This window comes from Meles meles, chromosome 3 (genome assembly GCF_922984935.1).
Source record: "Meles meles chromosome 3, mMelMel3.1 paternal haplotype, whole genome shotgun sequence".
Classification (NCBI taxonomy): Eukaryota; Metazoa; Chordata; class Mammalia; order Carnivora; family Mustelidae; genus Meles; species Meles meles.
In genome coordinates this window covers 117709677-117781765 of record NC_060068.1, presented here as the reverse complement: position 1 = coordinate 117781765, position 72089 = coordinate 117709677, and the positions used below count along the sequence as shown (strand labels likewise).

The window sequence follows — 72089 nt, the reverse complement described above, 5'->3', positions numbered from 1 at the left end:
TATATATATATATATATAACCTTGTCATTTTTCCCTATTTTTTTAAAGATTTTATTTATTTATTTGACAGAGATCACAAGTAGGCAGAGAGGAAGGGAAGCAGGCTCCCCAGTGAGCAGGGGATCCTGAGATCATGACCTGAGCTGAAGGCAGAGGCTTTAACTCACTGAGCCACTCAGACACCCCTTTCCCTATTTTTATTAAGGTTTCGCTTAGTTAGCATACACTGTAGTTTTAGTTTCAGGTGTAGAATTTCGTGATTCAACACTTACATATAACACCCAGTGGTCATCACAGCGAGTGCCCTCCTTAATTCCCATCACCTATTTAACCCAGCACCCGCCCCCACCTCCCCTCTGGTAACCACCAGTTTGTTCTCTACAGTTAAGTGTCTGTTTCTTGGTTTGCCTCTCAAACCGCCCCCCACCACGTTCATTTATTTTGTTTCTTAAATTCCAAATTTGAGTGGGTGTCTGGGGGCCTCAGTTGGTTAAATATTGGATTCTTGATCTCAGCTCAGGTGTTCACCTCAGCTCAGATCTTGATCTCAGGGTTGTAAGCACATCACTGGGCTCCATGTTGAGCATGGAGCCTAGTTAAAAAAAAAATTCCACATATGAGTGAAATCATATGCTATTTTTCTTTCTCTGACTTATTTCACATTAACATAATACTCTCTAGCTTCAGCTACGTCATTGCAAATGGCAAGATTTCATTTTATGGCCGAGTAATATTTCATTATGGATACATTATGTATACACACACACACATACACACACAGAGACATATATATATCACATCTTCTTTATCCATTTATCCATTTATCAGTCATGGACATTTGGTCTCTTTCCATAATTTGACTATTGTTGATAATGGTACTATAAACATCGGGGGGGGTGCCTGTGTCTTCTTGAATCAATCTTTTTGTATCCTCTATCAGGTAAATACCTAGTAGTGCAATTGCTGGATCATAGAATAGTTCTGATTTTAACCTTTTGAAGAACCACCCTACCGACAAACCTTGGCATTTTATGTGTACAATTCAGTGCTATTAGTTACTTTCATGATGTTCTGCAACCATCACCAACCACAATCTATGACCAACGCTTTCATTTTCCCCAAACATGATGCTGAGGATATAGTTAAATATAATTAGGCTTAGATGGAAAGAGTTTTGTTTATTAAAAAGGGTGTTTAACATCATCATCCTCTGCCCCATGGATCCGTATGGCAGTGTTTGGACAACCCCCTGCTGCCTATTTGCTCCTGGGCTGGTGGGGAGCAGCCTGGGGCTCAATCCCTCCCCAAAGGCGGTTTTCTGCTTTGCTCATCTCCATGCCTGAAGGTCACAGCTGGAGAGTTTCTTTTTCTTCTGGAGATCACAGGGGTGAAGGAAACTTCACCAGAGGCCTTCAGACACAAGCCCTGTATTTTGCACCAGAGTTGCTGTAATCATTCCCTCTATCTCTGTCCCCTGTTCCTATTTCCAGTCCCCCCACTTACATATTTTCATGTGTTTAATGTACTTTATTTTGTTTCTGTATGTTGTTTTATATAATTGTGAAATGCCTCAGTTAATTTGTACTCCTGCAGTTTTAACTGTGTAAGTTATCTAGGCCTGGACCTAGATGAAGGGATAAGGTTTCCCTTTCTTGTTTCTAGATCATCGCTGAAACTGGTCTTTCCCCCATATATCCCCCTGGACACACCTCCCTGACTTACCTTAAGGAAAAAATACACACATGGCTCTTTCCTAATGCTCTTACCTTCAACTACATGTCTTTTGTGAGCAGTATGTAGCTTATATGAGAAACTGTATTCCCTGGTTCCTCTCTTTTTAATTCTAAGTCACTTTCCCACTGTATCCCTTAGGGTTCCTGGATGCATGCACAAAACCTGATTCTCACTTATGCAGAAAAGGAGGGAACTGAAGACCATCAGGTAATTCACAGGATCATGGGATGGCTAGAGCCCTAGGTTAAAAGAAGCCACATGCCAAAGATCCCAGAACCTCTCTGGGAAGGTCATTGTTGCCGCCAAGGAAGGGTAGATTCTGTAGCTGTAGCTGTGACCCCCACCAACACTGCATATAGGCTGGTGCTCTGTCCCCGCTGCCTTTGGAAACTGGATGTAGCTACCTGAACAAATTTACCACTTTTTCATTGCTTTGCATCAAGTTCTGGGGCTTGTGCCTCTGTCTGGACAAACCTAGGCTTGCAAAAGAAATGGTTGGCTGGTTGGCTTTTTTAGCATCTAGAATAGGAGGAAGACCCTATCTTTTGCTAAGACTCATATGGTGAGGAGTTCCCCAAATGGAGGAAGACAGTTCAGAGGGTGAGCACCCGAATAAGTTACAGATGTCCCCTACAGGTAGGAAGCATCTAGTGTTCCATATGGGTCTGAGTCAGAGTTTAATTTTCTCCAATTCAGAAGAATACTTGAAAATGAAATTTGTTGCTCTCCCTTGCCTTCTGTTACAAAAATGAAAAGACACACTTGGGCAATTTCTTTTAGCAGGTTTGTTTAGTAAGGCAAAAATTCTGACATCAAAACCTCACGGTATCACCCCCACCCAAAAAAATTTACACTGCTATGTTTGAATTTTTTTTAAAAGATTTATTTATTTATTTGTCAGAGAGAGAGAGAGAGCACAGACAACCAGAGGCAGAGGGAGAAGCAGGTTCCCTGCCGAGCAAGGAGCCCGATGTGGGACTCGATCCCAGGACACATACTCTGTCAGTTTCTCTGGGGTGGGAACTGTGTCTTGATTACTTTGTAATTTCTCCAGAGCTATAGGGGCGTTCAGGGAAGGTTTGTGAAAGAGAATCAAATTCTAGTAAGTCAGTCACTACATGTGCTATACAATATTTGTGTAGATGTTGACTCTCTGCCAAGATAAACGTTAACATAACAAAGTAAAACCGTTAACATTTTGAAAATGCAGTGTTGTAAGGGGCACTGATTTTTCTCAGTACTGGTGTAATGTTTTATGTGCTAAGTGGAATAGAAGCTTTTAAAATTGGGAAGCAAAAATTCCAATATCTCTTTTTGTAGAGGAAGGAAGCAGAATAAATACTTACTGAGCCCTGAATAGGTACCAGATAGACTGTGTGTACATTAATGTAGTCAATTCTGTTAACATCCCTGTGAGGTAGTTCTTTCTCTGGTTTTTACAAATGAGGAAACGGAGCTTCACAGATGTTAAGTAACTTGCTAGAGGTCACACAGCATGTGACTACGCAGGATTCACACTTGGATATTCCCGATTCTAAAGCCTGCACTGTCCTGACTTTATGCTACCTGAACCCTAATGTATCTCCACCGGTCCCTCAAATATTCTCAGTTTTATTTGTCTAGCGATCAGTCAAATCAGTACCTGAAATATTCTCCGTGGTCTTTCTCTCCGCCGGTCCTGATGGCAGAAATAGATCAGGCATCTCGGTCTTCAACTGCTTAATCTCCTAACTGAAATCAGTTGGGGAGTTTTAGAGACAAATGGAAGGGAGGTAGTGTATTTCTGTATCTTCCGGTGATCCAGAACAGAGTGCTAATCCCGATTCTAATATGCAATTCTGTAACTCCCTTCCACTGAACTTCCAAGCTTTCACATTTCCTTGTGCTAGCTAGTACATGATACACGTATCTTATCCTTGTGTTTAATATTTATCCTATTGGCTGAACATCTTTTAGATGTTGCAGCATATCTGATGTTAACCAGATTCCATTTGGGGTGGATGAAACATCTATGGTTTGCTTTCTCAAAGCTTTAGCAGGCAACATTCCATTTAAAAAATAGCCATTTTTAAAAATAGGCATTTTCAAACAAGTGGTTCATTTCCTAAAATTTCTTCCACAATAATCATGATCAAATTTGGAGGAAGCATGTGAGATGACATAGTAAACCTGAAACTGAAATAGGCTGTTGGTATTTAAGGAGAAAAAGCTTTCCATTGTCTGTTATTATTTATGACACTTAGTACTATTTTATCAATAATAAGTGGTGACTAAAATAAATGTTACAGATCAGATTCTTACCTTCAGAACAGAATAATAAAAAAATAAGTTTTCTAAATGGAAGTCTTAAAAAGTTGTTAAATGGTTGTTTGAGACATTTTAAGAGTATCTCTTGGCTCATGACTACCAGCGCCCTTTGCTCAAAGGGAGTATGCAGAAGTAGCTCTTAGATAAAGTAGGCTTGTCATGAAATCAGTGAAGGCCAGGGTACTTAGATCATCCCTTGCTGTATATTGTTCTACTCAAATATGGGGGCCTATGGACAGAAAAGTAACCATATCTCATCCTCTGCAGTGTCTCCCAAAGATGTTCATCAGCCTTAAAGAGTCTTATGGTTTGGTTGAAATGACAGACCCAAAAGCAATATGCTAGGTTCCAAAGGACTGCTCTAGATGATAATGCCACAGGAATTCATAGGAGAAATGACTTTAAATATTTGGGCGTGAAGACCCCTTTTGGATCCACTTTACTTTTGAAAAGAAAAATGCTGGGCTCTCTCCTGTGTGACTTCCCTATGACCATGGAGACTTCTTTTCTCCCTTCCTTGCTTTGAGTTCAGCCCAATTTAAATCCCTTTCAGGAATTATATAGTAAATGACAAAAAACTCAGAGGTCAGGATTAGAGAAGTGAAACCAATTTCTTTTAAATGACAACGGTTTTCTGAAAACCTTGCGGAGCTGATTCAAATCACTACAGGGTAGTTTTTCCAAGGGGGTGTCAGAACAGAACTTCTCTGCAGTCATAGATGACATGGCAGGCTGTCTGACCTAGTTACTTCTGGTGGGTTATTGTATACTCACTTATATGGCTCTGGCTGTAACTCAGGAGCCCCAGTGAGACTAAGGGCAGGAGCTGCGTGCTCTATTTCCTGTCTGTTCTCCACGGCAGTGTCTCATAATGCTGTCATCCCGTGAGCTCCTGTGATAAACACAAAATTCTCATCTGCCACCTCAAATCTAAAAAACCCCCTTAGAGGCAGGAGGATTTCTGTCTTCCCCCACCACAACCAGTTTAAAAATTAAAAAAAAAAAAAAAAACAAACTTAAAAAATTTAAAAAAAAGCCCATTTGGCTGAGAAAATTTAATCGAAATTTAAAGTATTATTACTGAAATGATAGGTAAATTTTTGGCTTTTTAAATATAAAGTATAAAATTTGAATACTAGATCTCTTTTGTAATCACAATGCTACCCCGTTACCCCGGATTCTGATAAGTCCCTTTTTTTCTCCCTTCTCTTCATCCTCTTCTTCTTCTTTTTTTTTTAATAAAGATTTTATTTATTTACTTGATAGACAGATCACAAGTAGGCAGAGAGGCAGGCAGAGAAAGAGAGGAGAAAGCAGGCTCCCTGCTGAGCAGAGAGCCCGATGTGCGGCTCCATCCCAGGACCCTAGAATCATGACCCGGGCCGAAGGCAGAGGCTTTAACCCACTGAGCCACCCAGGCGCCCCTCCTCATCCCCTTCTTAAAAATTCCTTCTCCACTCTTACTGAATTAAACTTATGGTGTGCCTTCAGTTGTTTAGAATGTTGTTATGTTATTAAAAGAACTCAGGTCCCTGATTGCTAGAGATCAGTATTTGTATGCCATCGATAGAATGATCATTGTCTAAATATGCAATCTTCCAAAGAAAAATGAATATAATAGTGCAAATTAGAATTTCATAGGTAGAATTTTCTTTTTTCTTTATGAAGTTCTCAGTTTTGTAGTCTTCATGTTCCAACATATTCCAATCTGTCCAAGACAAAAATGGCAAAGTACTCTCTACAAGTCACTCATTTCAGCCTGAACACCTCTGTCTTCATACTCAAATACATCTTATATTATTTTCTTATTTAAAATTTTTTTTTAAAGATTTTGTTTCCTTATTTGAGAGAGACAGATAAATAGAAAGAGAGACAGAGAGAAAATGCACATGGGGGGAGGAGCAGAGGCAGAGAATCTCGAGCAGACTCTATGCTGAGTGCTGAGCCTGACATGGGGCTTGATCCCATGACCCTGAGGTCACGACCTGAGCCAAAATCAAGAGTCAGATGCTTAATCTACTGAGCCACCCAGGCACCCCTTATTTAAAATTTTTTAATTGAAAAAAAATTTAATTGAGGCATAGTTAACATGCAACGTTATATTAGTTTAATGCATCTTTTAAATCTGATCAAGTCACTGTCTTAAAAAAATGACTCTGTACAATTTCTGTCTCCTGAAGAAATCACACGGTATCAGAGTCCATAGAATATTTAGAATTCAAATGACAAATAAGGTGGAAACTTGTCTATTTACAAAGAAATAGTTATAAAGTACATCTCAGGAGTTTAAAAATCTAATCTATAAGAGACCAGAATACATTTATTTTTACTGTGGTAAAATTTCCATATAGTGAAATGCACATATTAAGTGTATACTCTAGTGAGCTCGTATAATTGTGTCCATATACCTGTGACCCTATCATTCTAGAAATTTCTTTAATGCCCCCTTCCAATCAATTCTCCCCCCTTGGACATCCACTGTTTTGATTTCTTTTACAAAGATTACACTAATTTGTCCTTGAATTTCATGTAAATGAATCATATAAAATGTACTTTTTCTATTGCTCAATTTAATGTTCCTGAGATTCATCCACATTGATGAAGGTATCTGTAACTCATTCTTTTTAATTGCTGAATGGTACTTACACCGTGATTTATTTGTCCATTCTCTTGATGGGCATTTGGATTGTTTCCAGTTTGGGCTTTTATTAAAAAAAACGTTTTATTAAAAAAACTTCTTCTGGAAGTCTTTCAGTAGCCATGTGCTTTCATTTGTCTTGGGAGTAGAACTGCTGACCTGCAGAATAGGTGTATTTTTAATTTTATAAGGAAAAGCCAAACAATTTTCTGAAGTGGTTGTACTCCTATCAGCAATATAGGAGAGTTTCAGTCGCCCCTTTCACTCAACATATATGCAAATAGGAGAGGTCCCTAATTACTTCACAATGTCTTATCTTTTCAGAGACTTTAACAGAATATTTCTGGTAACATTATATCCCAGGTACTCATATTCAACATTCATAAATACATATATTTTATACAAAATATAGAGTCATCTAACATTACAGAATAGTTCTATTCCTGAAAAATTGGTTTGTAAAGCAAATTTTTTAGTAAATTAAACCACTTCCTGAAATAAGTTTTCTCCTACTTTGAGGTCTGGTTCAAATCCTCTTTTTCCACAGCATCTTCTCATGCTGTCCTGACCTGTGGGGATTAATTCATTCTCTAGACACTTGTCATCAACATCACTCCTTTGGATCTACATCATTCATAGCTTGATTGATTCACCTACTTATTTTGTGTATATATTTCATTTAAGATTTTATTTACTTACTTGAGAGAGAGAGCGAGAGAGAGCATGCATGATTAGGGGGATGGGCAGAGGAAGAGAGAGAAGCAGGTTCCCTGCTCACTTGGAAACAGGGCTGGATCCCAGGACCCTGAGATCATGACCTGAGCTGAAGGCAGACGCTCAACCAACTGAGCCACCCAGGTACCCCTTGTATATTTCATTTCTACACACACAATACCTTTATTGAGGGAACGAATCACACTTCACACTTAAAAAATTTCTTTCATAGGATGTAGTGTAATGCCTTGCACACAGGAGTTACTCAAAATTTCCCGCTTAATTGGTTTTCTACCTTAGTTTTGCCTTACGCAAGGTATCAATGCAGTTTGAGTAATCTACTTGTTTTAATTGTGCGGCAATTTCCTTAATTTCCCATTTTTCTTGGTAAGCTGGGCCTCAAGTTAATTGTTGACTAAAATCTGCCTCCTTTAACACCTTACTAATTCCTAGTTTCAAGCACCCTGTCCACAGCGTGGTCTGAAATAAAAAGCCATAGGAGATTAGGGAGTCCCTCTGGAGTTTCCCTCAAATTCTCCTGAGGCTTGTGGTTTGCCATTTACAGGTCTGCACAAAGTACTGGATTCATCTTCCAGTCCCTGGAGGCTGAAATTCTTCCAAGCACAGCTCAGAGATCATCTGTTTCCAAGAGCTGACTTCCTCCCCGGCACAGAACCTCTCTGGTTCTTGATGCACCTGCATCCTTTTGTTCATGCCTCGTTGTTAGTACCTGGCACTGGGAGGCAGAGTTTGTTTATGTTTGCCTGTCCACAGCTGGGCTGTTGAGCTCCTGAGAGCAGGGACCGTGTACATTAGTCGCCTGTGCTCTGCATATAATGAAATCCTCCACAAATGTTTGGTGAATTGGTGAATAAATGCATGGATTAATAACGAGACGAATATGACTTTGAGGTATCCTAAACCTTTAAGAGGTTGTATTTTTAACTTTATGTATGCAAGTATGCATGTAAGTAAGCTCTGTGCCCAATGTGGGACTTGAAAGCCTAACCTCGAGATCAAGAGTCACATGCTCTACTGACTGAGCCAGCCAGGCACTCCTGTATTTTAACGTTTTAAATTTTTTATTCTTTTCTTTTCTTTTTAATTTGTTTATTTTCAGCATAACAGTGTTCATTGTTTTTGCACCACACCCAGTGCTCCATGCAGTACGTGCCCTCCCTATTACCCACCACCTGGTTCCTCAACCTCCCACCCCCCGCCGCCCCTTCAAAACCCTCTGGTTGTTTTTCAGAGTCCATAGTCTCTCATGGTTCATGTCCCCTTCCAGTTTCCCTCAACTCCCTCTCCTCTCCATCTCCCCATGTCCTCCATGTTCTTTGTTATGCTCCACAAATAAGTGAGACCATATGATACTTGACTCTCTCTGCTTGACTTATTTTGCTCAGCATAATTTCTTCCAGTCCCGTCCATGTTGCTACAAAAGTTGGGTATTCGTCCTTTCTGATGGAGGCATAATACTCCATCCTGTATATGGACCACATCTTCCTTATCCATTCATCTGTTGAAGGGCATCTTGGTTCTTTCCACAGTTTGGCGACCGTAGCCATTGCTGCAATAAACATTGGGGTACAGATGGCCCTTCTTTTCACTACATCTGTATCTTTGGGGTAAATACCCAGCAGTGCAATTGCAGGGTCATAGGGAAGCTCTATTCTTAATTTCTTGAGGAATCTCCACACTGTTCTCCAAAGTGGCTGCACTAACTTGCATTCCCACCAACAGTGTAAGAGGGTTCCCCTTTCTCCACATCCTCTCCAACAGACGTTGTTTCCTGTCTTGCTAATTTGGGCCATTCTAACTGGTGTCGGGTGGTATCTCAATGTAGTTTTAATTTGAATCTCCCTGATGGCTAGTGATGATGAACATGTTTTCATGTGTCTGATAGCCATTTGTATGTCTTCACTGGAGAAGTGTCTGTTCATATCTTCTGCCCATTTTTTGATATGATTATCTGTTTTGTATGTGTTGAGTTTGAGGAGTTCTTTATAGATCCTGGATATCAACCTTTTGTCTGTACTGTCATTTGCAAATATCCTCTCCCATTCCGTGGGTTGCCTCTTTGTTTTGTTGACTGTTTCCTTTGCTGTGCAGAAGCTTTTGATCTTGATTTGTATGGAATCAGAAGAGACCCCGAATTGCTAAGGAAATGTTGAAAAACAAAAACAAAACTGGCGGCATCACGTTACCCGATTTCAAGCTTTACTACAAAGCTGTGATCACCAAGACAGCGTGGTACTGGCATTAAAAACAGACACATTGACCAGTGGAACAGAGTGGAAAGCCCAGATATGGACCCTCAACTCTATGGTCAAATAATCTTCGACAAAACAGGAAAAAATATACAATGGAAAAAAGACAGTCTCTTCAATAAATGGTGCTGGGAAAACTGGACAGCAATATGTAGAAGAATGAAACTCGACCATTCTCTTACACCATACACAAAGATAAACTCGAAATGGATAAAAGACCTCAACGTGAGACAGGAATCCATCAGAATACTAGAGGAGAACATAGGCAGTAACCTCTTCGATATCAGCCACAGCAACTTCTTTCAAGATATGTCTCCAAAGGCCAAGGAAACAAAAGCGAAAATGAACTTTTGGGACTTCATCAAGATAAATTTTTTATTCTTTAAAACGATTTTACTTTAGAGCTGGGGGGAGGAGCAGAGGGACAAACGGACTCCATGCTGAGTGCGGAGTGGGATGCATGGTTCCATCTCATACTCTGGGCTGAAAACAAGGGTAGGCTGTTCAACCAAATGAGCCACCCAGGCTTTTAAAAATAAGCAAAAATAAGCAAAGAATTTTGGGCAGAAAAAGGAACTGCTTGGGTTAATTCTCTCTCTCCTTTCATGAGGTAGACACATACTGTTTTTGTTTGTCCAGCATTCCTTCATCACTTTTTGGCACGTATTCCTCATTCTTTATGGAACCCATCCCATGTGGTTTGGTGATGACAGCCTTGACCTCTGAGACTCCCCACACCCTGCCTATCAAAGTGGTGGATTTTGGCGTAGGCATGGCCAGAGGATATAGTAATTGGTTCAGGGCTGACGACCAGAACAATCAAGCAAATCAGTTTTCCTGAGATTTGTTATATTGCAAGATACTAGAAGAACTTGGGATTGCCATGCCCAGAAGCCAGCTTTTCCCCCTTGTGGGGAAGAGCTTGCATTGGAAAAAAGTTACCGGAGGAGAACAGCCATGTAAGAGATGTAGGGGGCCATTAGGTGATGGGGACTGCAATCTCCTAGTGTCCTAGTGGCCTGGACAAGTTTAGATTTATATTTCAGTCACATTCAAGTTTAATACCCCTCACATTTTTTATTTTCATATTTCCAGTCCTTCCTGAGATTGAGTCTAAGTCCAGGGAGAGTTTTTTTTTTTTTTAAATGTCTGATATCCCCTCCCGCCCCTTTTTAAACAGACTGTATTTATTTGACACACAGGAGAGAGGAGAAGCAGGGAAAGCAGCAGGCAGAGCGAGGGGGAGAATCCTTGTCAAGCAAGAAGCCCAACTCAGAACTCCATTCCAGGATCCTGGGATTGTGACCTGAGCTGAAGGCAGCTGCTTAACTGAGTCTCCCAGGCACCCCTATCTAGGGAGATTCTTAACAGCTGTAGGGAGAGTCACCTGCTTATTGGTTTTTCTGTTTCTACTCTGTACTGGTCTTTTCTAGATGTGACTTCTTATGGTTCTGGAGCACATTGGCCTCTGTCACTTTTGTCCCTTGTGCTTCTGCTGAGTTGTGTACTGTTCCACCATGCCTCGGGTGGCCTGTTCACACAGGTTGGTCTGTGGCTTCCCTCTCCCACTGATTCATTTCAATCTGTTGGCTTTTTTTTTTTTTTTTAAACCTTCTCTACATCCTTCTAGTGGGACATAGGGAAGGTGTTTTAGGATTCTCGAAAGAAACAGATTCAATAGGATATGTACATATAGACAAATTTATTTTAAGGAATTGGCTCATGTGACTTGGGAGGTGAGCAAGTCCGAAATCTGCAGGGAAGGTCAACAGGTTGGAAAGTAGGAAAAGCCACTGTTGGGGCTCAAGGCTGAAGGCTGTCTTCTGTTAGAATTTCATCTTGCTTGGGGGAGGTCAGTCTTTTGTTCCTTTCAGCCTTTCAATGGATTGGATGAGGCCCACCCGCATACGGAGGGCAATCTGCTTTACTCAAAGCCCACTGATCTAAATATTAATTTCATGCATGACAACCTCGCACAAACACCCAGATAATGTGTGACCACATATCTGAGCACTGTCACCCAGGTCTGTTCAACACACAAAATTAAGCATCACAGATGGTTAGCCTCTTCTGCCTACATTCATTCCTCTTATTTCTTCTCCTACCCCTTGTTGTCATTTTTTTCCCCCTAGGCTGCTAAATACCATGGTTCTAGAGAAGGCTGGTCTTGGATTCTGCTCTGCTGCAGCAAGATGGAAGGAAGAAAACAGGGAATGTTATTGTGAGGCAAAAACCATCTCTATTCTTGGATCTTCAACTCCTACCCTCCACTCAGCTCAGGGGTGGGACAAGAGATGGTGACTCCCACAAATCACCTTCCTTCCCATCAGGAGCAGATTAGAGCAGATGGGAAAATGGGATGGAGAGGACTCATTCAGCCAGACTACCTTTCTTTTCAAATCTTTTCCTCTACCTATATCAAAATTATTAAACTTAAAAACCGAGAATGGTGTTATTGTCTTTAGTCCTGGTTTTACAATGCCATCCTGAGAAGAATGGTACCCCAAAATTGTGGTAATGAAGAACACGAGGACATCTGGTTGAAAATTCATTTTTTTATTCTAGTACATCAACTATGCAAATATCATATTTTCCTTTTTCATCTGCTGTCTTGAACTCCGATGTAGGGTCAGGAAACAAAGATTTTAGATGAGAAAAATCTCACCTCTATAGTTTGAAGTTAAATGAATACATTTAAGTGTTACTGAGTAGAGATAAAACCATTCATCAAAGACTAAAGACTTCATCATGAAAAAGAAAAGCCCTTAACTTTTGAGCGAAGTCAGTTCCAATCAGAGTAAACAGCTGAATTATGTATAAATAAGTCTTACACATTGACTCTATACTTTCTTATTTTTACCACTCTAAAGGTAAAGATGCAGAATACAGGGGGAAGGGTCATACTTTTGTAGGACTTAAAAAAAAAAAGAAGAAACTATTGAAAACCAGATGCATAAATACTGGTTTAAGAAATGCTTTAAAGACAACTTTTATAAGTAAAGTAGCACTATGATCATATTTTGGCATGAAATAAAACTGAAATGCAAGAATGCAAATTGGTTTCTCCTTTCAACTAAATCCTAAGTTATCACTAAGACAGAATCACTGGGTTAAAAGAACTCTGCCAATTCTACTTTTACCAAATATCCGGATCTTACTAGTTTGGAAAACAACTTGGAGCAGTATATAAATTTCATGCAGCTTTGCTAAGAGAACGATGCTTTCGAAGATGATAAAGACACCTTTAAAACTCTTGCTCTTTTTAAAACACAAAAGTAAAAACCATAGTTTGAAAGGATGCTGGATAATTCAACCTTCTGAAACATGATTTATTATTATGCTTTCATGATAACGGGAAACAGTATTAACTTTGCAAAGTGCATTAAACAGAAACAATGAGGCCTTAGTAGAAGACCATGTATTAATTTATTTCTTCTTGCATTTATTTAGCAATCATATATTGAGGAGATACCACTTAGCAATATTTGCTTTGCCCTTCAGCCCTAGCTAGCCATTTGTTTGCACTGTATGCTCAGATCTCTGTCAGCTGTCACTCCTCTCTCCCTGCACAAATTGGGTTATTGTGAGATTTCCATATCTCCTTCCTTTCTTCCTGCCTCCCTACCCCCATCCTAGTCTGGGCCCCTCTGTCCAGGTATGATAGGTATCTTGTATTGTGCTGTCTCAGATCCAAACAATATACAGAAAGTAGGGCAAATGTCCAATAAGTTGTCTCTAGGTCATGAGGTAGCTCTGTGATGTGGGAAGAGTGTTGGAAGTGGGAAGAGTACTGAAGAGGGAAACAATGTCATGGCAAGTTGAGGCTTGGTGGAGATATATATATATATATATATCCCAACCAATAATCAGAACATTAAAAAATATAAAATATATATATATCCCAACCAATAATCAGAACATGTGCCCTGACAAGGGAAGGTTTAAAGGAAAAATAGGGCAGCACATTTGAAATCATGGTTGCCCTTATAAATGAAGAAGCACTGTCACCAAACTTACATATTATTTGTTACCTCTCTTCTAATGAATTGGGGAAAATGTTGGCAGTGATGGAATTACAGGACTTATTTAAATCTTTTTTTTTTTTTTAAAGATTTTATGTATTTGACAGAGAGATAGCGAGAGAGGGAACACAAGCGGGGGGGCGGGGAGTGGGAGAGGGAGATGCAGGCTTCCTGCTGAGCAGGGACCCAGATGTGGGGCTCGTTCCCAGGACCCTGGTATCATGACCTGAGTCGAAGGCAGATATTTAAGGACTGAGCCACCCAGGGGCCCCTATAGGGCTTATTTAAATGAAGAGGGCTGGACAAACTTATTATGAAAGAATAGAGGGAAAATACTTCAGGTACAGGGCTAGGCATGGGAATAGCCAAGAGAATAAGGGAAGTGTATGTTTAGTCAAGAAACTGACCAAATATTTGCACGATCGCCTAATTTTATGGCTAAAAGATTTTCTATTTTTTCCCCCATTTTTAAAAATTGCTTTTGATTGGAGACAGAATTACTATTAGGAAGAATTATTAGGGGTGCCTGGGTGGCTCAGTCAGTGAAACATCTGCTTTGGGCTTAGGTCATGATCTCGGAGTCCTGGGATTGAGCCTTGCACCTGGTTCCCTGCTCAGCAGGGACTCCGCTTCTCCCTCTCTCTCTGTCAAATAAGTAAAATCTTTAAAAAAAAAAAAAAGAATTACTAGTCATCCCATATTATATGTTTAAAATTTCATCTTTACAAACCCCTCCTGCAAGGTAGGAATCATCTCCATCTTCCTCTGAGGTTTTCCAAGGAATAACCTCCATTAAGTTACACAGCTAACAATAGCAAATCCTTAACTATTTGACTCCAGGGTCTTGGTCATTTCAGGTAAGAGCACATAACCTGAGTCTCCTAAACACAATCTGAAATTGAGGGATTCTATCAAGAGAAAGCTTCATGGGCGTGAGACTAACAGAGATCATGCCCGAAATCACTTCACATCCAGTTCGAACACTTCAAAAGTGGAAAGAAAATACTTAAAAATTCAAAATATTTTTTAAAAGTCTGAGGCAAAGGGGAGTATGGTGTGAAAACCAAACTCTCTGTGGTGGAAAGGCTGGATTCCATCACCTCCGGTCAGCACTCACCTTCCTTTGGTCTCATTACTTCACCAGTAATCTGGCTTTTCAAGACCTTCTTAAATTATTAAAATTGTCTGAATATTCCCTTTTGAACTAACACCAACTTCAACTCCCAGCATGGTGTTTTAGATAAGAGGGCAGAAAAGAGAACCATTAATAAGGAGATCATCTTCACTCCAGGTGCCCAGATAGCGCCCCAGGGTGATACGCAGCCTGATGCCCTTCACTAATTCTTACGTACATGACTTGATTAATATTTAAAGAACATTCTGGTCTTCATTATCACCATTATTAAGGAAGCTAATCTGTCATTACTCTACAGATGGGTTCTCACCAGATTGTAAGGTGGCCTTCTAGGTTATAGTTTAAGGGCGAGGCTCTGGAGTCAAATGAAACTGTCTGGGTTCAAATGCTGTCCTGTCCCTCTCGGGCAGCCTTAAGGAAATTCGTCTATTAAATGGGTGAATTTTCAAAGGGAAATTCGTCTATTAAATGGGTGAATTTTCAAAGGGAAAAGATACAGTTCCCCCACCTCAAAGCGTGTAGGCATAACCCACGAAAAGCCCGGTGCAGGGCACAGCAAATTCCAGCAAATGTCAGCCTCAGAGTGAAAACTTTTCAAAGCGGTAACGGACATTGTATTAGCATTCGTTGTCAGTTCCATTAGAGGGTTCATTTTTTTTTTTTCTTAAGAAGTCATTTCTACTTAAATTTACACAAGTTTAGATTTTGATGCATTGGTTTTTAGTGAAGCAAAACAATTAGCAGCTTGTACGGGTTCCTTCACACGTTAATGTCACTTGCGACTCCCAAGTCAGGGTTTCTGGCTTTTCTGCGGGCTCGGTCGCTTCAAGACACGCAGACATACGGTCATTTTGACAGCGAGGAGGTGTTGGCATACACCGTTTTCCCTCCGACAGAAAAATAAAGGTTTGCATTTGGCACCGGCATGCAGCGGGTTTTGAACCTCGGACACCAGAGCCCATTACGTAACTCCACAGCGGCCGGGCCTCCGGGTCGGTTTCCGAGCCCTCTCCGCCGGGCGAGTATAAGATTACAACGTCCGCGGTCGTCCTGGCCTCTAGGAGCTTTGCGTGTGGATGTTGTGGCCGTTTACGTTTGAATTTCCCTGAACCGCTGGGTGGGGGCGGAGGCGCGGACCCGCCCCGGAAAACCTCCGGGCTTCTTCCCGCCACCCGCAGGCCCGGCCCCTCCAGGGGTCCTCGCGGGGTGGCGGGAAGGCCCGGCCAGCGCTGGGCCCTGGACCGCCAGGCGAGCAGTCCCAGACGCCCCACTCCGCCTCCCTCAGTCCTTCCCCAGCCACGCCCAGCCCCGCGCGCCAGACCGACGGTTGCCCGAGGCCCCGATTTTGAATTTACAGGCCCGGCCCCCGAGCTCCGGACCGCGCTGCGGGCTCTCTATTGGCCAGTGACAGTCACGTGGAAGTGCCGGGAGCGCCGGCCATGTTGGAGAGCGCAGTGCCACTGCCCGCGCCACCTCCGCCCCCCGCAGCCCTCCTCCCTCCCTCCCCCTAGCCCCCCCCAACCCCGCCGCTCCGCGCCGCCTGAGAGGAAACAAAGTGCGGCGGGCGGGAGACTCGGCGGCGGCGGCGGCGCGCGGACCCTGTTCGGCCTTCCTGGTCACCCTCGCCCCGAATCTTCCCTAGTGTGTGTGTGTGAGTGTGTGCGCGTATTTTCTTACAAAGGGCATTTTAAGATTGATTGGCAGTCTTCTCCCTTTGCCCTTTGTGCTGTAACCCCGCTCCCGCCAACCCAGGTGCTTCTCCCTTCCTACGCCGCCTTCTCCGCGGGCGCGGGTCGTCGGCTTGTGACTTCGGACCCCGCTTCGCCTTCTGCAGCCCCCTCCGTGCCCCGTGCTACGCGCGGCCTCTCCGCTCTGCTCCGCCCGCCAGTCGCCCCGCCGCCCGCCATGGCGACCGCGACCCCCGTGCCGCTGCGGTCGGGCAGCCGCGCCAGCGCCCCCGCTACGCCGCTGAGCCCCACGCGGCTGTCGCGGCTGCAGGAGAAGGAGGAGCTGCGTGAGCTCAACGACCGGCTGGCCGTGTACATCGACAAGGTGCGCAGCCTGGAGACGGAGAACAGCGCGCTGCAGCTGCAGGTGACGGAGCGGGAGGAGGTGCGCGGCCGCGAGCTCACCGGCCTCAAGGCTCTGTACGAAACCGAGCTGGCTGACGCGCGACGCGCACTCGACGACACGGCCCGCGAGCGCGCCAAGCTGCAGATCGAACTGGGCAAGTTCAAAGCCGAGCACGACCAGCTGGTCCTCAAGTGAGTGCCCGCCTGGCGGCCGCGTTGACTCATAAAACGGGCGGGGGGCGCCGCTCGGGGGTGGGAGAACCTGGCCTGGTGCCTACGGCTTTCGGTAGGAGAATCAAGTGTTTTTTAGCGGGGATAGGGGTCTCAAAGAGGCCTCGGATGGTAGCGACGGCGCGACCAGGATGCACATTTTCTTCTCCCGGCTACCGAGCAGGACCGGGCGAAGCGCGCACCTGAGGCCGCCAAGGAGGAGCGGCCGGCTTGGGGCTTGCGCCCGAGATCTAGAAGGGCTCTCCGGCGAGGCTGCCCGGCTGGCCCCACGTGCGGGGTGGCGGCGTTTCGGCGCGCGCTCGAGTGCGCGCTCCGGTTTCCGGCCGGGCGGGAGACAAAGCGGCTGGTGGGTTTGCGGTGCCGGGATAGCCGGCCGGGGAAGATGGGCTGCCCGCCACAAGAATGAATGAGCTCTGCGCGGGCGGAGAGAGGAAGGGGAGGGACCTGCCTCCGGCGTCCCGGTTTCCCGGGGGTGGGTCCGGCTTTGGCGCGCTCAATCTGGGCCCTGTGACATTTTTGCAATCGTTCTACGCCTGTCTTGGGCGGGGTCTGAACTGCGCGCCTCTGCCCGCCCAGGGCGAGTTGGGCTTTTAAGCTCTTTAGCTTTCTTTGGGGGAACAGTGTCTTTTCTTTCAGCGAAATCAGGCGCGGGTCCCTTTGGGTGCTTTTGTGGACCGGACGACGGAAGCTGGGTTTTTGCATGTCATGGCCACCGTTCTCTGTTCCGCGGACTGCCCACCCCCCAGCAGCAGTCTCCTCCCCGAGCTTTTGCACCCCTTTAATCTAGTCAGTTCTTTGTGGTACTGGAGAGACCTTTTCAGCCTCCGCGTCTGTCCTTGTCATTAATGACAAGCCAGGGCAGGTGAAAGTGAAGTGTTGTGGAGAGGTTGAGGTTGTAATTATTACACCTAAAGCGGTCCGGGGCCTAAGGATAAACTTGCAAGGCTTTGCTGAGCCTACCTTGACTTTCCGATAGCAAAATGGTATAATTGTAATAATAATGAAACTAATGTTGATGTCATGTTTTAGATATTTGCTAAGTTTGCTCTCAGAAGTCATGGTCTCCATCCTCTATTGTCTGTTGAAATTTCTGGAGATGCTTGACTCTTGACTTTGACTCTGCCCATGAATGTCTTTCTGTCTGTATCTGTGTGAATGTCCCTGTCTCATTCTCTATGATTTTGTATGTGTGCATCTTTACTTCCCCACCTTATTAATATATGAAAAATAGTTCATAAATAGTAAGTGCATTTGATAAAAAAAATAATTGTAGCCTGGCTTATAGTGAAAGACGGTTGACATTCTGCTTTTTCCAGGAGGCAATTGTGTTTAGCTCTTTCTCTTTTCGTTTTTATTTATTTGGATGTTTAGTTTCATAACTCAATGATAAGCTTGTTTTTCTATTTCTTGGGTTTACCAACCTTTGGAGTTCTCTTTTGCAGTGGGTCATTTCAGTCACACCACTGTCCATTTTTTTTGTACTGTCTAATTTTTGTAATTTTTTTGTTACGGAGTTTCTTCAAATCCTAGATGCCATTGCTTGTAATGACTTGCCATGACTTTATGTACCACTAAGAAAAAAACATTAGAACCAGCTGTGTAGGATCCATTCTGTTGGACCCATTCCTATTTCAAAGATGTTAAAATGTGACAGATTAACTATCTGTTATGTGCCAGTCACCGTTCTATGTGCAGAGACTACAGAGATTTTAAAATACATTTAAATAAATAAATTACTGACCTTATGTTGCTGACTACAGCTGGGAGATACCCAGCAAAATGGATAAAGGTCCTGTTTCATCTAATCTGAATAATTTTGGTGCTGATGTTTTTATAATCTTTTCAAAAGTTAACTACTGATTGTTTTTCACATGTTAATAAGACTGCCACCTGGCTGACTGTAGTTATAAAATGGTATGTATGGAGGGAGAGGAGGAAATGGACGAAGAGAGTCAAAATATACATACAGTTATAGGATAAATTAGTACTAGATATGTAATGTATAACATGATGCATGAGGTCATCATGCCATACAATATATATGAAAGTTAAGAGGCTAAATCCTAATGGTTCTCATCACAAGGAGAATTTTTCCCCCTTTCTCTTCTTTTGTATCTATACAAGAAGATGGATGTTAGTTGAACCTGTTGTGTTAATCATTAAAAGGTATATGTAAATCAGACCATCATGCTATATGCCTTAAACTTACACAGTGATGTGTGTCTATCAGTTAAAGAGGAAAAAATGCTGTATATGGATTGTGAGATGCATGCTAGTTTCAGGAAAATTAAAAAGTGAAGAATACATGTGTTAGAATCAATAAAATAATGTTTGTGGTATGATATTAGGTAGTAACAGAAGCTAGAGGAATAGAAATAAGTCAGGTTAAGGTTAAGTTAGGTTAAGTGTATGATCCTTGATTTCGGGTCCTGTGATCTGGTGGTGAGATCTAGTCCTGCACTGCGAAGAGTCTGCTTGGGACTCTCCCTCTGCTCCTCCTCTTAACATGTGCACGTGAACTCTTTAAAATAAATAAATATTTTTTAAAAAGTAAAGGAGGTGAAGGGTTGGTATGGTTAAGGAAGGCCTGCTTAGGGATTGAAAATAATATCCTCTGAGATATCCTTTAGTGTGCTGGGATTAAAAGTACATTTTTTAAAAATCTGTACATATATTCCTTTTGTCAGCATCAGATGCATTTTCTTTTCTAACATTCCATCAGTTGCTCAAAACACTCCACGTTTTACCTCATTCAAGTTGATATTTTAAAAAAAAATTGTTTTTAAAGATTTTATTTGTGTATTGGAGAGAGAGAGCGCTCATGCATGAGGGTGTGGAGGGGAGTGGCAGAGGGACAGCCAGACTCCCCACTGAGTGTTTGAGCTTGGAATCAGGACCTGAGCCCAAGTCAGACAATTAACTGACTGAGCCACCTTAGTGCCCTAACCCTGGTTTTTTGGGTATAATTTTGTCCATAAATGGCCTTTTATTTTTCTTGTTGACTAAAGAAGACTTTTTAAAGATAGTAATTATAATATCTTTTACATAACTATTCTTTTTTCCCCTGAAGCTTTCGGCTCTTAAGACATGCTGTGCAGCTGACATCCTAGGAATCAACCTGATTTAGACCCAGTTTCCCCCTAGATCACATATCTTCCTTTCCTTGGTGTCTTCCCTCATTTTGTTGGAAAACATCCTTAAGAAACTTACTCAGAGGGGCGCCTGGGTGGCTCAGTGGGTTAAAGCCTCTGCCTTCGGCTCAGGTCATGATCCCAGGGTCCTGGGATCGAGCCCCACGTCGGGCTCTCTGCTCTGCAGGGAGCCTGCTTCCTCCTCTCTCTCTCCCTGCCTCTCTGCCTAGTTGTGATTTCTCTTTGTCAAATAAATAAAATATTAAAAAAAAATTTCATTAAAAAAAAAAAGAAACTTACTCAGAAAAGTTGTCAAGGTGTAAATTTCCTGAGTCCTGTTTGTCTGAAAGTAGCTTTGTTTTGTTTCATGCTTGATTGATAGTTGGGTTAGGTATAGAATACTGGTTCAACATTTTTTCCTCAGAACTTGGGAATTACCATATTGCTCCATTGTCTTCTAGCATCTAGTGTAATCTCTGTCTGATGCCAGTCACAGTTATTTTCTTTTGGTAATTGCTTTTGCTTTTCCTCTGTGTAAGCTTTGGAATTTTCTTTTATCCTCATTTTCTGAAATTGCATGGTGGTGAGCCTAGGAATGGATCTTTCCATTATGCATTCTTTCTTTTGTCAGTGGTTTCTTTCTATTTAAGTCTTAATCTGTATTTAGCTCTGGGAAACTTACTTTATTCCATACCTTACTGTGCTCTGTTCTCTGGTGGGGGATGTTGAACACTTCTCATAACTTTTTTCCCATTCTCGGAAATTACTTTGACTCTTTTCTAGCTCAGTAGTGACGTTGTAAAGGCTGAAGTCATACTTTTAATTCCAAGAAATCTTTTTTTCCCCCAAGAAATCTTTTTGTATAGGTACTCTCTTTCACTCACTTTGTTTCTGTTTTAAGGATGCATTATTTTCTTTATTCTGTCTGAGGATGATACTTAAGATTTTCTTTCTAAAATTCTTTTCTGTTCACTGGATTATCTCTTTTTCCCTCCTTGGTCATTTGTTTCTTTTGTTTGGTTATTTTTTATTTTATTATTATTATTATTATTCTTTTGCAAGTGATTTTTTTCCATGTGCATGATCCTTGGGTGTCAGCATCTACAAATGAATGGTTGAGCATTACTGCTTTTGTGGTTTGGGTTGCTCCTTCGCTCCCTTCTCTCTTTTTTTTTTTTTTTTTTTAAGATTTTATTCATTTATTTGACAGACAGAGATCATAGGCAGAGAGGCAGGCAGAGAGAGAGGAAGGGAAGCAGGCTCACCGAGGAGCAGAGAGCCTGACGTGGGGCTCAATACCAGGACCCTGAGATCATGACCTGAGCTGAAGGCAGAGGCTTTAACTCACTGAGCCACCCAGGCACCCTGTTTTAATTTATTTAGAGTCTTTGTAATTAGTGTATCATGTAGGTGGATTAAGAAAATTATAGATTCCAGGAGTGCCAGGGTGGCTCATTAGGTTAAGTGTCTGCCTTGGGCACAGGTCATGATCCCAGGGTCCTGGGATTGAGCCCCACCTTGGGCTTCCTGCTCAGTGGGGAGTCTGCTTGTCCCTCTCTCTGTACCCCACCCCCACTTTCATGCTGTCTTCCACTCTTGCCCTTTCTCTCTCAAATAAATAAATAAAATCTTAAAAAAAATTACAGATTCTAAAATTTCTTTGTCCCTTTTTGGTTCCTCAGCAGACAGCATACCTCAGAGACAGAAGAATTCATGAAGATGCTTGGTCCTGCTGGAGAGATTTTGATAATACTTCTTTTGTCAATATTTTTGACAATACTTTTGACAATAGCTTCAATACACTTGGTCTCTCACAGAAAAACATCTCACATCTAAGATATAGGGACTCTGATTCAGTCCAAACTTACTTATATTGATTGGAAACTTTTTTGGGGATCGATTTCTAAGAATGATGCTGAATGTCATCAGTCAACACAAAAGGGGAAGATTAACTTTTCAGAATTTCAGTATTAACTATACAGGGAAGCTAGATATAAGAGAATTAAGTTAGTTGGTCAGTTGTTTAGTAACTAATTTTGTGGATGCATTTTTTTTTCCCCCAGTGATATGGGTCCACAGTTTTTTATGTAAAATCCTATGGCTAGGTGTGTTCTGAAAGTAAAAACACTTTCCATTTTAAGAAGGTAATGTGTATGTACTATTAGGATACCCCCAGTGGGGTTTGGGGGGTAGTGTATCTTTTCTGCAAAGAAAGATATTAATAGTTATAGTAAGTAGAGAAAGTAGAGAAAGACAACTAAAAATAGCTTCATGTCCATTTAGGTCAGATTTTGTCATCAAATGAATTAATGAAAATATTTGGTTTTAGAAATTCTGGAAGTGTATAAAGGAGAATATGGATTTGTGTTTTTGTTTGTTTTTTTTTTTAAAGATATTATTTATTTATGTATTTTAGAGGGAGAGCACATGAGTGGGAGTGGTGGGAGGGACAGAATGGGAGTGAGGGAGTGAGCTTGATCCCATGACTTTGAGATCATGGCCTCAGCAAAACCAAAAGCTTGATGCTCAACTGATTGAGCCACCCAGGTGTCCCTGGATCTGAGTTTTTAAATTTACTGCTTTTTATTAAGTTCACTGGATTCATCAGGTTCTAGAAGTTGTCTTTTTTTCCTTGTTTGTTTTGTGGTAGATTTCAAAGCTTGGAAAGGTGCAAAATTAACTCTCAGGTAAGTTTCTCTTTTTGAGAGTTATGAATTAGAAAAGTGGTGATGGGAGCTCGCTGGTATATAACATATATAGTGGATGCTGTAGGATTGTTTAAGATGCTGAGCCAGTTTTACTGTCCCTTTGTTTAAAAAAATTCTGAAAAGAATGTCTCATGAAAAAGTTTAATGTTTTATAGATATTAGGCCTCAAAGCCAGTGTTTTCAAATTAATCTTTGCGATAATGTACAAAATCTAATGATTTAAAGCACAATTTCTTGCCTTTTCAAAACAAATAATGCTTCTTTTTAAATATAATTTCGTGAAAATAGGAGTTTATTTTTTGTCCAAAGAGTGTAATGTTGATTGTGTTTCTGTATGGTATTCATATACCTGAAGATTTGTAGACTTTCTGTCTCCATTCCCAAGCACCATTGCTTTGAGGAAGATGGATTTGCAGTTGAGGGATTAAACCTATTTGTATATTCCTTTGGGGGAAAATAACATTCTTTTGATTTTACTTTGTTATTACATTAGTAAGGAAACTTCTAATGGGAAATTTGGATTCATGTGTTTTCATTTAAAAGTGCATACTGGGGGCGCCTGGGTGGCTCAGTGGGTTAAGCCTCTGCCTTCGGCTCGGGTCATGATACAAGCGTCATGGGATCGAGCCCCATATCGGGCTCCCTGTGTGGCGGGGAGCCTGCTTCTCCCTCTCTCACTCCCTCTGCTTGTATTCCCTCTCTCGCTGTGTCTCTCTCTGTCCAAAAAAAAAAAGTGCATACTGGTACTTTATGTGCTGCTAACAAATGTATTTGGGACACTGTCAATCACAATAGTATGAGATTGGTAGTATCAAGAGTACTGCATGAAGTTGCAGCTTCTTATTTTTTGTGACTTAAGGCAGGTACTTAAATTCTTTGAGTCTGCATTTCCTCATCTGTATAATTACGATTAGGAGTGAGTGGTAGTTTTCTGAATCTCAGGAAGAAATGAGAAACTTAGACCATTATTTAGCCTGGTATTTATTTGTGTCATTAATAATGGATGAATTTTATCCAACAGTATTTGGATAAAATATTGCTAATATTTTAGCAAGGAAAATTGCTAAAATTTTAGCAGTTTTAAAGAGTACTGAAATGTAAATATAATAAAATAATTTTTCCTATTACTTTCCTAGTGGGGAGGGTTGTTGGAATTTACTATATATTTGGACTTAGTACATGTACACACATCCTTGGTTGGCTTTCTATGTATCTTAGTCACTGATAGAATGAAATTTAGGAAATGTTATAAGGTAAACAACACTACAGGCTTGATTTAACATTCTTATTCAGTTTTCACACCTAATGTACTAAATGCTAATCTGTTTTAGGGGATTTTCTTTGTATATAGGATGATTAGTTGAAAAACAGGAACCTTTATTTTTTACTTGTCTTTTGTTTATGTCCTTATTTTGTTCTGGTAGAAACAAGTTGACAGTAACACCCTGACCTTAATGCAAGAGCTATAAACCTGCATGTTAAAGTTAATTTTCAGGGGAATAAATGGAAGGATGAAGCCCCTAGAATTGGTGTTAAAGTCTAGGTGGCAAATCCCAAGTAATTAAACTGTCATAACACTTCCTTCCTATGCTTTCAAAGGATGTTTGGTATGGTAGAGCAAGATATTTTTTGGAGTTGTTGGAATTTAATCCCTAGGTTTAATCCTTTTAACTGGATAATCTTGTAGTGTACCCAGATTTAAGAAAGTAAACACGGAATTAAAGATAAAGCATTATAAAAATATGCTGCTGATTCTTTTGTACCCCCTCTGCACAATCTGTTAATATCTGTCCTTTAATTTGTATAGAAGACATCACCTCTGGTATGTCTGAGTTAGAGACCTTTAGAATTTTATGTCATAAGTGTACATCTCTTTCATTCAAAAATAGTGAGATTGATTGAGACAGAGGCATTGAGTGAGTGATGGAAGCCTAACTGATGTTGGGATCTAAGGAAGTTTCCTAATCAGGATTTTTAACTTCTTTTTTTCTCTGTAGCTCTGTGGTAAGGGGATTGTGTATTGGCTGTTACATTTGGGGAAATTAAAAAAAAGCTTTTAAAAATTAAAAAAAACATTTTTTTAATTAACATATAATGTATTATTAGCCCCAGGGTAAAATGAGCTTTTTTATTACACAAAAATTATTATGTTTGTTATTGAAAATTAGAAGAGAAAGGTGAACACCAAGAAGAAAATTAAAATCACCCTTAGTTCCATAAAAAAGTGCTTAAGTTTTTCTCTTAATATCCATATTACTAATAAAAAAGTTTCTTTTTTCTTTAACAAAATAGTTCTTGATAAATACTGGTATGTAATCTTTTTTCATGGAACACTACTTTACTTGTCAGTAGTTTACATTTACAATAGTAAATGTACTATTCTATCATTTAACACATTTTAAAGATACATTGATAACTTTATCAGTCACTTAGCTTACTATGACCAAGGATGTATGCTTCACAGTGACTGCTTATCTCCCCAGTTTCTCAGAGGCCTTAGAGTACAACAATTATCGTCTTCTCTCTTGCTGACAGTATAACAGGTTTTTTCTTCCGGTTAACTTAGTGGTTAAATGTTAACTAGTTTACTGGTTAAATGTTAGCCACTGGATAAAATAATTACCATTTTGCCAGTTTTTGATGCCATCAGCAGCAGATGGAGTCCCATTTCCTGTTTAGAGGAATTTAATTTTAATTTTGGAGATTCTTTTTAGTTTTTTTTTTTTTTTTAAGAGGGGGGTAGTGGGGGGAAAGAGAGAGAGAATCCCCAGCAGGTTCCACACCCAGCACAAAGACTGACATGGGGCTTGGTCTCAGGTGGTGACTTGAGTGGAAATCAGGTCACAGGCGAAACCAACTGAGCCACCCAGGCGCCCCAAGTTCTTGATCATTTTTATATTGTAATGCTAATGTTGGCATAAAGGGGTCAATCAAAATGCACATTATAATCTTCTGTTTTTGTTGATACTTTTGATGTAGCCTAGATGTTAAATACTGTTTTCCTTAGCTAATCTGTTTACTTCGTCCTTTTAAATTTTAACTTTTTGCCTTCATGGCATGTGAATTTATTGATCACAGGTAGAATTAGAACTCTTTTGCTGCTAGAAGATGTCTTGGATCATTTGATCTAACCAGCTTATTTTGTGGATACAGAAATTGAGACCTGCGGAGATTAAAATAGTTGTGCAAGATATGGAACAGAAAGTGCTAGCATTGACTTCATGCTTAACATGTTCGCCAGGCACGATGCTAGATGCTTTATGGACACTGTCTTTTAAGCCTTATGATAACCCTGTTTGATGAATGAGGAAACTTGAGGCTCAGAGAACTTAGCAGATAAATGGTAGAGCTGGAATAAGTCCTAGTTCTGTCTTCTAGCATTGCCAGATCATTTCAATTATTTTTTAAAGTAAACTCTGTGCTCAACATGGAGCTTGAACTCATGACCTGGAGATCGAGAGTCACATGCTCCACTGACTGAGCCAACCAGGTACCCCCTTCCCCCCTTTGTCATTTCATGGAATCCCAACATCAGGACTGTTCTCTGGGTTTACCAACCTGAAGCAGGTCCACCATACACTGTCATTGCACTGGGACTTGAACCTTTACATGGGACAGTTGATTTTCAGGTCTGTTTGGTTGTTACTTTTGCAAATGGTACTGGATGTGTTTTTCTCAGTGATAGTTCATAGTCCCCAGTAGGTAATTTTGGATTTGTCAGTAGAGTGCAGAAACGGAAGCAGCTGTTTGAAATACTGATTGATGGCTTCCTTTGCTAATAAGGAAAGGGTGAAGATGAATTACTGAAAAAGACTTATCTTCTTTCTTCAAAAGCTACTTTCTTACCTTACTCTCGGCCTTAATAGTAATTTTAAGAGGAATTAAAAGTTCTAAGTCTTCAAAACTCATGAGAGAAATGATTTTTTAAAAATTTAAATTAAAAAGATTTTTCTTTGAGAAATGTTCATTTTTTATTCATGGATTTGTAGAATAGTACTATATATGCCAGGCCTTGACCCAGATGCTGGGAATAGATGGGGCGCTCAGTCCTTGTTATCATGTTGCTTACAGTTTTGTGGGCAAGGCAGAAAACGAACACTATGCTATTGTGATACTGTAAATGTAGTACATTGGTACAGTGTAATAAGTGTTATGATGGCAGGTATCCACATGGTGCTCTGGAGGAAACGACTACCACCTAAGGCAAACTAGGAACCTTTTGAAGTTTTGGAAGACATCCCAAGGGAACTGGGGAGGCATTGAAGTCTGAGCTAAGTGTTGTGAGCTAAGTAAGTATGAATTGGCTGGAAAACATTAGGAGAGGGTGTTTTTGTGAATGGCAGTTAGTTTCATTTAACTAGAGCAATATATATGTATGTATGTATGTGGTAGAGGATAGAGGACAGTTGAATTTTAATAAATGAGGAACCTCAAGGAAAAAGTGACATGAATAGATGAATGGTCTGGCCATTCTGTGGAGGAAACAAAGAGTAGAGGTAAAACATCCGTTAAGGACACTTGGGAAGTTATGAGGTGACCCCTAAATTCAGATAGGCAGTGGGAAAGGACAGAAAGTGGATTTAAGAGATGCTAAGCATGGGAGATTGGGGAGAAAAGTCTAGGGTGACTCTCCTCTGCCTGGGCACCTCAGGAGTGTTGCTCTTAAGAGCGTGATGGATAGGGAGCTGGTTTAGAGGACCCGCTCCGGGTTAGTGGTGAATTAGTGGTGTTTGTTGGACTTGTTAGCTGGCAGTCTAGAGTACTTTCCTGGAGTACTTTTTCTTTCTCTTCTGAGAAGAGACTTTGAATGGAAGTATAGTTTTAGGAACATGGTGATATTTGCGGATAAAGACAAAAGAGAGGAGGGGCAAAGACATGGAAAACATCTACATAGGAGGATTAGGTAGAGAAAGCAAAACCCATACTGGAGGTGGTAAGTAATAGAAAAGTAGAACAAGGGTTGAGTCATAGGACAAGGAGATTTATGAAGGAATGCTAGTGTAGTTTTGGTCGGATAAGGCCTAAAAGTATCTATTAACTTGGGTGGCTGGAAGATTACTGTTGATGGTGAGGAGTGCCTAATGCTATTAAAGGGCAGTAGGATCAAAGGAAGTGGGATAATTAAGGAAGGAGTGGGAAGAGATTGTGAGATCACTTGTACAAGAATGTTGGCTCTGAAGAGGAGACATTCTTAAAGGTTTATTAAAGTAGATTTTGAGTTGAACTTTATATCATAAAACATTGGGTAGGGGACCAGAGCACTTACCTTTCTGATAATGCACTTCACCTCCTTTGCTTAAAATTAAAACACTTGAGTAGCTTCTAGGATAAAGACTAAAACTACCTCAGTATTACCCAATTGGAGAGTGACCATGAAAGTTAGTGTCCAAACAGGGGTACTTGTATGTGTGAAAGAGGGAGCTATAAATTATGCAGGGACAACTGGCATGAATGGAAATTGTCCTGGGCAAACTGGGACTTAGTGGTCATCCTCCCTCAAAGTTCTTCCCTGCATGAGCTGGTTCCTTTCTGATTCCAGCTTCATTTCTCACCATACTTGGTCTTGCTCTTTTCCCTCACTGTGAAGTCCTTTATTCAACCCTGTTTACCATGCTCCCTCTTAATAGCAACTTTGCAAAAGCGCTTTCCTTTGCCTGGACTTCTTTCATCGTTGGGTTAATTTCTTATCTCGCAGATGTCCACTGTATCCACTTTTTAGGGAAGTCTTCCCTGACTATCAGATGTTTTTGCTATGAGCCTTAAAAAACAAACCAACCAACCTACGACTACCCAGCAGTATGTATATGTGTGCATAATTTAAGGACTAACAGTTCACTCAAGGCTGCTCATGAAAAATACTACCTTCATTTATTTTCACTGCTTGTTTGGTATTTATCTCTGTATCTAAATGACATTATTGACTTTGTGCTATGGAAGATGGGAAATTGAGTTCTTCATTCTATTATCCATAATATATTTGCTTCCCATTATCCTCCTAGTAATTACATTTTAGTTTAGATTGGTTTAGATCCATTTTTGGTTTTTAAAGTATTAATTCAGTGTGTTGCTACAAATGCTTCTTTAACACCAATTAGCTCAAATATGGCTTTTAAGTACAAAGGTGATATTATTGTAATTGTAGGTTGTACTGGTTTATACATGACTTTTTCTAGTAAAGGGGAACTGGAATATCAAGAATAGAATTCATGGGGGCCTGGGTGGCTCAGTGGGTTAAAGCCTCTGCCTTCAGCTCAGGTCATGATCTCAGGGTCCTGGGATCGAGCCCTGTGTGGGTCTCTCTGCTTCCCCCCCTTCCCCGCTGCCTGCCTCTCTGCCTACTTGTGATCTCTGTCTGTCAAATAAATAAATAAATAAATCTTAAAATAAAAAGAATAGAGTTCAAAGGTAAGAAAGCCTTCAGTTCCACTTTCAACTCTGTTTTGTTATTTTATTTTTATTATATTTAATTTTGAAGATTTTTTATTTATTTGAGAGAGAGGGCACAAGTGAGAGGATGAGCGGGGCGGGGGAGCAGCAGATGGAGAGGGAGAAGCAGACTCCCCACTGAGCAGGGACTCCCATATGAGGCTTAATCCCAGGACCCTGAGATCATGACCTACGCCGAAGGCAGACCTTAACTGGCTGAGCCACCCAGGCACCCCTTACTATTTTTTATTTCTTAATTGAAGTATACTTGACAGACAATGTTACATTAGTTTCAGGTGTACAACATAGTGATTTCACAATTCTGTACTTAGTGCTATGTTCACTACAAGTGTAGCCATCATCTGTTACTATATAACTATTTCAGTACCATTGTACAACTGTTACAGTACCAGTGACCTTATTCCCTATACTGTACCTTTCATCTCTGTGACTCATTCATTCCATGACTAGAAGCCTCTATCCCATTTCCCCTCTGCCATTTTGTCCACCACTCCCCCATGCCGCCCTCTGGCAACCTTCAATTTCTTCTCTATATTTATGAGTCTGTTTCTGCTTTTCAGCTTTATTTTAAGAAAATCCAAAGTGAGTGCCTGTTCCCGGGATTCCCTCTCCCAGAGAGGTGCATTCCCTTTGCTCTTATAGGCAGTGGTGTGTTCAGAGCTCTGCTTCTGTCTCTGTTGTCTCCGTTCCTGTAAGCCAGCATGACTCCTCCTGTGCATTTATAAGCATCTCTCTAGGTAGTTGGAGCCACGCTAAACTCCTTACCAGGGTTGTCCAAGCCCTCTCCTGAGGTACTAATCATTAATTATTGATGTTTCTGCTGGTGCTCTGGCTACAAAACTGCATAGGGTTTGAGAGGGCTGTTCCAACTTTATTTTTGCATTTGATCTATTACTCTAGTGTCTGCAAAATTTGAGTTCTCAGGAACACATACACTGTGTTTGGCAGCCAAGCCTGTATGTACTCTGAACATAATCTCCAACAGAACTCATTAGAGTATTACCCTTAGTTTTTCTTCCCTGTACCACCTTTCGATTACCTATGAAAATAGTATTTTTCCCACTTAGTTTTGTCTCATTTATATAGAAAGACTTGATACCGTTAAAACATCAAGTTATTTAGAATCATGAGGGTTTTTAAAATTTGTTTTAATTTTTATTTATTTATTTATTTATTTATTTATATATTTTTAAAGATTTTATTTATTTGACAGACAGAGATCACAGGTAGGCAGAGAGGCAGCCAGAGAGAGAGGAAGGGAAGCAGGCTCCCCGCTGAGCAGAGAGCCAGATGCGGGGCTCAATCCCAGGACCCTGGGATCATGACCTGAGCCGAAAGCAGAGGCTTTAACCCACTGAGCCACCCATGAGGGTTTTTTTTTTTTTAATTAGTTTTATGTTATTGAAGAAATAGCATTCAGAGCCTTGTGCTCTTCTCTAGGCAAGTTGTATTGCCTAAACATTGATAGTTTGGATATAGAATTTTAAGTTGTAAAGTATATTTCCTAAGAATTTTGAAGGCATGCTTTATAGTTCTCTAGCTTTTGTTGCTAAGAAGTACTGAGTGAAAAATTTGAAAAGTTTGTAGCATCTTTTTTTAGGTCCAATTCTAAAATTAATTTCTTTCTTTCTTAAGATTTATTGATTTGGGCACCTGGGTGGCTCAGTTGGTTAAGTGTCTGCTTTAGGCTCAGGTCATGATCTCAGGGTCCTGGGATCGAGCCCCCTGTTGGGCTCCCTGCTACTCCCTCTCCCTCTTCTTCTGCCCTCTGCTTATGTTCACTTTCTCTCTCAAATGAATAAAATTTTTTTTTATTCATTTGAGAGAGAGAGAGAGAGGCACCAGCACACAGGCAGGGGGAGGGGCACAAGGAGAGGGAGAGAGAATCTCAAGCAGACTCCATGTCCAGTGTGGAGCTGGATACCGGACTCAATCTCATGACCCTGAGATCATGACCTGTGCAGAAACCAAGAATTGGATGCTTGACTGACTTCACCACCCAGGTGCCCTTGGTTCTGAAATTTCTTAAGGATGTTTGTTGGTATGGATCTTTTCTTCTTCCAATTTGCTTGTCACATGGTGATAGTTTTCAGTCTGGAAATTCATGTCCTTGGCAACTTTAAAAAAAATGATTTTATTCATGATTTTCTCCTATTTTATTACTTTCTGAGACTCTTGTTATTCAGATGTTGGACTTCTTAAATTGATTCTTTAGTGTTCTTATTTAAAAAAATTTTTTCTCCTGAATACTCTCAATTTTATCTTCCAGTTTTTGCTGCTCTATACAAATTTTTCATAACTTGTACTCTCTTGATGTTTCTTTATACTGTCGTGAATAAATTTCATGGATGCAGTACTTCTCTTACCTTTTCAGAAGTCTTTATTTCCTTCCCCGTTCCTTTGTGCTCCACGTTAATTTCTTTTTCTATTTATTTAGGTCCTTGCATGTGTTAGTGCAGGAAATGGAAACCATTAGATATTTTAAGCAGAAAAGAAAGTGATATGGAATGCAGGTGCTTGGAAAAAAATCATTAGAAGGGTTAGAGGTGTTGGAATGATGCCTAGGATGCTATAGATTTTGGGAGCTTTTATGTCTGAGGCCACCACTGGAGCCACTGAACTTTTAAAAAAAAACAGTGTGTAGCTACAGTTCAGGATCAGGAAGCTGCCACTGCTGTTGGTACCAATACCTGCCCCATGACACCCAGCAAACTGGAGAATGAACATTGGACCACTGTTTTGGAGAAACTTCAGACCGCAAAAATGTCACATAGCAGTGTCTCTTAGGAGGAGCGGTGCAAAATTTCCCCGAATGAAATAGTAGCAAACCAAACCTACCCCTTTGTAAAAGGAATACATACTATCACCAAGTGGGTTTTATCTTGGGAATGCAGGGTTGGTTCAGTCTATGGGTCAGTACTGCAATAAACCATATTACTAGAATGAAGGACAACAACCATCTCAATAGATGCATAAAAAACATTTGACAAAGTATATTGCTCTTTCATGATAAAAATACTCAGATGAGGGAGGGATAAAAGGAAACTTCTTAACCTGACAAAGAGTATCTATAAAAAATTTATGGCTAGTATCACACTTAATGGTGAATACTGGGTGCTTTCTTCCTAAGATCAGGAACAAGACAAGGATGCCCAATCACACCACTTAATATTCAACATTGTACTGGAGTTTCTAGCTGGGGCAGTTAGGCAAGTAAAGGAAATAAAAGGCATCCAGATTAGGAAAGAAGTGGTAAAACTGTCTCTATTTGTAGATGCCATGATTTCATAGGAAATCCTGAGGAATCTAAAAAAACCAAAAAACTTCCATATCGCTTACAGATATATTAGAGTACTTCATTTTCCTCCAAAATCCCACCTGCAAGAGATTCTGGAAAATGGCATTTTTTAGCTTTCCAGTTTGGGAAAGCAGAGGTGGGAGGGTGGAATGGACGTTGGGTGAGTTAATCCACATTGAGAGTTTTTCTCAGAAGTTTGATGACTCCTTTATACTCAGGAATGATGTTCAGAATCTGATGGAAAGCTGTGTGCATGAGTGGGGCTTCTTGAGCAAGCTTCACTGTGGATGAAATGGCAGGATCATTTCATTGGGAACACCTACTGTCAGTGTTTTCGGTTTTCTGCGGTTTAGCTGCCTAGCTTACTGTGAGCTCTGGGAGGTTGAAAGGGGATATCAGCATCTGTACAAGTCCATCGAATTCCCTTAATTTTGTGGTATGGTACTGCTGCCTTTGGGTGTGTCATGTGACTGCCTGATCTAAGATTGTGCTTACTTTACTTAGTAAACTTTTCATCCTTTGCCATGTTGGATGAGGGTCTTTGGGCCCTGGGGCGTAGTATGGAGTAGTTGTCTGCCTCCTAATAGATTTTCAGCTAGTTCTACCTCAGAGTTACCAAGGTATATCTTGTTATCAACAGCATCTGTAGTATAAAGTAGGTTAGTTCTCAGGTATCCCTGTGTCTGGCTTAGGATTGAGCACTCTTGTGTTGGTCAGGCTCATTTTCACTCATTTCACATTCGTGTTCAGCTTCCACAATTTTGTCATTTCCTCTTTACTTTTTCATAATGGATTTGTGCCTTTGCTGTTTTAGTTGGGTTTCTAGAAGGGGTAATAATGGAGTTGTGTTGAATGTGACATTTCTATCCAGAAGCTATATCATGTACTCCTTTTTTTTTTTTTTTTAGGACTATATTTATTTATTTGACAGACAGCAAGGGAGAGGGAACACAAGAAGGGGAAGTGGGAGAGGGAGAAGCAAGGTTCCCAGTAAGCAGGGAACCTGATGTGGGGCTCAATCCCAGGACCCTGGCCGAAGGCAAATGCTTAACGACTGAGCCAGCCAGGCACCCTATATCATGTACTCTTATAGCACTCTGTACTTTTCTTCTCTTTCCTAGCACTTGCTGAGGAGGTTTGCTGACACATTTAATGGTTGACTAAGATAATTCTTTATGATTGATTTCCTTATGAGAGTGGATGGGGTTAGTGTCTGACTTAGTTTCCTATTGTATCAGTACATTTTTCTAGCACTCTCTAGGCTCTCCTAAGATAATTACTGACTTAGTGATTACTGTTTTTGTAGGAGGCTATTTTCCTGTGAGATTGGGTTGCATGAAACCCATGGAGGAGTAGTAAAATAACTAATCATATTGTTAATTTCTAACTGATTATTCTGGTTTAATTTTCTTCAAAATATTGCATACCTCTTCCACATATTAGTTTATTATGTGCCTCTACCTACTAGAAAGTACCTTTCATAAACACAGGGACTTGTTATATTTTGTTCACTGCTGGTTTCCAAGCCCTCAGATCAATGGCCTGGCACACAATTGTGGTTATTGATTGTTTTTTTCCCCCTAAGAAGCCATTTTCTATTAGGATTTAAGCTCTAAGCATGCCCTGTAAGCAAGCACAGAAGTAACTATATATGCGAATCTCTTCTCAAATAAATGGTTCTGTGGTCCATTTTAAGTCTTATTTAGTATTTTTCCTAATTATAAGCTGATATCACTTAGGGTTTGCCTGATTCTGATTAGGTTGTTGCTAATTTGTTGACTGTTTGGTTTATTGAATGAATAGCAGAATTTTGTTACCGCCAGAAATTATCCATTGCAGCTTTTGAGTTTGTGCGGAAAGCATCTTAGTCTTTTTACTAGCACCAGAGGAGACCATGTTAGTAGAAATTAAGATCATAGAACTTAGTAGTAGAAATTTTGTGTGTTACATTTATCTTAATTGCAGGGGAATTCATTAAATTTCCACAGTAAAAATATTGTGGGTCACATTCCTTTTTCCTTTGAAAGGCAGGATACTTTGGGGACATAATTGAAGCTGGCGAATGAATGTTGGAGCAGATGCATATTTAATATGCATTTTGAGTCTGTAATTATGAAATAGTTTAAAGACAGAAAGTTTGTGTTTGGACTTAATAATAATCCTTACGTTAAATTCAAAGTGAAGTTTTGGTTTTTTTTTTAAGTCTGAACCATGGCTAGATAATAAAAGTCATGTTAATTTTGAATGCTAGGTGTGAAGAGAGCCTCAGAAGCTATATTGATAGTCACTTGAATAATTGCTCTAGTGTTGAATGGCATTCAGCTGCCACCAGATATGTGTTCAGAAGAACCTTACGGGACATTAAAGCACAGAGCTCAAACAGCTGGGCCTGATTGGCTTGGCTGTCCATGTAGAGTAGGTCTCTGCTGAGGGATTTAAAAATCCCTTGTTTTATGGTTATGATTAGAGATAACAGTTTCATATAGAGTAATTTCTGTTATGTTACCTGATTGCAGGGGAAAAACTAAATGGCTTTTTCCTTTTATCCCCTGTAATTTATATGTTTTCCTAAATAAGAATGGTCCTGAAATGATGTTAGTGCTGAGTTAAGAAAGGCAGCTGAACAAAGAAAGGGTGTTGTTGGCATGGGTTTCTTGTGTTCTTTTTCATTTTCTTTTATCTGCTCCTTTCCATCTAGGATATTACAATATGTGCATTAGGGGAAATTCTCAATCTGTATTTGTTGAGTGTCTATTATTTTATAAGATGAACCTGACAATGTGTAATAGCTTCTTACAATTGCTGGAGGTGATCTAAGCAAGCAGAGGGTTGCGTAGTATTTTGCTATAGAATAGTATGAGTGAAATTTAAAACTGACTGAAGAGTGGTTTGTTTTTGGTTTTCTTAAGCTGTTCTTTTGCCTAACATGTTAAAGCAGTAAAGCCCCACATAATTATATTTCAATTTTTGATCTCTATAAATATGAATATTTGTCTAGTTTTTTTTAATTTATAGCTTCTAAAATTCTATATTTTAAGTCTATCAGTATTATAACTTGGATGGATTTTTTTTAAAAGATTTTATTTATTTATTTGACAGAGAGAGAGATCACAAGTAGGCAGAGAGGCAGGCGGACGGGGTGGGGGTTGGAGGGGGACAGAGAGCCTGGATGCTGAGCAGAGAGCATGATGCGGGGCTTGAGACCATGACCTGAGCCGAAGGCAGAGGTTTAACCCACTGAGCCACCCAGGCATCCCAACTTGGATTTCTATAAGAACACACCTTTCCAACAGATTTTAGCAGGCATTTATTGAACTCTTGTCCACTTTTGGATATATGCAGTATAATAATATTTGGTGAATTTCTTGGAAATGACATATACTATCCAGAAACTGTTAGGCCAACTAAGAGGTCATCTATAATTTAGGTCTCTTACTTTGAATTGCTTAATATAACTCTTTGTACTTACATTTCTGTAATATGACAGTCAAGAACAAAAAACAAAATTACTTGAGAAAATACTGAAAATTAAGGCAACTGTAAAAGAAGAAAACCAGACCCAAGCATGTTACAGTTCCTGTCTTGAAAGTGAACACAGATGCTTTGTTAACAGATACATTACAGGGGCGTCTGGGTGGCTCAGTGGGTTAAAGCCTCTTCCTTCGGCTCAGGTCATGATCCCAGAGTCCTGAGATTGAGCCCCGCATCAGGCTGTCTGCTCAGCAGGGAGCCTGCTTCCTCCTCTCTCTCTCTCTGCTTGCTTCTCTGCCTACTTGTGATCTCTGTCAAATAAATAAATAAAATCTTTAAAAAAACAAAACAAACAAACAAAAAAACCAGATACATTGTAGGTGATAAAGAGAAGCTAAGTACCTCAGCTGAGCATTTGTGATGTAAACTGACCTGTGTGAGCAACAAAATGTAAACAGAAGGGCAGTAATTTCCCATTGCTTAAACTATTTTGTAATGAGTTTCGGATTATGTTCCAAGTATGGGTCCCTGTAAGTTTACTTTTAGATTTCTGTTACATACTAGTTATTTGTTCCCTGTTTAAGTGACTAATCTAACTTTTCAAGTGTTTACAATTACAATATAATTACTAATTCATTTTTAAGTAGTTACTGTCATATGCTTACTAGATCTTGAGTGGTTTTCTCTGTGTTATGTATATGTAGTGTGACTTTATTTAAAAAGTGCTCTGGGCCGGCTGGGTGGCTCAGTTGGTTAACTGTCTGCCTTCTGCTTGGGTCTTGATCCTGGGGTTATAGGATCAGCCCGGCACTGGGCTCCCTGCTCAGTGGGCAGCCTGCTTCTCGCTTTGCCTCTGCCACTGTCTCACTCTCTCTCAAATAAATAAATAAATAAATAAATAAAAATCTTTAAAAAATAAAATAAAATGTGCTCTACATTTATTACCTAGTAATGATATGTTTCCCCAAGAGCTACATTGAGCATTCATTTTCTAGTGACTCTAATTGAGTGCATTTTTGAATCTCCCATTTCTTCATTGGTGGGGCTTGTCGGCGTTGGATACACTTAGGCAAATGAAGAATATTGAAGGAGTAGGAGACTTGTTCATATGGAAGGGGTAATACAAATATCTAAGCCAGTTCCAGCACTGAGTTCCAGAGCCATATAGTTCAGTGCAGAACCCAAGGTTGAAATTATAATCCTAAAACAAGTCAAGGTCAAAGAGGTGGTAGGCTGGAATACCAAGATGATGAAAGCAGTGAAGTATAGTGTTGTTGCTGGTCGTGGGGGGTGGTCAGGAGTAATTCAGAAAGTGGCAAGTAAGCAGATGTATTTAGGTTAGCCATTTAGGCCTCAGGAGATAGTATGGATGGGTCCCAAAGTTTATTGGTAGGTACCAGGTTCTTTTGGGAAGGTACCTCCATGTTGTATCCTCCAAGCTATGGCTGTTACTCTTGAGTCGCTATTATAGAATGTTAACAGAAATGTAAGTGTAGGGGCGCCTGGGTGGCTCAGTGGGTTAAGCCTCTGCCTTCGGCTCAGGTCATGATCTCAGGGTCCTGGGATCAAGCTCCGCATCCGGCTCTCTGCTCAGCAGGGAGCCTGCTTCCCCCCACCCTCTTTCTCTGCCTGCCTCTCTGCCTGCTTGTGATCTCTGTCAAATAAATAAATAAAATCTTGAGAAAAAAAAAAAAAGAAATTTAAGTGTATCCTGTCAAGCTTATTATGTTTTTAATGGTCAGATATTTGATTAGACCTGGTTACTTATTATGACTGGTGAAATTGAAGTTTTCTTGAAGTGAAAGCTAATTATTTTTATAAAGGGATGAAGTTCTCCATTAGAATGGAGTAGTGTCAGTTACATTTTATAAAAGTTTTCTTGGCTGCATTTGGAGTTTTGGTTCTTCTGTAAATATCTACTGTAAATGGGTGTGTTTTTGACTTAAATTCAGCAGTGTGCATATTTCTAGTGTTAGATTCACATTGTGAATATAAATGAAAACGTAGGAAGGTGTCTTTATCTCGAGGTGTGGGAATAGCTTAGTCAGGGTAGGTCAGCAACACTGAGCAAATCCAGTTAAGAAATATTGTCCAAGAATAATGCCCACCAACCCCTTAAGTGATAGCTTCTCATAACTTTGAATTCTTAAGTTGGGCTTTCTTCCAGGGCATTGTCAGATGTGACTCTGCTTAAGTGGTGGCTGCAGCCAATTAATGTGTTGTGTATGTTTTAGGATGTCATTTCTGCAGGTTTCTGTACTGACTAAAGTGCTGATAATTAGATCAGGACTTCCTGTGTCATATGTAATGAATGAACAATAATGATACAGTTTTAGAACTATGATAAAATTATGTAACTTTCTGCATGCTCCCCATGTGTCCTTGATATTGGCAACTTAGGTGCCATATAAAACTCACTGATTCATAGCTTATTAGATGGAGACTTGCATGTAGTCTTAATAACTTTTTTATGGTAATTGGTAAGATGAAAAGGAGGGCATCTGGGTATGTGAATTTTAGAGATTATAGAAGTATAGTTATTTTTTTCTTCTAGGAAAAAACATACTTTATATACCATAAAAAAGCAGGGTAACTTTCTCTGGGGAGTGTATGGGGGAATTTCTTTTAAGAATTTCCAAAATAGGGATGCCTGAGTGGTTCAGTGGATTAAGTGTCTGCCTTTGGCTCAGGTCTTGATCCCAGGGTCTTGGGATCAAGTCCCACATCAGGCTCCCTGTTCAGCAGGAAGCCTGCCTCTCCCTCTGCCTGCCTCTCCCCTTGCTTGTACTCTCTCTTTCTGACAAATAAATAAAATCTTAAAAAAGAAAAACAACAAACAATAACAACAAAAAGAATTTCCAAACAAAACAAAAATTTCCAACAACAACACAAAAATTTCCAAAATAGGGCGCCTGGATGGCTCAGTTGGTTAAGTGCCTGCCTTCGGCTCAGGTCATGATCCTAGAGTCCTAGGATCCCTCTTGAGCCAGGGCACATAAAGTTAGCTTTTATTTGCAGTTTTAAGTACATTTTCAGCTTCTGATTTGTATCTGTCTACTTTGTTCTCTTATGTGAAAGAGCTTTAAAGAATTCTGTTCTTTAACTAAAAATACAATTCTTTATATTCTTTATAGAATATAATTTATATATTATGTATAATTATAATTTAATTATATTCTTTAAGAAATTAATTCTTTAAAGAATTTATAATAGAATAACATTTTTACAGATTAATAGTAGTATAAGCAACTAAGAACTTGACACCAGTTTGAAGTGGTGTCATTGGTGGCTCAAGGTACCACAAATTAATAAAATTAATAGCATATCCTACTCTCATCCCCTTTATTCCATCACTCCTTAGTCTTTTTTTTTTTTTTTTTTTTTTTTTTTAAGTAGACTCTGTGAACGACATGGGGCTTGAACTCACTACCCTGATATCAAGGGTCAGATGCTCTACGGACTGAGCCAGCCAGTCACCCCCACCACTCCTTGGTGTCATTTGGTCTTGATTGTTGTTGAAGAAATTACCATGTTCTAATTATTCTTAATGTTCTTAATTTTGGCTTCATGTATTTCCTGTGTTCTTCTAGATGTTGTGTGGTGTCTTTGGCTTGCAGTGTAACATTCTGAATTTCAAAATGTGCATGTTTTTATTATCCATTAAATCAGTGATACCAAAGAGAACTTGCAGTAGCCTTTAATATTGATGGAGTTTTTAAAATTCTGTATCCTTCCTGGTGGGCTGTTTTGGTTTCTGGGAAGCACAGGTTGACCTTGCCAAGAAATATCACATTTGGAAGTACCACATTATGATCTGATATTTAAATATTGGGCAGTGGTGGATTGGATAGTGGATAAAATTTTTTTGTACTTAACTTTTGTTAAGCAACTTTAAGCCACTAGCTTTTGTGAATAATGTGTAATACTCTATGAAATATGATTTTGTTTTAAATCATATGTTTTATGACATGTATTCCTGCCCAGCTCTGCTCATTTATGTAGCGGGACAGAATTGTTCCTCACAAGCAATGATTCTGTTCTAATGAGTTCCCAGCTTTAGAACCCAGCCCTTCTATGAACTGGACATTTTTTTTTTAAGATTTTATTTCTTTTTTATTTGACAGACAGAGATCACAAGTAGGCAGAGAGAGAGAGGAAGGGAAGCAGGCTCCCCGCTGAGCAGAGAGCCTGATGCAGGGCTCCATCCCAGGACCCCAGGATCATGACCTGAGCTGAAGGCAGAGGCTTTAACCCATTGAGCCACCCAGGCGCCCCGAACTGGACATTTTTGTTATAAATTAATGACTGTATGGGGTTGCTTTTTTTTTTTTTTTTTAAACAGCTGATTTTTTTTCTCCTCCTAATTGAATCATCAGTGAAAGGATGCCATCTTGTGGTTTTGAAAAATACAGGAATTAAGAAAAATACTGATAGAGGACTGCTGAGATTTTATGTATATAGTTGTTTTATGATGCCAAAACGAGTAAGAGAGGAATACTATTAATTCTTCTCTTTAAATTATATGTGCTTATCTTTTGGGACAGTAGTTTTCTTCATTTTATTTGGATAATAAAAGATTATTTTGAGAATTCCTATTAACTGAAGATTCTTCTTCTAGCACATTCTCAAACATCAGTTGTAGAAATGCTCTTCTATAATATCTGTTTTAATTAAGAATTGTTACTGAGGATTTTGGTATTAAGGCTCTCCCAGGGCCACCAATTAATGATAACAATTATTTGGAATGAAAAAAATTCTGTCCTTTAAACAATTATTTGTTTAAAGAATTATTTGACAAAATATATCCAAAGGAAATTTTATTCTATAATACAGAACTACATTTAATAAAAAGTGATATTTATTTTTCTGTTTGTTCATTTAAAGATTTATTTATTCATTTGAGAAAGAGAGAGCTCGCATGCTTGAATTGGGGCAGGGCGGGTAGAGGGAAAGAGAAAATCTCCAGACAGACTCCCTCCTAAGTGCAGAGCTCACCACGGGGCTCCATCTCACGACCCCGAGATCATGACCTGAGCCAAAATCAAAAGTCAGATGCTTAACTGACTGAGCCACCCAGAGGCCCCAAGAAGTGGTATTTTAGAAGAAAAAGAAACCTCAATTCAAACCTCATTTTTGTAATTAGTAGAAACTGAAATAATTTTTCCTCAACATATTAGGAAGGCCCTTATCTGTAAGTTAAGGAAATCTTAAAATAACATCTTATGTAAGAAATGGAATGTATTTTGCAAGCTTGGGACCAGTGACTTCTTACATAATATTGCGGGAACTTATATAAAATCAAACAGAAACAGACTCAGATATGGAGAACAAATATGGTTGCCAGAGGGGGTTCAGGTTGGGTAAAACAGGTGAAGGGGATTAAGAAGTACAAACTTCTGGTCATAAATAATTCTTGGGTATGTAAAGTACAGCACAAGGAATATGCTCAGTAATATTATACCTTTGTATGGTGATATATAGTAGCTGTATTTATCAAGGTAATAACCATTTTGTAAATGTGTATAAATGTCAGATGGCTAGGTTGTACACTGAAAACTAATGTAATACTGTATATCAACTATACTTCAAGTAATTCTACATGATAGAACTCTAAATTCTATACTAAGAAGAATACTAAATTCTTCAAGAATTTCTACATAATACATCAAGTTGTAAAATTACTTTTTAAAAATAACTTCATTTTTATTTCTTTAATCATTTTGTATCTTGATTTATGTCTCCTGTACATCTTGGTTTATAATATTAATTGTATTTTAAAATAATAAATACCCATTTCTTCAAAAACATTTCTTGCTAAAACATGTAGTGAGTGTCTCTTTATAGAACATGAAGGGCATATGTTCTTATGCAGAGAACACCAGGATTCTGGAACATTGGCTCTGTAGACTTCTTTGATCTAGAGTCATTAGTAATCTTGGAAGGGAGATCATTGAAGGGTAAAGTTGTTATCCACCAAAACTCTAGATTTAATGCTCCCGAATTGCTCTGCTAATTTTAGTAGGCTATAGCAGCCTTTATTTAAACTGCATCTTTTGTTTCCCCTTTGACAGAGGAGGCTTCAAGTCAGGGGTATAATTTGATGTCTTGCACTTTTTCAAATTTCTTACAGTTATGCTAAGAAAGAATCAGATCTTAATGGAGCCCAGATGAAGCTTCGAGAATATGAAGCCGCACTGAATTCTAAAGATGCAGCTCTGGCCACTGCACTCGGTGACAAAAAAAGTTTAGAGGGAGATTTGGAGGATCTGAAGGATCAGATTGCCCAGGTAAGGCAAACGCTGGTCTTAAGCCCTGTTGGGAGGTTAATTCCCCATCTGACTGGGCCGAGTGATTTGATTTCTGAATTAACTTAAAACATTTTTTATTTAAAAATTAAAAAAAAAAATTTATGGTTTCCCTGAAGGATAGTCTTCAGTAGCTAACATGCAAAGTATCTTGACCTCTCAGTCATTTTATCTGGGTCAAGCAGATCTTACTGCTGCTCTTCTTCCTTTCTCTTGTGCTTAAGCTCTTTCTGTTTCTTGCTCTCAAAACCTGTTTCATTCCTGTACCAAAATGTAGGAAAAGAAAAAGTCCTAACATTGCTCCACACACAGGAAGAAGTGAAAGTGGTAGCTAAAATCCTTAGTAGGTCTTTGTCCATTACTTGTTGCCAGTTACAAGATCTGAGAGGTGTTTCAGTGTGGCACTCTTGGTGGGACCAGCATTTGGACACATGGTTCTGTGATAAAGGTTATAGTAAGAGACTTTCATACACAGATAAAAGATACAAACGTTTTATTTGTGATTTGATTCAGTCCATAAGTATCTCTTAAATTCGTTACTAAATAATTGCTATGTGATTTTTTTTGTCAATTCTTTTTCTGCATATTAGTTGGAAGCCTCCTTAGCTGCTGCCAAAAAACAGTTAGCAGATGAAACTTTACTTAAAGTGGATTTAGAGAATCGCTGTCAGAGCCTCACTGAGGACTTGGAGTTCCGTAAAAACATGTATGAGGAGGTAACTATACAATTTTATTTTTTTAAGGAAAGGAGGGATCCTAAATGTTTTGTTTTAACTATATAGTAAAAAAAGGGAGAAATTTTAATAGGTAAATTATTCAAGGTATCATTGCTAAAAGGTTGTATACAAGAACTCAGACTCTTGCAATGAAGCGATATGATTTCACTTTATCTGATTCCTAAGGGCTTGGTCATAGCAGTTAATTACTCTAAACCTGTTTGAGTATTTGTATTAGTTGTCTCTTGCTGCCTAATAAATTACTCTAAAATTTACCAATTTAAAACCACAAATCTTTATTATGTCACAGTTTCTGAAGGTGGAGAATCTGAGAGCTGCCTTCCTGCATGAATTGGATATGTTTTAGGGTCTCTCATGAGGTTGCAGTCAGGGTTTCAACCTGGACTGGAGGAACTGTCTCTGAGCTCATTCACAGGTTGTTGGTATGAAGAGTCAGTTCATCATAGGCTTCTCCCTGAGGCTGCTCATGCTATGGCTTTCCAGAAGAATGATTGATGAGAGAGAGAGGGAACACAAGACAGAAACCGCATTGTCTTCTGTTACTTTTTTAAATTAATTAATTAACTAATTAATTAATTAATTTGACAGACAGAGATCACAAGTAGGCAGAGAGGCAGGCAGAGAGAGGGAGCAGGGTAGAAGCAGGCTCCCCGCTGATCAGAGAGCCCGATGCGGGACTCAATCCCAGGACCCTGGGATAATGACCTGAGCTGAAGGCAGCGGCTTAACCCACTGAGCCACCCAGGCACCCCTTCTGTTACTTTTCTAAGCCTAGAAGTGATGTACTGCCACTCTTTATCACATAGACCAACGATGATACACTGTGGGTGGGGATTCTATAAAGGTGTGACTGTCAGGAGGCAGCTGTCATTGGGGGCCACCTTGAAGGCAGCTACCCACAGCATTTATAGTTAAATATATATATTTTAAAATAGTCTCTGTGGTCAAGCCTTGGCAGATGAAGGTAGCAACTTTTGCCAAAAAAATAAGTAATAAAATTAAAGGGGAATGTATATTTTCTCAAAATTGAAGAGGATTGGAATTAACCCAGGGTATGGAACCTGTAGTTAAATACTAAATGATTTTAGAAGTAATATAAATTTGAGAACAGCAACTAACAGTTACTTTAAAAATGGGGAATTATTATAGAACTTAAATTTTCTTTTTGTTAATTGGAGAAAAAATAATAAAATAGAAATTTAACTATTTTTACAACTACATTCTATTAAAACATATGGGTATTGGGGCACAGTGTACTTACTGGACAAACAGACTTTGGATAACTCTGAGTCATTTATTTAAAAATGAAATAAGTAATACCTGCTCTTTTCTTTTGGGGGAGGTGACAATCAAATGGAATATTTTGTGCAGAAGTTCCCTGTACGCAGTATAGTGAATACTATCACATAATTGTTAACTACAGTTTTGTTTTATAAATGGAGGCATTTTTGTATTAAGTTGACTTATATTTTTGTTTTGTTTTGATAAAATTGCTTGTGATATATCATTACTTAGTTTTTATGCTATGTGTGGACTCCTGTATCTTTAAACCAAGAGTAGGGTATTTTTTGTTTGTTTATTTGCAAGTCACTGATTCTTTATTAAATAATAAAATGGCACCAGCAAAAAGTAATTGAGTATTTTTAGGTTGTGTAGCATCTTTGAATTTTTTTTCATCTTTGAATATTTTGATGTTTGCCTTTTTGAGAATGAACTTAAAATATTCCTCTTCTTTTTTATTTAACATAGAGGGTATAATTCTATTCAATAAATATATTTCAATTCCTATTATGAGCAGTTAAGGGAGTGAGAAACAGGAAGAAGGAAAACAGGAAGAGGAGGAAATGAGGTAGATAAAGGGCAAAATTATTTGTTGAACTAAACCTTATATTTGCATGATTTACGTGTCATTTGCTTCATTAAATGTATATGAGCCCTGGGAGGTTAGTAACAGAACTGGAATCTGAACCCTGGTTTTTGGATTCTGTTAAGTGCATTTTCCTCTGCAATGAGCAATTAAAAGAAAGATGAAGAAATGCCTAGGGAGTCATATGCAGGAAGAAGACACAGGAACAAACATCAGTGGGTAATATCCCCCTCTTGTGGGCTCTTTAATTATTGCCATTAAAGACAAATCTGTTGTATTTTCAGAGCTAGAAGCTGGAATGGAAATTTTATTCTTGGACTGGGGTTCCTAGCCATTTTAGTTTTGGATAGTCCTTAAAACCTGAATTGAAGGACTATGCCTACTAATTCTGTTATTTAATAGTGAATGGTCTTATGTACTTAAGAGAGTAAAGTAATATTGGTAATATGTTTCCATATCTATTGATACTGATACCTTAGTACCAGCTGTTAACATAAGGCACCTAAATTAGCTTGCTTTGCCTATTGCATTCTTAGTATGTTTAAGAAAATAGTTTTATTAAGCATAAGTCTTCTAGTTAGTTTTTCTGAGCAGCAAGTTCAACTTTTCATGTGCATTTTTTCTGGAGACATCCTTAGGATCATCATCATACCAGTTTAGAAAAACAATGACCATTCAGTGTACATAGTGTATGATTTTTCATGGTAGTGCTGTAAGGCTTCCAGGCCATTTCTTGTCTTCAGAGAAATACATAGCTATGCCACTGATAAGAAACATAAAATTCCTAGGGCTTTAGCTGCCATCCCCACTTCTGTCGTTGGTTCTAGCTCAAAAATCTTATCGTTTGAAAATAAAGGCAAAAATAGGTCTGTTCACATGGCTGCTCTAGGACACACCCAAGGAGGTGGGTTTTAATACTTCATATGGCCCTGATGTTGCAGAGACGTGTCCCAGGGCAACTGTGGTAGGTAACTTGGTTTTCTGTGATCTTTCCCTCAGGAGATCAATGAGACCAGACGGAAGCATGAAACTCGCTTAGTAGAGGTGGATTCTGGACGTCAGATAGAGTATGAGTACAAGCTGGCTCAGGCCCTTCATGAGATGCGAGAACAGCACGATGCCCAAGTGAAGCTGTACAAGGAGGAGCTGGAGCAGACTTACCACGCCAAAGTGAGCGGTCTCCCCGAGTGCCCGGAACCCTTACCAAACTCGCCCGCAGGAGTGTGATTTGATATCTGCTTGGTTCTAATTTTCTTTAATGAGTTCCCCTAGTCTCTCTGAAAATATAAAATGGACTTAAAAAAATTTTCTCTCAAGTAAATGTTACTAGAAATTATTCAAAGAAAGTAGAGTTATTTCACTTTTATCAGAGATTAAGGTTTACCTTTCTGTCCGATCAGTCACATGTGTCATGTCATAATAGTGAACCCTAAGCCTCTGAAAATACTTTTCTTCCCACAGCACGTGCTGATTCCGCTGTCCTATGCATCCAGTTAACCATGAGTGCCGGGCAGCACCTCATCAGACTTCTATGGCGTCACTCTACTTAGTTTGTGACTGCCACACTTTAGGCCAAGTGAAAGTCTCTGAGATTTCTTCCTCTGCCACTTTTACTCATTTAAAAAATATTCCAGAAACTTCTCACGTGTGTACACGCAGATCATGCAAAAATCTTTAACACCAGTGAGTACAGGCTTTCCTAGTAAATGGTTTTATCCCAGTGTGTTAAATGTGGCCTGATTTGATTAAAGAGAGTTATCAGTGAAGACTTAGAAAATTAAGGTCATAGAGGTGTTGTAAACAATTTCTATGAATGGCCTCAACTGTTGATGTTGCATTTAATCCATGTTATGAAGTAATTGGCTAATGAAGCCCTACATCGGATTGTCTAACACTTACTTAGTGTTAGGTGTTGTGCTGGGCAGTGAAGGAGCTGAAGTCTGAGGCAGCTCAGTCACCTAGACTGTGGCCCCAAAGGAAGCCAACAAATAGCCAACAAATGTGCCTCACACACGTGCAGAATGGAATGTTATGGGCATCTGGAGAAGTACAATGTTTCTATCTAAGGGGCTATTTTTTGCTTCTGAAAGGAAGTGTTTCTCTTGGGACATAATCTAAAATTAGTACTTTCTGTTTTTGATTTTATCTTCTGTAATTAGATTTGGTGGGTTAGAGATATGTGATGTTTATTTTCCTATAGACATCACCCACAGTTAAGTTGCTACTACCCATTCCCCTTACTTGCAGTATTAACTGACACATTAGAGATATAATGGGTGAAATATTTAAGTAATACACTTTGGAGAAAGACCCAGGTGTATTACCATTGTTAAGCACAGGTACTGGGAATTGAGCCTAAAGTCAGAAAGACTGAAGAGAATTCGTACCACGTCAGCAACTTCATGATGCTTTTCCTGTTTCATCAGCCAGTTACCGACAGGGCTTAGGTTTGAGATGAAATGCCTTGAAGTGAATCATACTTCCTTATTCGTTTGTTCTAAGTCACTAGGTAAGACTGACTGTTGGTTTGTTTCTTCTTTTAGCTGGAGAATGCCAGATTGTCATCAGAGATGAATACTTCTACTGTCAACAGTGCCAGGGAAGAACTGATGGAAAGTCGTATGAGAATTGAGAGCCTTTCATCTCAACTTTCTAATCTCCAGAAGGAGGTAAGTAAGCATCTTCCTCTAAGAAGAGTCCAAGTTGCACGTGAAGGCCGCCTTCCCCACTGTCGTCTCCCTGCTTTGCTCTGCCTGTTGTTACTTTTCAGAGAGCACAGTATTTTCTGCACTCTGGTTGCCCAGCACTTTCCCAATGTTTTCATTTTGCAATGCATAAACGTTCTCTGAGCATGACCATTATTCCTGAATTAATAGATTATCCAGAGCTCAGGAGGTTTCCCTTAGGAAGTAATATGCCGGCTTATTTCTGGGGCTTATCCCTGGGCCCAGATTTTCTGAGCCATCTAGCAGCCTCATCTCCATACTCTTCCTGACGTATTCCTTTTTCATCACATTTGGAAATCATAATAGGAAAAACACACAGAAATTGTTTGTGAGTAGTAAATGCTTTGCTATCCTAGACAGTTCTCTTAGTGTTTGGACGCCTTACTGATCAAGGTCATGGGAAAGTAGCATTAACGGCGCATTAAGAAATTAGTAACTACTTTAGTCTTTGGTACACCCGAGTGACAAATGATTGCATTTCTGGTTGTGCTGACTGAGTGTTTGTGAGTGTGTGATGGTGCTCTTTAGGTGCAGCTTGGGCAGTGTGCATGTGGAGATCCGTGTCTGTCCAGTGGTCCTGTTGGTGTGGACACACAGTGCACGAGCAGCTACCTAAGTACTCAGAAGGCTTTCACTATCTACTTCTCACCTTAATTACTTGAGAAGAATCTTCAGCTTCCTTTTCCCTTCAGGGAGATTTTTATTCTAAATTTTCCGCTTAGGAATAAACTTTGTTTTATCCTTGACTAAGTTTTTCTTCCTTTTTTTTTTTTTTTAGTAAAACTTTTTCTGATCATAAAACTGAAGATATTGTGGGAATTTAGAAAACAAGGCAGACAGGGAATTGCATAAAATCGGGTAATGTAAACAAAATTAAAATAGAAGCTTTTACATTGCCTCTATCACATGTGCTTTATTATTTGTAACATAATCTAAAAGATTATTTTAGACCTACTTTGTCCTGATAGTATTTTGAACTTTTCCTGTAGCACTAGAGCTGGAAGGATCTTTTGAGTTCACTCAGACACAGACCTAGGTGAATTTAATTACTTGCCCAGAAGCTATAGGTTGATAGATGGGTTTCTCTTCTAGTTGCCAGTTTTTCCTTTTACCTCTCACTCTCTTCAAAGATAATCTTTTTTCCATGGCACCATCTTAATAACTACCTTTCCAAAAAAAAGGTCCTGTGTTCTTACTTCGAGTTGACATTTACTACTTTTCTCTGTTTAATAAATTATATTCTAGTTATCCCCTTTCCCTCAATTTCCCATGTCCCTACCTTTTTTTTTGGCTGCTTTGTATTCCCCTTGATGATGCTAGCTATAGAGGTTTTATAGACTGGGGCGGGGCAGGGCAAGGGGGCGGTCTGAGACTTGCCTGCTGTTGGACAGTGAGAAGCTGGGAAACTTGGTAGCCATGTTTCCCGACTCAGGTTCAGGGCTGTTTCCCTCTTGGCTTGTAGGTTCTCTTCCCATCCTTGTAAGGTTTTTTGATTAACTTCTGACTAGTGGTGTTTAAATGATGTTAGGTGGGGCCCTGGGAGTTTTCAGGAGCTAAGACCTTATGAAATAGGAGAAGTACCTTCTTCAGCCAGAATAGTTTTAAATTTCTCTGTCTTTGGGAGCCGAGGGGAGGGGGAGATGTCCTTTCCTCTGTTCATTATTAATACCAGATTCTATAATAAATAATATATCTTGAGGAGTATCTTCATTAGTTGATAAACTTTAGCCTCTTAGATCATAAAAAAGAAAAAAGCCACCCCTCTTTGTATTATCCCATTGTGTATCTTAAAAGCGTTTGGTGTTGTGTCATACCAGTTTCATCATGCTGCCTCTTAGGCCATACAGTTTCCTTTTGGTTATATGACTCACGTTAGTGAAGTACCCCTAAAACTTTATTTAAAATAGACATAGCCTTGGGGCACCTGGCTGGCTCAGTCGGTAGAGTGTGTGACTCTTGATCTCAAGGTTGGAAGTTTGAGGCCCATGTTGGGTACAGAGTTTACTTAAAAATAAAAAATCTTAAAAGTAAATAAAAAAATAAAATTGGCATAGTCTTTAAAATGCTGACTCCAGAAAATTTTAAATTAAATAGATGGTAGCAGTATTATGTTTTGGAGTTAAGAATTTCATATATTGCTTATAGCATTTCTGTTATTTCTGTCTGGATTTCTGACCGGTGAAATTAATTGGTTGGTCACGTCTATTTGGCTTGTGGAAGACTCCACTGGCATTTTGAAAGCACCTCTCAGTTTTGTTTTTTTAACACCCAGACTGGAAACTTCTATTGTAGCTAGACTCTAGTAGTAGACTAGTACAGTTATGTTACTTACTATAAAATAAGAAAACCAGGACTGTCAAGTCAGTCATAAAGTACTCCAGAGTGAGAGGTGAGATCTTATATGTAACCTAATTAGACCTCTTCATTTTTCAGATGTGACATTGGCTTAGTGAGGTTAGTTACAGCCTGCCCAGAGTCTCAGAGCTACTTGATGGCAGACTTGGGAAGAAGGATCTAGGTCCGTCTCTCAGGCTGTATTCCTTGTGTTTCACTACATAACAGGTAAAGTGCAGCTGTTGAAAATACAATTCAGATATTTCTAAATGAGTCACAGTAACTTTAAAACTTTTTTATACCTTGATTCTGTTTTTCCCCCACTTACAGAACTCTGTAACATCAGAGGCAGACCAAGGGACATTTTGGGGTAAACAGATCTAGGCTCAGATGTTCCCTCTGCGTCTTGGGTACTTTATGCCTTTCGTCAGCTCCCTTTACATTCTACCTTGTTGCTCATGCTGTCTGCCCCCTACATCAGAAGTAGAGTGAAGAGGTTGATTGATTTTTATTAGAAGACTGTGAGGAAAAAAAAGTGAATTTCTTAGTTTATAGCATGGTTTTTGCAAATGCAGTTCAAGTGCAAGTTCTCGAGGCAGGAATTATGTTTAACATCACTCTTAAGATGAAAGCCTGCTTCTGATATAGAGTGTCAGTGGCTACTCTGATTTTAGTTAATTGAGTGATTATTATTTTTTTTAAAGATTTTATTTATTTGACAGAGACCACAAGTAGGGAGAGAGGAAGGGAAGCAGGCTCTCTGCCGAGCAGAGAGCCCAACGCGGGGCTCGATCCCAGGACCCCGGGACCATGACCCGAGCCAAAGGGAGAGGCCTTAACCCAGTGAGCCACCCAGGCACCCCGAATGATTATTTTTTAAATAGGCTTTTATTTTGGCATAATTCTAGTTTTACAGAAAAGTTAGAAAGACAGTATGGCAGTTCCCTTCTGTCCCTCCCATAGTTTTCCCCCATTGTAAGCATCTTACGTTCTCATGGTGTGTTTGTCAACACGAAGACACTGCTGTTGGTACATTACTACTAACTAGACTCTGGACTCTTGGGATTTTAATACATGTCTCTCCAGTCTCCCCTGGTCTATGACAGTTTTTCAGGCTTTCTTTGTTTTTTATGACCTTAGGAGTCTTAAAGAGAACTGGCCACTTACTTGTGTACTGTCCCCCAGTCTGTGTTTGTCTGGTGTTTTACCCATGAGACTGGGGTTATGGGTTTTAAGTAAGTGCCCTTGTCACATTGTATTAGGGATCACATGACACCCACAGGGGATCAAGTGATGATCTCACCTTCATCACTGGTGAAGGTAGTGTTTGCCGGTTTCTCTACTGTCAACTAACTCTCTCTTTCCATACTCTGTTCTTGGGAAGCAGGTCACTGTGTCCAGTTCACTCTTGAGGGTTGGAGATAGGAAGGAAGCTCCACATCTTGAAGGGAATATCTACACTGATTAAGTGGAATTCTCTGAAAGATTTGTCTCTTTCTTTCTTTCTTTCTTTTTTAAGATTTTATTTATTTATTTGACAGAGATCACAAGTAGGCAGAGAGGCAGGCAGGGAGAGAGGAAGGGAAGCAGGCTCCCTGCCGAGCAGAGAGCCTGATGTGGGGCTCAATCCCAGGACCCCGGGATCATGACCTGAGCCGAAGGCAGAGGCCTTAACCCATTGAGCCACCCAGGCGCCCCCCCCTTCTTTAAAGATTTTATTTATGGGGCGCCTGGGTGACTCAGTGGATTAAGCCTCTGCCTTCTGCTCAGGTCATGATCTCAGGGTCCTGGGATCGAGCCCTGCATCGGGCTCTCTGCTCGGTGGGGAGCCTGCTTCTCTCTCTCTCTCTCTCTCTCTGCCTACTTGTGATCTCTCTCTCGGTCAAATGAATAAATAAAATCTTAAAAAAAAAAAAAAATTTGTGTTTATTTATTTGACAGACCGAGATCACAGGTAGGCAGAGAAGAAGGCAGGCAGAGAGAGGAGGAAGCAGGCTCCCCGCCGAGCAGAGATCCCATTGCGGGGCTCTATCCCAGGACCCTGAGACCATGACCTGAGCCGAAGGCAGAGGCCTAACCCACTGAGCCACCCAAGCGCCCCACCCTTTGTCATTTTCTGAGGCTACTGAGATGAATTCTGTCTTGGGAGAAACGTAGAAGAGTAATTACCAGACACAAGGTTTCTCAGATGAACTTTCTGTTGCAGGTTGTGTGATTTCTCATTTTTTAAATACCAGTTACAGAGTTTCTATATTTACAGTAATACCTTAAAGACCATACTGCATTGTATAGTCTCTTTATGCTTACTGAGCATGTGAGCACAGGCAGTCCTACGAGGACCCTATCCCTGAGGTATCCGAATCCCTTCCTCTGGTTTCTGAAGAGTCCCGGCATTTCTCCACAACGTACTCTTGCCTGCCCTTAGATTTCTTTAGTCGGCAAGTTTTCTATCATTTTTAGTTAATTTATACTTTCAAGGGGAATGGCTTGTAGGGGGCTAGACTTTTACTAAGACTGAAGCTTTTAAAATTTTGTTTTATTTGGCCAAATAGAGAAGAATTATATATATATTTATGGCACTTGCATTTGATAAATTTATCTCTTTCTAAAGTCTTTTTATAAGCTAAAACTTTGCTGAAGCTGTATTTTATATTGGAGAAATTTTAGTTTTTAAATTCTTAGAATCAAAATCTCTTCGGCATTCTAAAGTTAGAGATTCCTTCAGGTTCTGTTTGTTTTCCCATCCAGGAAATGTTTTAAAAATAGCTGCTTCGTGCTAATGTTGGAATGTTCCTAGAAAGTAAATGTGTTCCTTTGACTCTACAGTCTAGAGCATGTTTGGAGAGGATTCAGGAGCTGGAGGACTTGCTTGCTAAAGAAAGAGACAATTCTCGGCGCATGCTGTCCGACAAAGAGCGAGAGATGGCGGAAATAAGGGATCAGATGCAGCAACAGCTGAACGATTATGAGCAACTTCTAGATGTAAAGTTAGCCCTGGACATGGAAATCAGTGCTTATAGGAAGCTCTTAGAGGGTGAAGAAGAGAGGTAAGCACCTTAGGTGTCACTCTACCTCACAGTTTACATCTTGCCCCCACCCTTTTTATGTAAAGAGTAGTAACTAGGTTTGGGCCTTTGCAAAAATTTTATTTTAACATTTAAGGCAACTTTAAATATTTTCTTTGTTTTTTAACACCTAGGTGTAGCAGTAAATAGGTATGGATCATATTTCTACCAAAACAACAACAGATATTGTTTAAGCAGTCTTATTATTATTATTTTAAATGCTGGACTTTTGCAAGATATACAGTCTTTTTCTTGAGCTTTTGATTATTTAATATGTTGTAAAATACTTGATTTGCTGAAAGAGACTCTATAGTCATTTTTCAAATCAGGTTAGTGTATAAGTCCTTTGACACCTGTTAGAAAGTTTCAAAGGGAATGTGTCTGATTGAGAATGAGAAGCCATTGAGTTTCATTGTTACATACATCGTGATTGTAATTTTATAAAAAGAAAACACAGGTATGAAAAAATTAGGAAAAGCATATGAAACATAACAGTGGTTGTGGTGGGGGTGGTGGTCAGTGGGCTAATTCCTTCCCGTTTTTTCCACACTTCCTGCATTATGATTATATTCTGTTCCTAGGGAAAACATTCAAATTATTACTTTTTAAAAGAACATTGTAATGCACATTCTAGCACAAATAAACTTATCTTAGTTAAGATGTATATTGGTCTTGTGCAGCACATCTTCAGTAATGTTTTGCTTTAGAAATGTATGTGCAGGGAAAAAATGCATGTACAGGATATTAATATCCTTGTTTCTAAAGTAGGAAAGGCACAGGTGTCTCATAAATGAAATGTTTGTTTTTTCCATGTAGACTGAAACTCTCTCCAAGCCCTTCTTCTCGTGTGACAGTGTCCCGAGCATCCTCGAGTCGGAGCGTGCGCACAACTAGAGGAAAGCGGAAGAGAGTCGATGTGGAAGAGTCAGAGGCGAGCAGTAGTGTTAGCATCTCCCACTCTGCCTCCGCCACTGGGAACGTGTGCATCGAAGAGATAGATGTTGATGGGAAATTTATCCGCTTGAAGAACACTTCCGAACAGGTGCAAAACAAACCCCCTTTTCTCCAGGAAGGCTTTGCTAGCTGGAAGATCATTTTCCAATTGTCTTAATTCCTCAGACTTCATTTGGATTCAGTGGTCTTCATAAGAATGAGTTTCCCTCCTCCTTTTTACTTAAAATTTCTTGAAGCAGAGTATACATTCAAATAGGAGGAGGAGGAGAGATAGTACACTTAGTGGTTTGAAGTGTTTCTCCTTAGCATTTCTTTATGGAGCCAGAGCTGTGTTTCACACTTGGTCTTTCTCGCACAGTGGCCTTCCCAAGGATGAGGTACTATTACTCCCCGCCCTAGCCCAGACTTGTGGAAAAGTTGGAGTTGTGAGTGTAAATGGGAGAGATTCTTTCACAGCTGTTAATGTTGGTAAAGGAAGGAAATGTGAGCGCAGACTCAGATATGTGCAGGGACTATTTTTCTCTTAAGTGATTGAATGAACGCTAATGATTTAATTTGTATGAAGAACAGTATGGAGCCCTATCTTGAAATTATTTGTTCAAAAGTAAACAAAATATTCATTGGGAATTCTGAGGTTTCGAGCTGGGGTCTCCGAGAGTGCAGTAGTGAGGGTCCTCCCTGGGTAGGCATCATGGAGCTGGAGGTCATGGAGGGGTGTGAGATGATGCTGGAAGGCAGGTCTGAGGGTTCCGTGGAGGTGCAGTGGGATGGATGTCACTTTCTGAAGCATGTGTTCAGGATTTGTCACATGTTGTTTGTGAAAATCACACCTTTTCTCCTCTGTCCTATGTGTGGATGAGTAAATGATTTGGCTGAGCAAAGGAAAGCTAGCAGTTCACATGCTAAAGAGAACAGGCTCCGAGCCCTCTTAGTCACGACTTTAAAAGTAAGAGTAGTCTATGCTGCTCCATTGTTGTAGTTCGGCTCTTTTTAAAAGGTGTTAACAGCCCGTGTTGAGTTAAAGCTGGCTTTCAGCTTGGTTTATTCTTGTCTTTGAGTTAGAGATGGGTATAGATTAGTGCATCTAGTTATTTTAAATACTCTGCACCCTTCCTCAGGTGCCAGGTAGCCCTTGCCAGCATGGAGCTAGAGATGATAACCATCCCTTGGGACTGGTTATTGCATCACTGACCCTTTTCAGCCCCTTATGCTTTGAGGAAGGGAAGTTAAGTATGGGCAGAAGTGGCATAGAAGAAAACGGTTATATTTTCTTCCATCTGTTTTTAAGCTTATGTGTCTATTTTTGTTTTGTTTTGAGATTTTATTTATTTATTTGAGAGACAGAGAGCAAGAAAGAGAGAGCATGAGTGGGGTAAGGGACGGGGAGAAGCAGGTCCTCCACTGAGCAGGAGCTCGACGCCAGTCTCGATCCTGAGACATAATCCTGGGACTCCATCCCTGGACTCCAGTATCATGACCCAAGTTGAAGGCAGGCATTTAACCAACTGAGCCACCCAGGCACCCTTATGTGTCTATATTTTTAAAGCTTAAAGTAATCAGTACTGCATGTTTATAATTGTGATTATGACTGCTAGATTGTATTGTAAATTTCAAAGACTGACCCGATCTAGCAGTGAATATGAACCATTTAGTTTGGTTCACATCCCCTCTCTTCCAGTTTTGTCTTCTTTAAAATTAAGTACCTTAATATTAAAGCTGCAGCATTGTTGAAGATACTGTTTTGCTGAATGATGAAACCATGTTTTCTTCTTATGGTAGGAAGATGTGAATCAAGAGAAGGCAGCCACAGAGCTATCGTAGCTTAACTGTCTGTGTAAATTCATTTGATTACCCATTACTTTCTGTATACTTGATGTGACCTTGTTTTACTCTGTTCATGAATAGGATCAGCCAATGGGAGGCTGGGAAATGATCAGAAAAATTGGAGACACATCAGTCAGTTACAAATATACCTCAAGATATGTGCTGAAGGCAGGCCAGACTGTTACAGTAAGTGAATTTAATCATCATTTAATTTAACTTCACTGTCTTAACTAACAGTTAAAGTGACTCAAGAAAATTTTTGGCTTAAAGAGAAGCATTTTAGAAATGAGCATTAAAACATCTTTGACACGATTAGGGAATTGTAAGTGCTATTAAAGATTTAAAAAATTCTATCTTACTGAGAGAGGTAATTGACTATTAAAAGTGAAAGTATTGACCTTTGAATTCTTTTTATTTTGTCTACTCCAGTAGATTTAACACAGCTGTCTCTTGACTGATAATTGTTGTAGCCCAGTCTGATTCAGGAGAAACCGCTTGGCATAAAGAACTATTAGGATAATCTGTCAGTGCTAAGGTATACCTTAATATGATAGTCATCAGCCATGGGTGACCCTCCGCATCATCTGGGTATTGTTCTGGTGTCCAGACCCCACGTCACCCTTAGTTACCATCTCTGGTGTTAGATTAGGGACTCACATTTTGAACAAAAATTAGTAAGTGATAGGTCCTGTTGTAAAGAATGACTTTTTAAAACCTATTTTAGAGAGGGTCACATGGTTTTTACATAGTATTCAAGTTTCTAGATTTACTTATTTATTTTTGAAAAAGGATTTTATTTATTTATTTGACAGAGAGGCAGGCAGAGAGGGAGAAGCAGACTCCCTGCTGAGCAGAGAGCCTAATGTGGGGCTCAATCCCAGGACTCCAGGATCATGACCTAAGCCGAAGGCAGAGACTTTAACCCACTGAGCCACCCAGGCACCCCTAAGTTTCTACATTTAAAAAGAGATGGACTTTTTGGCACTCTGACTCTCTTGTGAGTTCTAAATGGTTCACTGTTGCTGTGTTCTGAAATGCCACATCTTTAATAGTCACTAAATATAGCATACTTTTTAGAGAAGTAGCTTCACTGAGAAAATACAAAATTTCTTTACTTTTACTTAGTAAGTAGATTTTACAATGTGTTGACTTTGATATAGATGTGAAAGAAGTCCACATTTTTATTCCTGAAAGATACAGAAGCAATGATCTCTTTTTATCAATTCCTTTTTAAAAATATTAAACACATATTTTTTAAAAATTATTTTTATTAACTATAATGTATTATATGCCCCAGGGGTACAGGTCTGTGAATCATCAGGCTTACACACTTCATAGCACTCACCATGGCACATATCCTCCCCATTGTCCATAACCTAGCAACCCTATCCCTAACCCCCCACACCCCAGCAACCCCCAGTTTGTTTTGTGAGATTAATAGTCTTTTGTGGTCTGTCTCCTTCCTGATCCCATCTTGTTAAACACATATTTTATGTGTTTAAAATTTATGATTGATACACACCTTACTTAGTGTTAAAGATCAAAGGCTCAAACTGGTTAAGACTTCCTTAAATAGTGTGTCATAGAGCTTGATACCCACTGTGAAAATATCAGATGCTAATTTTGTAATGGTAAAAAATGGGGAAAATATCCTAACTGCACTGTCCTTTTCTTCTCTTCAGTAATTATTATAGTGAGAGAAAATTGTTCAGTCCTATTATGTGTCTAATGGAAGCTGCATAATGTGATGGAAAGAATCTGACATTTTAATTCAGAAGATTCAGATTTAAGTGTGCTCTCTATCTCTCTAAAGTAATGTGAAAGCATTATGCCAATCATCTGCTTTTTCCACTAGATATAGTTCCTCAGGGACCAAATAGATATATATACTATAGGTCTAGTGGAGAACTCAATTATCATATGAAATGTAATTTATTCCTTCCTTCTTTCCTTCCTTCCTTCCTTCTTTCCTTCCTTTCAGTAGCTAGCATTAAATGAGATAAGAAGCTCACTGGAACATGGTTGTGATAACTAATCTTACTATAAAATTATACCAGGCAATAGCAAGGATCTAAAATTACAGAACACAAATAAGAGATATATATATATATATATATGAAATTTTCTTGTAGCCACATTAAAGAGAAGTAAAAAAAGAAAGGTATGAAATTAACTTTAGTACTATATTTTATTTAACTCAATGTATACAAAATACTCTTCCTTCAACATGTGACCAATATAAAAATGTATTAGCCAGATATTTTACCTTTTGTTTTTTCTTTTTTGGACTCAGTGTTCAAACGTACAGATATCCTCATAGTACATCTCCATTTTGACTGGTCACATTTTAGATGCTCAGACCATGTATAGCTAGCATATTGAATAAGGTAGCTCTGGAACAGAATAGTTTTAGATTTAACGACCCAGTAGGATTACCAACATTTTATGATTATTATTAACACTAAACCAACTATGATTCCATAGGAACCATGGTGAAAAAGTGTTGCTTAAACTTAGGAAAACACTAACATTCCACATGACCTAATAGCCCAGATCCAACTGCTTTTTGTTTTACCTCAGTAAACACTCCCTGTTGCTTCCTAGTTATAATGCTGATGGAAGATCTCTCAGCTTCAGGTGGGCATCTCAAGGGGACCGGCTCCCTTCTAATCAGAAATTCATAGATTTTTTCTCCCCACCTAAAAAAAAATACCTGCCAATACTATTTCTAGTCTACCTGTTGCCATCATGTGGCCATTTATATTGTGAAATAATTTGTGGGATATAAAACTTTTCTTTTTTCATACGGTCTTTTAGAAACCTTAAGACCAGGCAGTATCCTGTAGGTAGTATCCCTACCCATGAGGACATTGAGGCTGGTAGAGTTGTAGTGATTTGTCCAGGGTTCACACCTAGGTTTTCTGACTCACATTTTCTCCACTCTACCAATACTCTTTTGCCAATAAAATGCATTAAAAATATGGTAGAATTCCCTTACTTCTGAAAAAGGAAAAGCAATTGGTTGTTTCAGTATTTGTTTCCTATTTCAGTATTTGTTTCCTATTTCAGTAGTAGTCCTGCTTATCATTGATTAATGGGTTATTTGTTCATTCCTTGCATGCATTGTGGAGTTCAGCCGTAGACACTCCTGGGGTATTGTGACTCTGTCCCTCATTGGAGACATACCAGTTTCTATAAGAATATTCTAGATGGGCTGTCTGCTGCAGATTTTTTGAGAGGAATTAGTAGGATCTCTTCACTGACTGCTCTTGACAGCTGAAAGATACGTTGGAGTGGGTCAGAGGGCTCCATTCTGGAAGAATGGCCCATAAAACCCCTAACTGGGTGCTGACAGGGAGAACTAATCCTTGCTCAGTGACCCAGTCCTGCTGTGCGGTTAATCCCTTATTCTTCACAGCAGTCCCGCTTCTGTCCTGTTTTATGGATAACGAGAACAAGGCCACTTGCACACATTTAGCTGACATGTTGAGGGCTAGGAGGTGAATGTAGACAGTGTCATCTCAGATTGCTGGGCATCGGCATTCCCATTTATTGGACGGGGAGGCTGGGGCATACATAGGCACTCTTGGACCCACGGGTAGTTCCTACAGTGAGTCTGAAGCTGGGACACAGTCCTGAGACTTAGAATTAGGGGTTCAAGGTTCTTCATTATGTTGCTGTCACGAAGATTTGGGAGGGCTGGATTCTTGGTGGACTGATGTCCTTTCTTTTTTCTAGATCTGGGCTGCAAATGCTGGTGTCACAGCTAGTCCTCCCACCGACCTCATCTGGAAGAACCAGAACTCATGGGGCACTGGCGAAGATGTGAAGGTTATATTGAAAAATTCTCAGGGAGAGGTAAGGCCATTTCGTCAGTACCACTCCAGTGTCTGTTCCACTTGAAAGTTCTTTGTGCAAGTGTGATTTCTTTTCAGCAGTCACATTGAAATGTGAAGTAACTGATTGCTCACACCAGGCCAAGGCTGCTGAGTAAATCAAAGTGAAGAGGACTTCACATTTTAGGAGTGAAATGGGAATGTATTGTGGAGCACTGAACATGAGCACAGGCTCTGGTTTCTGCCCCGTTGCCCTCTGGGTTTGTGACTTTTGGCAAATTCCTTCGCCTCTCTTAGTCTTCTCATTTTGAAATGGTGGATAGTAATAAAGCAAGTCACAGATAATACTAATGTAATGAGTATAATATAAAAGAGATACTCATTGGGAAACACTCAGGATGTATTTATTTGGCTTTTGGTAACTATGTTATTAGCTATTAGCTATGTTCCTAGCTCTCAGAATGTTTGTGAAACTCTTAAGTTTGAAGATTTTGGAGTGTACATCTGCTTGATGGCTGTGTTTTCTTTTTCTTTTTTAAGACAGATTTATTTATTTATTTATTTATTTATTTATTTATTTATTTGACAGACAGAGATCACAAGTAGGGAGAGAGGCAGGCAGAGAGAGAGGAGGAAGCAGGCTCCCTGCTGAGCAGAGAGCCTGATGCGGGGCTCAATCGCAGGACCCTGGGATCATGACCTGAGCCGAAAGCAGAGGCTTTAATCCACTGAGCCACCCAGGTGCCCCGATGACTGAGTTTTCAACATGTCAGTCCTAGATTCTTATCAAAGAACGTTCCCTACCCTTACTGTCCCATCAAGATTCCCATGCCGTATGCACACATGCACACCTGCCCCCCAGAAATGGGGCTCTGCCAGGGAGGGAGTGGGTGCAGGTCCACTTGCAGTTTCCCCTTTGGGTTTCGTTCCTGCTCCCGTGATGTCAGCTGCAGACCTCTTAACCCTGTCTGGTGCTTGGCCCGTTGGCCTCTTTCATTAGAGTCCTAAGCACATGATGGGCAAGGACCTATTCTGATTTTCCCTGGCACAGAATAGGCCTTCAGTAAGAATTTCCTGACTAAAAAAATTATAAAAATTAAACACAGACCCTCCCTTAAATTCAGAGAAATAAAGTAACTAACAGCATCTGCTGTGGGTGTTTGAATTCCGAGTCCCATGCCTGGCGGTCTTCCCATCTGTCCCTTACCAGGCATGTCTGCTGGTCTTCGGACTGCTCTTTGTCCGGAATCCTTGTCTACCGGGTGAGGAGTTCCCTTGATCTCAGGCAGAGCTGGGAAGGGAAATGGCTTGTGATTCTTCCACTGTCAACCTCAGCACAGTTGTGTGAGATTTGGGGGCGGCTCTGGGGGTATTCATCCCTGATACTCGGCCTGGTTCTCAGGGGAGCAGCGTTGTTGACCAATGCCGTCAGTCACTTGCAGGCTTCCTCCTGATCTCTCTGCGGAAGCCCTTGCTTGTTTCTGTCTCTGCATGTTGGGATCCTTCCTCTGTGGCCACCACCGCTGCCCCGCTGCACGGATAGTGGCTCCGGTGCTGGGTGCTCCCCTGATGTCGGCGTTGGCAGAACACGGCTCTCTCCACACGTGACTGAGTGGCGATCTGCTCAGGTCCAGAAGCCCTGTGATGAGGGGCCCTGGCAGATGCAGCAGGCTTTAGTGAGTCCTGGGATCCAGGCCTCATCTTGGCTGTTTGTTTCTCTGTGAAAATGTGTTTAGGGTACAAGTGATCCTGTAGGAGTTTAGAATATAGCAGGTTGAAAATCCCCCAAAATATCCCCCCTCTCTCTCTGCCTGCCTCTGCCTACTTGTGATCTCTGTCTGTCAAATAAATAAATTTAAAAATCTTAAAGAAAAATTAAAAAAAAAAGAAAGAAAATCCCCCAAAATGGATGGTAGATACCGTGATGGAGATGGGGCTTGAGGTGGTATTAGAGTGACATCTCCATAATGCTAACTAGAGCTCAGGTTTTCCTTCATAATTTAAATCTGTGAATAGTAAATTATTTGGTTGGTTGGTTTGTCTGTTCATTTTAACCAACTTCTGTCTTCTGCTAGCTGGGCTCTGTTAAGTGGCTTCTATCAGAAATGAGGAAAATATCATGAATACAATTTTGGGGTTTTTTTTTTTAAAGGTTTTATTAATTTGACAGAGACACACAGCAAGAGAGGAAACACAAACGGGGGAGTGGGAGAGAGAGAAGCAGGCTTCCCGTTGAGCAGGGAGCCCAATGTGGGGCTTGATCCCAGAACCCTGGGATCATGACCTGAGCCAAAGGCAACTGCTTAATGACTGAGCCACCCAGATGGCTCATGAACACAGTTTTTACGTCTGTGGTTGTCAGACAAATACATTTGGTATTTATTTCTTTAATTCTGAAAGTATTTTATTAGTAGGTCCCAGGCCATATTTGCAACAATCCATAATTACTACCATAAATACCATTGTTCTGTAGGATTGTAGATAATTAGCTTAAGTCAGTTTAATTTTTTATGTAAAATTTCCTCTTGCTGAGGCATTGGAAGTGTCAGAAAATGTAATTAAACTGTCTGTAATGGGACTATACAGGCTCACACAACCAAAAATCCAGAGATAGTGGACTTGATCCAGTGGCTTACCCAGTGTCCTCAAAGATCTTCTGTGTCCCTGTTTTCTGAGTGTCTCTTTGGTTGAGGCAGGATGAGTGCCGGATGCTCCTGGAGGTGCCTTGTTTGAGGTTGGTTCTTTGTGGGAAAGAGCTTCATTCCCCATGGGTTTTCCATCCGGGGTTTACTTACATGGTACCAGCCTGGGTCACAGGCTCACCTCTAAACCAGTCCCTGGAGTCTGGAGGACAGAGTTAGCTTGAGCTGCCTTCTCCCCTCCAACAGCTCGATCTGCTCTGCTCCTGTGACTATGTGTCCCATCTCTCTGGGAGAGATGCGGACCCAGCTAAAACTTGGAGCTTTAACTGACAAATGAGGGTGGGAATAGTGGATAACTAAAAACAGCAAATGTTGACATGCTAAAATAGAATGCCTGTCTTTCTTTCTTTTTAAGATTTTATTTATTTGTCTAGTGGAGAGAGAGAGCACAAGCTGGGGGAGCGGCAGAGGGAGAAGCAGGCTTCTGAGATGTAGGACTCAATCCCAGGGCCCTCAGGTCATGACCTGAGCTGAAGCCAGAAACTTAACTGACTGAACCACCCACCTGTCCCTAGAATGGTTTTTTTTTTTTTTTTTTTAAGATTTTTATTTATTTGTCAGAGAGAGAGAGCACAAGCAGGGGGAGTGGCAGGCAGAGGGAAAAGCCTCTGAACAAGGAGCCTGATGATGGACTCCATCCATCCCAGGACCTTGGGATTATGACCTGAGCCGAAGGCAGATGAGATGTTTAACCCACTGAGCCACCAGGGCGTCCCTAAAAAGTTTTTCTGTGAGGGAACTAAGAAAGCAATCTCTCTGTACCTTCTGAAATATAATCATAACTGAAACTTCTGTATATGTGAATGACAACTTAAGTGTACAGAGATATCATAGTTTAACCGTCGGCTCTTCCACCCACAAAAACCGGTCTGATCTATATGAACATTTGCTGATCTCTGTGGTGTGGGTATCCCGAAATCACTGTGGTGACTTCATGCTGTCAGCATGTCGTGACCGTGCGGAGCTGGCAGAGGTGAACTTGTCAGGGAGTGCTGGCTGGCTTCAGTACACTCCTGATTTGTGTACTTTATGTGTGCAAGGCTTTAATAGGGACCAACTGATAGTACGTTTTATAGACAGACTATGTGGGTCTTTTAGGGCACTTGATAGGGTTCGATATCTTGCTGAGAGGAGTTTTTTTGATAAAGACATTTATCTATTAGCACCTTGACTAATAATTTCCTGGGCCTCAGCCTCCCAACAATTTTTGGTTCTAAATTTGTTTTATGATTTTTCTATCAATTTTTAACATTTAGCACACTCATTTTCTATACAGGCTTTCTGCATTACATTAATTGGCTTTTAAGTGTTGTCAAATGAAAAGTATTTAACCATATGCTTACATTAAAAGTAGTTTAATTGAATTAATTTGTAATTTGTTGGGCAAGTTGCTTTTTCTGAGTTTTGCATTTGAGGACAATATTCTTATGTACCTTAAGAGCCCACATTTCCAGATGAGGTGTCTACACTGGTCACCAGCTGCCTGAGCTGGAATGTAGGAATTCTCTAGCAGATTTTCTTTGACTTTTCTTTCCTCATTTTAGGATGAATTTTGTAAAACTGGATACTGTAAGAGCTTTCTGAGAATTCTTTTTCTGTTTTGTATGCTGCTATACCCCAATTGATCTCTTACTTCAGAGCATTATAATTGACCTAAAGATTCATGTGCTTTTTTGTCCGTGTGGGTTTGGTCAAAGTAGGCTGATACTTATAAATGGCTATTTGTGTGTGTAGGCACTGACTGAGATCCCAGAACTGAAGTTTCTGACTAATGGAAACTCTCAGAATAGTCCATCTTACTTGTCCATGCAACAATAATCAAAATTCCCCAGAAAAATACCAGTGTACACCTTGCTTCATTAATAAAATATATCCTTGGACATACTTAAAGTGGAGCTCTCATTTGTACGACAAGGATTTTGGTTTTCTTTCTTTGCCATTTTAAACTAGCTGGTTGTGTGTTAGATTCCAGATCAGCTTTTACTGACGTAATCTTAGCATCTTCATGCACGGAGTTCTCTTTCTTGAGTGACCTTAGGATCTGGTACAGAGTAAGGTGAGCAGCTCTACGGCTCTCTGTAGGACACACTCATGTACTTGCTGGTCAGCCTTTTGCTTACCCAGAGACACGGCTGCATCGTGCGAGTCAGCCTTCTCTCCAGGAGAGTCAGCTGTATGCGAGCCTTTTGGCAGGGAATGGAAATTGTTCATTCTGTCTTAGCTCCAGTGAGTGACAGGCCCGTTTTCTGTGCGGAATACGTTGGAGCTTCTCCACTAATGTGAAGAAGGGGGGCACCTGGGTGGCTCAGTGGGTTAAAGCCTCTGCCTTCCTCTCAGGTCATGATCCCAGGGTCCTGGGATCGAGCCCCACATTGGGCTCTCTGTTCAGCAGGGAGCCTGCTTCCCCCTCTCTCTCTGCCTGCCTCTCTGCCTACTTGTGGTCTCTATCTGTCAAATAAATAAGTAAAATCTTAAAAACCAAAATATATTAATGTGAAGAAGGAAGGGCTCATCTGTCTTGATTCCATTTCCCAGGAGGAACCAGTTGCTGAAGATGGACTGTTGCCACCATGGTCCCCGAGATCACAGCATTTGGCCTTCATTGTCATTTTAGTCAGCATTTATTTAGTACCTTCTTTCTGCTAGGAGCATGGATCTTGAAGCTGAAGTCTTGGGAGTGTTATAAAGAATCCAGTATGCCACACGGTTCCCAGAGCTCTTAGTAACAGAATGGAATCAAAAGCATTGGAAACTTTGCAGCAGGTGTTTCCCATTGGACACCAGGACTCCCCTCCAGGGAATATTGAAGATCTCAGAACTGTTACCAGTTATGCAAAATTTCCTGCCCAGTAGCTAAAGCTTTCGAGGAACCAGTTTCCTTTTTAAAAAAATAATCCCTACTGTAGGAAAGGTGCTCTTTCTAAAAGTTCGGCAAAGCAAAGTTCCCTCTCCCTGACTGCCTGTGTGATTTTTCAGTATGGTTTTAACTTAAGTTGGAGCCACTCTTGTTTTCAGGAGGTTGCTCAGAGAAGTACAGTCTTTAAAACCACCGTACCTGAGGAGGAAGAGGAGGAAGAGGAAGCACCCGAAGTGCTTGCAGAAGAAGAACTTTTCCACCAGCAGGTATTACTTTCACATATTTAAGTTTTATTGACAGAAATATGGAAAAACCAAAATCAATAGTGAGGTGTTTTTTTTTTTTCCCCCGTTACTTGCTGAACCATGTAAGTGATTGGCCAGTTGGAGTTGGTTCGTTTTTTCTGAGGGGATAGTCAGGATAGCACATTAGAGCATGGGAGAAAACATTAGCACATCTTTTAAAACATTTGTTTTCTCATGATATCACGTTTCAGTTTTGTTTTATAGTGTACCTAGTATGTTCAGGTAGGGCCTGTATATCACTTATAAATAAGTATATATGGGTTGGAATGCAAGCTCAAAAAAGAGTTCTGTGAGAGAGAAGTTTAGATCACTAACTTAGAGTATCTGCGTATAAACTTTAAAAACCAGAGTACTATTCAACTGCAGTGGGAAACAAAATCCTTGCTATATTAGGTTTCTAATTATCTAATTACAAGATAGATTTTAGCTGATGCTTGGGCTTTTGAGAGCACTTGAAATAAAGAAACTCCAAATTTGATTTTAATTAATTAAATTGGAATTATTAATAAGTAATAAGCGTTCAGTTTATGTTCTCAAGCTGTTTGAGTCAGATGATTAATCAGAATTCTTACCCTTATCCTTGTAAGACTATGTCTCTGTGTCTGCAGATTTATAAATCTCTTTGTTTTACTTCACTGGCCCCAGTCCTACTCCAAAAAACATTCTTGTATGTGGTTAGCCCCCAGGGTTGAGAACCACTGGAAGTGGGTTGTATGAGGTAGAATGAAGTTTTGCATACTTCCTCATACATTTTGGAGGACTATTTAAGAACAGATACTTTAGGTTTAGCTTGAACAAGAAAACAAGGACAAGATCCATTTCCTACCCTTACTGGGAAGCATTATAATGACTGGAAGTACAGTAACAGTGTTAAGAGAGGTCTCAGTGTGGGACAAGTGGCTCACGGTAGGAGTTGGAGCAGGCAGATGCCAGAGACACGGCCACCAGAAGAGTTAAGATCTCGGGGAAGTGTGTTTGTGTGGTGTTCTGAAGGACTGGCAGTGTTCTGAGTATTGAGGACAGGCATTGGTGTTCTGCGGGTATTTGAATTACGTGTTGGCTGCCTTAACATACACCCCAGAACTTAGTGCTATAGACTGGTTTCTTACTTGCCGTGATGGTGGTTTGACTGGGCTCAGCTGGGCACTTAGTTCTTTTGCTCCACGTGATGGAAAGTGAAGTTAATGCTGCGGTTGCATTCAGCTGAGATCATGGCTGGGGCGGGAAGGCTCTCCCTGTTTCTCTCCATGTTCCTTTATCTTTCAGTAGTTTAGCCCAAGCTTAATTATAACATAGCAGCTGGCTTCCAGCAGGGTGAAAAGGAGGGTGAAAAGGATCTCTAAAAGGCAAGGCTCATATTCTCATAGCTGAAGTGAGCCTCTAGGCCATCTCCAGTCCCAGGTGAGAGTAAATGGTCTTCAGCTCTTGATAGGAGGAGTGGCAGAGTCTGTGATGGTCCTTCGTTCACCACAGGATGTGTCAGGACTTGGCCGCCAAGTGTATCTGTCCAGTTGTGTCAGGGGGGATGTGTCAGACATACAGGAAATGGGGAGCTTGGCAGTAAGTGTGCAGTCAGGACGCCTGGGCAGGTAGCATCTGCACACTGCGGAGCCAGGGAGACCCTGAGACCGAGTCCGCGGTCGACTCAAGAAGGCAGACTGCAGAGACACAGAGGGACTGTGTGAGTGGAGGTTCGTGGGGATGTAGGGACTGAACTTGAGTGGGGAGAGAAGGAAAAGAGGTCAGATGGGTGAGGCTTTTAGCTTTTGTGATCAGGATAGGTAATGACTTCAAGGTTTGAAAGAGGGAAGATGAAAGAGTAGATATTTTGACTTTGTATTAGAGAATTGGTTCAGTCGTCTTTCGAATTGATTAGAGGGGTGTTTTTTGTGACCTTCAACAAGCCAGTTTCAGCCCAGTCCGGCAGTAAGTCACAAGTCAGACTGTGAGGGAGGGAGCCATTTTGACTTCTCATTTGAGGGTGAAGCCAGAGCACGTGCTCTGGGATGTGTAAGCGGAGGACCCAGCCCTCCAGGGTCCCTGATGTGGTTCCAAATGGAACCTGCTGACCTCCTGTTTCCCAAGTTACAAAAGGAGGTTATTTGTTGAACAGCAGCTTTCAACTTCAGCTGCATATTATAATTACTTAGGGAGCTTTAAAATTACATATAAATAGATACACTTTCCCATTTAAATGAGAAATTCTCATTTAGTTGGTCTAGGGACCTAGATCAGATTTTTTTTAAGCTCCTCCGGATCCGAATGTGCAGCTGGAGTTCAGTGTTGCTCTTCTCAAATTTGTTGGAAGGAGTCTGTAAGAAAAGGTTAGAAAGGGTACGTGAGACATGATAAGGGTTCATTTGGAGTCAGGTAATATGGATTTGTCCTGTCTCTGCCTTAGTTGAAAGTAGTGTTATCTACTTTCTTAGCACTGATCTTTCTTTCTCCTTTGCCTCATCAGGGAACCACAAGAGCATCCAACAGAAGCTGTGCAATTATGTAAACCTCTCAAGTCAATGGTCTTCCTCCAAATAAAGAAGTATGGTAATCCTTACCAACATGCAGTGCAGAGCCTTCTCAGAAGCACAGAATATTTTTGTATTTCCTTTATGTGAATTTTTAAACTGCGAATCTGATGGCCTTAATTTCCTTTTTTGACACTGAAAGTTTTGTAAAAGAACCATATCCATACACTTTGTTGCAAGATGTGAATTATTGACACTGAACTAACTGTGTACTGTTTGGGAAGGGTTCCTCAAATTTTTGACATTTTTTTGTATGTGTGTTTTTTTAAGTTCTTATGAGAAGGGGATGGGAGGGTAAATAAACCACTGTGTGTCTGGGTATAATCTGAAGATTGCTCCATCTAGATTAGCAATCTGCTCTTGATTACTCTCTGCTATATATAACGGTGCTGTGAGGGGGGGGCATTTTTCAATATATCGAACTTTTGTACTGAATTTTTGTAATAAACAATCAAGGCTACAAAAAATTTTTTTTAATAGAAAAGAGAAATTTTGTAAGAAGGCAATATTAACCTAATCATCATGTAAGCACTCTTGGATGAAGGATTCCACAAAACTTTGTTTTATGGTTACTTCTCTTAGATTCTGAATTCATGCGGGGATGGGGGGTGGGAGGAAAGGGTTTCTCTTAAAACGCATTAGCTGTGTTTTTAAAGATAGTGTAACTTGCTTTAATTTCCTATGTTACATTAACAAATAAACGCTGTTTTAATGTTAATCTGCTGTCTTTTTTTAACTTTAGTTAAAGCCCGATTTGGGGGGGGGAATCTTGGTTTTGCTTTTCATAAAAATAATTTGGCTGCTTGTTTAAGCTAGTTGTTTCTTTAAGCTTTGATGATGAGGAAGATAAATAGGCTGTATTTGTGTTCTGGTGTCTTCCCCTCCCCTTTGCAGTACTCTGTTGTCATTACTAACGGTAGTAACGATAATAAGAGCAGTGATAATAGCTAAGGTTTTGGAGCCAGGCCTTGTGCGCAGTGCTTTATATTTTTGAGCTTATTAACAATAAGACCTTTCAAAATCTCTTCACATAGGAAAGCCAAACAGGAACAGGGACAGCGGCAAAGGATGCTGAGGAAGACATTCCTCTCAAAGAAGATGGAGATAATACCTAGAATCTAGTTTGACTGCCCTCTCAAGTAGAGAAGAGATACTGAGTAACAGGGACCTTCTAGAGGGTGAAGGTGTGAGTGCTCTGACATAGGTAGGTGTGTGCCGTGGGCCACTTGGTTGTGTGTGGGGGTGACTAGGCCGTCATTTGTTAGGGGCTTGGGGCGTTTTTGTCATGAGATTGCTTTAGCCAAATGTGTTCGTCTTAGAGAAAGTGGAGTCTGGACAATCCTTAGAATGGACAGATGATCAATTTCGGAAGCCACCCCGGAGTCAGTGTTTGGTTTTGCCTTAAAATATTCCTGCAGGAAGCTGTGCAAAGACTACCAGCCTTCCCTTGAAAATAACTCACAAAGTCTCAAAATTACTGTGCTCTGCAGATTTACTGCAGACTCTGGTGCCGTCACAGACACAAGATAAATGCCGGGGAGGATGCTCTGTCTGGTGAAGCAGATAAAATGATCACTTCTCAACACAGATGGATCTTCAGCATGAGAATGGCCCTGTGGATGGCCAGCCAGGGCTTGCAACCGTTTTGCCACAAGATGGGGTTCTTGTCCTCAGAATACACTCGGGATACTTTTACTGCTGGGTAAACGAGGTGGAAGGCACACTTTTAGGAGGTAGGCGTTAGGAAGCATTGGCGCCTGTAACCTGGACGCTTGGTGCCTGATCCAGTGACACAGATGTCCGTCTCGTGAGTTAGAGTGAAAATCCAGGCCCTGTTAGCACAGGGTGTGATAGCAAGCCGGAAACTTGGGTTTACTCAGTCTGAGAAAGTTGAGACTAAATTGAGGTTTTCAGGAAGCGAGCAGTGCTTGTGCCTGTCCCCGCTGAGCAGGAGAGGCAAAGGGTCCGAGCCCCTGTTGCCCCTGCATCTTCTCTGTGTTGCCACATTCGAGGAGCTTACGGGTATGTTTCTAGATTATCGAACTATTTTACTAGCACGTAATTTCCCCTTCATTTTGTTTTTGGTGTTCTGGTTCCACCACTATTTAGACAGGGTTGTTTTTCTTGTTCTTTGTTTGTTTGTTTGTTTGTTTAAGTAGGCTCCAAGCACAGTGTAGAGCGCAGTGTGGGGCTTGAACTCATAACCCTGAGGTCAAGACCTGACCTGAGACCAAGAGTTGGGTGCTTGACCGACTGAGCCACTAGACAGGGATTTTATTCATTTGTTCATTCATTCATTCATTCATTCCTCTTGTGTATAGGTCTCGTCTCTATGTTCTTAAGAAAATTCAGGGTGTTGTTATTTTGTTGAATCATCTCTTTCCTGTTCACTGTTCTTCCCCTTGGTGATTCTTTTAGATTTATATTTAACCTATTCTCTTTAATATCTTTTTTGTTTTAAAGATTTTATTTATTCGTTAGAGAGAGAGTAGGAGAAACAGACTCCTTGCAAGGCAAGGAGCCCGATGTGGGACTCTATCCCAGGACCTCAGGATCATGACCTGAGCTGAAGGCAGACTCTTTTTTTTTTTTTTTTTTTTTAAATTAATTTATTTATTTTTATTTGCTTATTTACAGCATAACAGTGTTCATTGTTTTGGCATCACACCCAGTGCTCCATGCAGTACGTGCCCTCCCTATTACCCACCACCTGGTTCCTCAACCTCCCACCCCACCCCACCCCCTCCCGCCGCCCCTTCATAACCCTCTGGTTGTTTTTCAGAGTCCATAGTCTCTCATGGTTCATCTCCCCTTCCAGTTTCCCTCAACTCCCTCTCCTCTCCATCTCCCCATGTCCTCCATGTTATTTGTTATGCTCCACAAATAAGTGAGACCATATGATACTTGACTCTCTCTGCTTGACTTATTTCGCTCAGCATAATTTCTTCCAGTCCCGTCCATGTTGCTACAAAAGTTGGGTATTCGTCCTTTCTGATGGAGGCATAATACTCCATTGTGTATATGGACCACATCTTCCTTATCCATTCATCCGTTGAAGGGCATCTTGGTTCTTTCCACAGTTTGGCGACCGTAGCCATTGCTGCAATAAACATTGGGGTACAAATGGCCTGAAGGCAGACTCTTAACCGACTGAGCCACCCAGTGCCCCCTTTCATATCTTTTACATGTCTGTGTTATATTCTCAGTAACTTCTTTGTATTTATCTCACTGATCTTGTTCTCAGCCTTATTTTTTTTTTTTTATCCTTATTGAATTTATAATCTCATTGACTATACTTTTCATTTCTGGAATTATCTTTGATTCTTTTTCAAATTTGCCCTTTTTTCAAGTCTTCTTCCTTTTGTTTTTCTTCCGTTTAAAGAGTCATTCTAATCACATTTGTTCTATGTCCCTAAGTTCTTGCGATTGTAATTTTTCTGTTAGCTGCACAGAAAGGAATGGTTTGCTTTTAGGATTGTGAACTTTTCTTCAGCAGGGGTGGTTGATTTCATGAGTGGTTTGTGTCCCTACTGTACAGAGTAATTTGGGGGTTTCCTGTGCCAGCTCCCCAGTGATGATAGTGGACTGGACCTTTGTTGCCGTTTACTCCTATTGCAGTGGTGAAAAATGCTCTCGGCTGCTGGTGCATGGGTCTTCTTGGTTCCTTAGAGGTCGCTTGTACCTGCTGCTTCCAGTCCCCCATCAGAAGTTTGGCTTTGCTCTGGGCCTGCCTGCTTGCCCTAGTGGGAGGTGTGGGGGCACCTGATGGTCCTCAGCCTTTTGCAGTGGGCTCCCTTCTGCGTCCTGCCCGTGAATGGAGCGCGTGCCGTGTTTCTTAACCCGACCTCCATCCCTACACTGAATGCTTTCTCCT

The 72089-nt window shown here is 40.3% G+C and overlaps 1 protein-coding gene across 1 annotated transcript; it reads left to right on the top strand.

Annotated features, from left to right (window-relative positions):
- The first annotated feature begins 16236 nt into the window (after nt 1-16236).
- LMNB1 (lamin B1) lies at nt 16237-68917 on the top strand. The gene is made up of 11 exons (XM_046000831.1): nt 16237-17084; nt 42309-42465; nt 43074-43199; nt 46087-46257; nt 47631-47756; nt 52974-53194; nt 54029-54254; nt 56072-56176; nt 59729-59848; nt 65544-65651; nt 68152-68917. The coding sequence occupies exons 1-11, from the start codon at nt 16726-16728 to the stop codon at nt 68191-68193; spliced, it is 1761 nt and encodes a 586-aa protein (XP_045856787.1). The 5' UTR covers nt 16237-16725; the 3' UTR covers nt 68194-68917.
- Nucleotides 68918-72089: the final 3172 nt, after the last annotated feature.

Coding starts and splice junctions, on each gene's coding strand:
- LMNB1 (XM_046000831.1), top strand. CDS start 16,726: ATGGCGACCGCGACCCCCGTGCCGCTGCGGTCGGGCAGCCGCGCCAGC. Junction 46,258..47,630: donor AGCAGACTTACCACGCCAAA/GTGAGCGGTCTC, acceptor TTCTTCTTTTAG/CTGGAGAATGCCAGATTGTC. Junction 54,255..56,071: donor TGAAGAACACTTCCGAACAG/GTGCAAAACAAA, acceptor GTTCATGAATAG/GATCAGCCAATGGGAGGCTG.